Source organism: Manihot esculenta, chromosome 11 (assembly GCF_001659605.2).
Source record: "Manihot esculenta cultivar AM560-2 chromosome 11, M.esculenta_v8, whole genome shotgun sequence".
In the NCBI taxonomy this organism is placed as follows: domain Eukaryota; kingdom Viridiplantae; phylum Streptophyta; class Magnoliopsida; order Malpighiales; family Euphorbiaceae; genus Manihot; species Manihot esculenta.
The window spans coordinates 13309897-13381985 of record NC_035171.2 but is presented as its reverse complement, the minus strand read 5'-3'; the positions used below and the strand labels follow the sequence as shown (position 1 = coordinate 13381985).

General features: G+C 38.7%; 1 protein-coding gene and 1 long non-coding RNA gene across 2 annotated transcripts; one reads left to right on the top strand and one right to left on the bottom strand.

The window, feature by feature from the left end:
• Positions 1 to 24632: 24632 nt before the first annotated feature.
• Positions 24633 to 25465, bottom strand: LOC110625520 (protein CASPARIAN STRIP INTEGRITY FACTOR 1). The gene is made up of 3 exons (XM_021771144.2): positions 25294 to 25465; positions 25084 to 25142; positions 24633 to 24979 (listed from the first exon to the last, which is right to left on the bottom strand). The coding sequence occupies exons 1-3, from the start codon at positions 25373 to 25375 to the stop codon at positions 24839 to 24841; spliced, it is 282 nt and encodes a 93-aa protein (XP_021626836.1). The 5' UTR covers positions 25376 to 25465; the 3' UTR covers positions 24633 to 24838.
• Positions 25466 to 34754: 9289 nt separating this feature from the next.
• LOC122725192 lies at positions 34755 to 35724 on the top strand. The gene is made up of 2 exons (XR_006352664.1): positions 34755 to 35058; positions 35169 to 35724. It is a non-coding gene; the product is annotated as an uncharacterized LOC122725192 (long non-coding RNA).
• Positions 35725 to 72089: the final 36365 nt, after the last annotated feature.

The following is a 72089-nucleotide window of genomic DNA, read 5'->3' as shown; positions in this document are numbered from 1 at the left end:
AGTCACATGCCAAACAACAAAACAAAATAAATAAACAAAACTAAAATCAAATCACCCGAAAAACCAAACAATAAATCAAGCCACAAACACAACCACCAAGATGATTGAGAAATTTTATTTCACCGCACCATTTGGAAAACACCATCGGCATCGGCAATAGCATCACACCATCGACCATCAACGACATTGAAAAAATAGAGACAACCAAAAGCAAAACACTTAACCACCACAAGCCAAACCCGAGAACCAAGGCAAAACCGACTAAGACAATTCACACCGACTCACCTCATTGTACACAGTCAACAAACGTAGAGAACCACCTCCCCAAAACTAAGAAAGTAGAGCACCATTGTTACAGTCTATTATTACAGAGAAGAGCACAAAGTGAGACCAACACAAGAACAACCAAACAAACAACATGCAAACAAAAAAAAAGGCCCGTGAAATATTGATAGCAGAACAACGTCAATCACACAGTGAGGAGGAGACACGTAGAGCCTAGCCGATCATCAACCAATAGGAGCAGAAGGCATTAGATTTAGGGTGTGATCCTGAGATGCAACATCACCGATCGATAATCCTCCTTAGAAGCCAATTGGAGCACCCTTCAAGATGCAGGTTCACCTCAAGACGTCCCTCACCAGATAAGCATTAGAACCCAAAAAGGAAAAACCAAAAGAAAACATTACAAGTATAATCCATCCCAATGAGGGAACATCGAGAGGGCATAAGGACAAAACAAGACAACTTGTAATCTCTCCCCCTTGCTCGAAGCCAGGGGAGAGACAAACATGACACCTGTGAGAAGATTAAACATGATAAAGATTAGTTGTATTTTTAAATATTTTGTATTTTGTCAACTGTAATTATCTCTTGTAACCAATTGATAGGCTTTGTATTCCTATATATTACGTAAATAGAAATCACAGAAACATGTTGATAATTTCATATACCATCTGACTTCTTTATGGTATCAAAGCCCTAGAGAGTTCAACTGCTATTTTCATCGTTCTTCCTTCTTCATCTTGTGACGATTTTCCTTTTGTTTTCAGCAATGGCTATAGAACAAAGCTTTGTTTCGACCTCTTCCTCTACTCTTCCCATCTCAAATTCTTCTTTTCAAATCCTAAATGTTACACACTTTCTCTCTATTAAACTAGCCTCATCTAATTATCTCCTGTGGGAAGCTTAGATATTGCCCTTTCTTCATGGCTATAGACTGGTATCTCATAGTGATGGATCACATTCAGCACCTCCTCACATTCTATCGATTGGTGAACCGAATTCTGCTTATGATGTTTGATTTTGTCAAGACTAAATTGTGAAAAGCTGAATTAATTGCTCCGTATCTGAATCCATCTTGCATCAAATTGTCTGATGCGTTATAGCTAAAGAAGCTTGGGATAAGCTAGCTGTTATTTATTTAACAGGTGCCAAAATGCAGGTTCAGCAATTGCGAAAATAACTAAAGTATTTATCTCGAGGTGCTGACTCGATTGATACCTATATGAAGAAAGCCAAATCAATTTCTGATCAGTTGAGTGCTTTTTAGAGTCCCGTATCTGATGAAACATTAGTTTGTGATGTTTTGAAGGATTGGGCACCGAATATCGTCCTTTTACGTGTGCTCTTGAAGCATGAAATACACCTGTGAGTTCTGATGAACTATATACACTCTTATTGAGTGAAGAAACACACCTTCGATTGGACTCTCTTGCTATTGGGTCTACCTCACAACCCACTGCGAATTATGTGCATGCTGAACGTGGCAGCGATGGTCATTGGCGAGGCCGTGGACATGGAGGAAACTTCTAGTTATGGTCGAAGTGTTAGTTCCTCTTATGCTGGACGCCATGCTAGTTCGTCTACTGCCATAACTTGTTACAATTGTAATGGCAGTGGGCACGTTAGCTGACAATGTCCATCCCCTCGACCGACACCTCAAGCCAATGTTGTTTGTACCGAACCCGATTCTACCCAAGCTTGGACAGTTGATTTTGGCGCCAATTATCATCTTGTTGCTAATCAGGAGAACATCACTCGTCCTGTTCCGATTCTTGACAATACCATTCTCACTATAGCCGATGGTAAAACTCTTCTAATTCTTTCTCATGGGTCATCTATAACTTCTATTAATGATCGTTCGTTTGCTCTTAATGATATTTCTTACTCACTTGCTATTATAAATAATTTGTTATCAGTTTCTGCATTTACTTCACAAAATAATGCTTCCGTTGAATTTTTTTCTAACACTTATTTTGTGAAGGATATCCCCACGAGGCAAGTGCTTTACCAAAACTAGAGTAAGGATGGATTGTACCTATTTTCGATGTAGTCTATTTGTTCATTTTCTCCTAAAGCTTTTTTGGCAACTATTTCTCTTTGGCATGAACGTCTGGGGCCATGCCAATCTTCGAGTTGTTAAGAATATTCTTAGCACTAATAAGATTTTATTTGATTCAAATAAACGTTTTGAGTTTTGCCATGGTTGTAGTATGAGTAAATCACACAAATTGCCCTTTTCTGATTCTTTGTTTCGTGCTACTCAACCTTTAGAGTTGATTTGTTCTGATGTATGAGGGTCCTCTCCTATGATTTATGTGGATGGTTATCAACATTATGTCATTTTTTATAATCATTTTAGTAAGTATCGTTGGTTATACTTTCTTAAACAAAAATCTGATGTTTTCTCTGTGTTCATTCAATTTCAAAAATTAGTAGAAAAATATTTGGGATACCAATTAAAAGTTTCCAATCAGACTGAAGGGATGAGTTTCAATTTTTGATAAAATATTTTAATGAGAATGGTATTGTTCAATGAGTGTCTTGTCCACATACGCCAAAACAAAACGACTGTGCTGAAAGAAAACACAGGCATATTATGGAATTAGGAAGAGTTTTGTTACATAGTGCGTCTGTTCCTTACTCATACTGGACTTATGCATTTGATACTGCTGCTTATACCATAAATTGTTTGCCATCAACTCCCAATCAAATTCAAACTCCCTTTGAACTCTTATTTTAGGCTAAGCCTAGTTATGATAAATTACGAGTTTTTGGGTCCTTATGCTATCCATGGCTAAAACTATATGCTCCTCATAAATTGGCTCCTAAATCTTCTAAATGTGTTTTTCTTGGCTGTAGCAAAATTCATAAAGGTTATATATGTCTTGAGCTTTCTTTTGGTCGAAAACTAGTCTCACCTCATATTTTATTTTATGAGCAAATGTTCCGTTTTCAGAAGTTTGATGATAATGACACTAGAGCAACTGAACAACAGCCTACATCCGTACCATTACCGCCAATTTCAATTTTTCAGCAACAAAATCCTAGACTTCTTGGTTCAATGCCAAAACACAACAATAATCATCTCTATACAACACAAAACGACACCCAAACCATATCACTAATTATAGGCCCAAACACACAAAGCCCAACTAACTAAGCATGCCTTATGTCCCCAGTACCAATATGCACCGTTTCACTAAAACAAAACCAACCCGGACCGCCAGAGCCAACCAGACCTAACTCCCTTGAATCAAATCAACCTGAACCAGAAGACAAAAACCCGCCCAGCACACTTACTCCTATGCGCCCATCACCAAATCATTTTTCTTCAACATAAAATGATTCCACCGATCTGCACCTAGATAGTGAGACTTCTTATCACACTTCGGCAGATTTGCCTCCACCCAAAACCCATTCGATGGTTACTGAGTAGTAGACTGGCAGTTTAAAACTGAAGCTTCCTTAGTCTCCTTAATCACATAATGCTAGTCTCTCTTCTTTGGTTCCTACATACTATACATAAGCAATTAACAACCTCCATTGGAGAGAGGCCATGGTTAATGAAATAAATGCATTAATACTAACTGGCAATTGGAAACAAGTTTCGTGAGATCAAGCTCATAATGTTATTGGATGTAAGTGGGTTTTTCGCATCAAACAGAAAGCTGATGAAAGTGTTAATTACTATAAAGCGAGACTTGTGGCCAAAGGTTTTCATCAGAGTCTAGGAATAGACTATTTCTATGTTAGGAAATTCAGAGATTTACTGCAACCCAAACATGCAGCAGAAAAATTAAAATCTCTGATTTCCTTCCCGAGATTCGTGTGCTTTGTTTAATTCGAAAGGAAGGATAAGCTACTAACCTGTTAGACTCGACGAGAAGATACAATCCCGGACTCAAGATGCTGCTTTTTCAACGAACACCCGCTATGGTATCCACATGAACATCTCTTATCCTTCTAGAGTGCTAGCTCTCTTAATGATGGATAGATTATGTGCTCCACAATCTGCAACTATTAGACTGAATTTTCTAAAAATGTTAATTCCACAATTCGTAGAAGAAGTTTTTATATGTTTCAGTCTTTTTGTTTTCTCACAACTCTTTTCGTAAAAGAGTTGTATTCAGAATCCACTATCACGATCTCACAGATACTCAAATATCTTATGTGATAGATTTGTGTTCATAACCAACTACCACAATCTCACAGATACTCAAATATCTTATGTGATAAAATTTTTTATCTGTAACAGTTACAGATAAACTATAGATTCTTTTAAATATTATTATCTTATAATAATAATTAATTAATATTAATAATAATAACACTTTATTATTATTAATTATACTAATGGGCTTTTAGCCCATTAACATAGCACATCAACAACGTTCTTGTGTGTGACCCAATAGGCTCACATTAATTGGTAATAGGTCCAGTCCCACAAGGCCCATAAATCATAAGCGGCCTCTAGCAAGACATTATGATTACCCAACTAATATGAGGATCGATAGTCTGATAAAGCCTAATAAATAGAACATGTATTAATCCCTTCGTCACACGATATCTAGTTTGAACATAAGTCATGGTCAATGTCAAACTTATAATGTTCAAACTTATGATTTTTCGATCTTTAAGTAGACTGATAAATTCAAATAATATTGATCACACTATTAATTCATTTGAGCACGGCCATGCATTTTTCAGTCTCACTTATCGAGGAGTCCAGAAGATATCTCTCTCAAAGAGAGGAACAAATTCTATCTTGATTGTTCAATATCCTTTACATAATTTCTATTATACTCAATCATAACTTTTATGATTGTCCGATTAAAAACAATGTTTGGTTATGTCAAAACATAACAGTCCTTATGTTGGAAACTATGACAATCTCAAGTCAAAGGATTAAGACATAACTACTTTGAGATCCACTTATGACAATAACCCATGTAGTGATCTCAGTGCGGGTCCATCCAATACTTTATTCTCTAACAAGTATCTATGATTATTGAATTATATCAACATATACATAATCGTCTCATGATTATCAATCAATAACCATACTAGTTATATGTTATTATTATCAACATAATAATAAGTAACCAGGGATATCAATCATTATTATGTAACATGCAAACAAATAATAATGATAGTAAAAACCTCTTTTATTAATAACCAAAACGACATACAAAAAGGTCCAAGATAATGGCTTAGGGCAAATACACTAACATTCAAAACTTTTTTACCTGTGGTAAAACCCACAACAATACAGATAGTCTTATCTCTAGCAATTTCTAATGGCTGATTTATCAAACAGTTGGATGTCTCTAATGCATTCTTACACAGAGACCTGGACGATGTAGTTTTTATGGAGTAGCCACCTGGTTTTCAAGATAAAACTAAGCCAGACTTTATATGTCGTTTATGTCGGTCTCTCTATGGTCTTTGTCAGGCTCCATGTCAGTGGTATAAACGCCTATTCTATAAACGCCTATTCTCTACTTTGTTGAAACATAGTTTTCGGGCATCTCCTGCGGATTTGTCACTTTTTCTTAATATTAAGAATAATGCTATCAGCTTTGTTTTAGTATATGTTGGTGATATCATTATGACAGGGACTGACATAAAGATTATGCAGCAACTTATTAAATCTTTATAGTCAGATTTTATATTAAAGGATTTAGAGCGTCTTGACTATTTCTTGGGAATGGAGGCACATTGGACAGATGTAGGACTCTTACTCACACAATAGAAATACATCATGGATCTACTTTCAAAGGCATGAATGATAGATTGCAAGGGAATTTCTACTCCTGCGAGTTCAAAAGACAAGATAATTGCTGCACAAGGTCCTTTATTTTATGATCTTACTTTATATAGAAGCATAGTTGGTGGACTGTAGTATTTAAGCCTCACGTGTCTTGAGGTCTGCTACTCGATACACAAAGTGTCTCAATTTATACATGCTCTGAAGAATGATAATTGGTCATTTGTCAAACGAATTTGTAGATACTATAAAGTAACAACAGAATATGGTCTTTTAATTTTAAAGTCATCAGACACCAACTTGAATGTGTACACGGATACTGATTGGGCAAGTAACATAGACGATCGAAAATTTATAACTAGTTTTGCAATTGGGCAAAAATCTCATCTCTTGGAATTCAAAGAAGCATCAAACCGTTGCAAAATCCTCCACCGAGGCAGAGTAGAGGGCTATCGGTTTAGCTATCACGAAACTTATTTGGATATAGGCACTGTTACGTGATATTGGTTTTGCTTCTAAATAAATTTCTAATCTTTGGTGCGATAATATTGGAGCCACATATTTATCTTTCAATCCGGTATTTCATATACAGTCTAAACATTTAGAGGTAAATTTTCATTTTATCTGTGACAAAGATCAAAAGAAGGAGGTTCAGGTTCGTTTAATTTGCTCAAAAAATCAACTTGCAAATATTTTGACAAAGCCCCTCGCTAAAACTCGACATCGAGCACTCATGCACCATCTGTCAATTTGAACTCCTGCACAAGTTACTCGAATTGAAGGGGCTTGATAAAAATTAGTTATATTTTTAAATATTTTGTATTTTACCAACTATGATTATCTTTTATAACCAATTGATAGGTTTGTATTCTTATATGTTATGTAAATAAAAATCATAATATATTGAGAATTTCATATACCTGATTTCTCTAAAATACAATCAAAAGAAAATACTTAATAAAATCATTTACGATTTCCCTTCAACGAAGCGTCGTTTCCGCTTCTCTGCTCTTCTCTTTCTTCTCTCTTCTTCCTTTATATATTTTTTTTCTCTCTTTTACCAAATAACTCAATTACTATGTTTAAAAAATACAAAACAAAGCAAAATAGTTAAAAGTGAACTACAAAGTAATATTATATTAATAAGTTAATATTTATATTTTTATAAACCCATTAATTTCTTTTAGTTCGGAATTCATTAAATTCTAACATTATTAAGTCTTGACTCTGACTCCGATAAATACTTTTCCTCTATTCATTTAATTGTTATTACTTGAGAAAATTAGAATATCATTATGGAAAATAAATACTCTCTCAATTAGGTAATTTTTTTCCATTTTATTTTTTTATATATATTAAAAAATATAATTTTTTTAACTTTTTAATTATATTTATTTTAACTATTTAATAAATTTTTTAAAAATAAAATAAAATTAAATAGAGTTGTAATATTCAATTTACATATTATTATAGTCTAAAAAAAATGAACAATAATTTAAAATAACTAAAAAATAAAAAATAACGAAAAATTATGGGACGGAAAAAATATTTTAATTTATTTTTTAAAAATATATAAATAAATATATTAACAAAGTAAAAATTTGAAAATTAAATAATTATTTATTTAATGTAAATAACGAAATGTACTGCAATATACTTAAAAAATTAATAAAAATGACTAAAATATTAATATAATTGAAATATAAGAAATTTTTAATAAAATTATCAAAATATTAAAATTAACTAGTTAATAATGATAATTTTTTAAATTATAATTTGTAAGTTTTTTTTTTTTTTTTTTTTTTGCATTCAACAATATATATACACGTTCAATTATAAAATGAGAAAACTGTTCAATTTTACCTATACGTTCATTTAGATTTTAATTTATTTTTTTATTAAATTCACTTGAAATTATCAATAACTTATTTTTTTGGCTAAATTTTCAATTTAATTCAAATAGCTAAATTTTACTTTTAAGGTAAATTTCGTAGCTAAAAATTCAATTTCTAATTTTCTCTAATTTTAAACTTTAAACTAATTTATACAAATAGTTTAAGAAGAGCATGATGGCGTGCGTTTTCACCATTGGATTGATAAAATAAAGATAAAAACTCATAAATTAAAAAAACTGATTGATACATATTATATTATAATTAAGCTTAATACATATTATCATAAAAAATTATATTGAGCGTATTGTCATCCAATGGTGAGAGAGCACGTCCACATTTAAAATTGTATTATATTTAGTTAGATATACCCTCAAATAAATAAACTCATAAATTAAATAATAAACTCGTGCTAAGAATATAAATTGGGAATGATTTGATTGGGTGGCAAGACTTGGGAGATGAGACGTATCCAATTTAATAAAAGATATTAAAAATTAAAAATCATTTAAAGAATAAGAGTTTTACACGTAATTGCCATACTGGAAACAGTAAGTTTGATGTAACTGTTCAACTTATTGGTCAACTCCTTCATACTATTTTTTTTTTTTTTCACACCAACCCCTCTATTTTTAGAAAATTTATCTCATAATTATCATACGTAAAACATTTACATGTTAATTATTAATATAATAAAATCTATATGAAATTCATCATAATCAATAATTATAATTCTATATATAATAATTATATTATAAAATTTTTCATTTTTTATCATTAAATTTTAATGTATTTTTTTCTTAAATATTTCAAAAATTTAGAATGAAATAAATTATTTGAATATTAATTATTTAATTTTTTCAATTTAAAGTCATAAAACTGATGTATTTTAAAAAATTCAAGCTATTATGGTATCTCTTATTCAACTTATTGTTTGTCGAACTTTTAATTTTATCATATTTCTCATAGCCACAATCTCTGGACAAATATTATAGCTAAGTTATATCTTAGAAATTTATTATTAGAAAAAAAAGTAATATATTAAATAAATTTGAATAGAAGCAGATAGTATATTAAATATATTTTGACAAGCGAGAAAATGTAGTAAAAAAGGATAGTTTTATACAAATTAAAGAGTATTAAAACATACATAAATAAATAAGCAATAATTATCTTAATTTGAATAATCTAGTTGAATTTATAAAAGTAATTAAATTAAAATTTTAGATATAGAATATTTTATTTTTCTAATAAATTTATATGGGAGGAATTTATTCTAATCAGATAAATAAATTTTAATCATATAAAATAAGAGAGAGAATGTACTATTTATTCTATTGTTTTTCTTTTTTGAGCCTGATGTAATAACTATCAAATTTTATTCAAAGTGGATTTCTATCAAACAATCAAATCTACACTTGTTTAAGAAATTTTTTGAAAAAAAATTATGGGTGAAATTTAAATTTGATTCATTAATAAAAAATTCATAATGAATACTAATAAATCAAATCATTTTTTTTTTAGGAGCATCAATGAATCAAACAATTAAAACCCCACAAAAACCATTAATTGATATTAATGAGTTGGTTAAATAAAAAGGACCTTCGGAAAAAAAATAAAAAAATAAAAAAAAAGGGACCGTCTTACCGTTGGATTAATAAAATCTGTTTATGGGTCAAATTGCGTATGGGCTTGTATCGGTTCTTGCACAATTGGTCCATGAAATGGAGCCTTTTTTTTTTCCTTTTAATTTGAAATTAAAAGTGCAAAACACATTTCCTTTTTTTTATTTTATAAAAAATATAAAATTTATTCGTTTAATAATATTAGATTTTTATTTTTATTATTTATTAAAAATATTTTTAAAATTAAAAAATGAAAAATTTATTGTTGTTAATTGATTTTTAATTTAAAAAATAAATTAAAATATTTTTTAATTTTTTAAAAATATATTATTTAATTTTTAAAAAATATATTATTTAAATTACTATAATCTTTCAATTTTTTAAAAATGCTTATTAATTAATCACTATATTTTTTTTTAAAAAAATTATTATTTAATTTCTTAATTTCATAAAAATATCTATTAATTAATTTCTTTATATTAAGAATATTTGAAATTTTTTTTAATGTTTAGTAACTAAAATTAATGAAGATATTAATTAATAAATTTTTAAAAATTTTATGAATATTTTAATATATTTTTTAAAATTAATAAATTAATTAGTAAGTATCCACACTAAATAATAAATTTTATTTTTATAATATTTTTTTTAAAAAAATTTTATAATATTTTTTTTAAAATGGAGATCGGTAGAATAGAATTATCTTTCAGATTTATTTAGATGCATTTATTACCCGATTAAATCTATGAGTGTTATTTTTATAATATATAATGCTAAAATTAATAAAAAAAATTAACTAATAGACTTTTTAAAATTTAAGAATATTTTAATGTACTAACTATTAAATTTTTTTATATCACATGAATCAAATAATGATTTTTTATTATAATATTAAATTCTATAAAAGTATAATTTATTATTATTTTTATGTGTAACTATTTATAAAATTATTTATATCTTATTTTATTATTAATATCATATTTTAAAAAATATTTTATTTCTTACTTTCATATAAAAATTTATATAAACAATTTTTAAAAAACTATATTTAAGAAGTAAATAACAAAAACAAAATTTTTTATTTTTAATTTTAAGAAAACAAAAAACAAAAGTTCTACAGTAATATTGAATGCACCCTAGGATTGATATATAATTCTCTTACGTGTAATTTACAGTATAATTCATAATATTAGCAAAACCCACATAATCTCTATTGTCTCTAGTTTTTATTTATTAATAAAATAATAATTTTTTAAATTTACTATTAATTAATTATTAATTAAAAATATTAATTTAAATTAAAAAGATTAAATTATTAAAACTATAAACACTAAATTATTAGAATTAAAAGGGTTGAATTATTATAAAAAGTAAAATTTGAAGAAATAAATTATTATAATTTAATAATAAATTTAATCGAAAGTCTATTTTATTAATATTATAAAATTTTAGAAATTATATATTTTTTTTTATTAAGATGATAAAATTTGAACGGTGAGTTTTGTTAAATTTCAAATATTATGTTATAAATTATCATTCCTTTAGGTATTGGACCAAATTAAATTAGGAAGAAACTAATGTATTTGTTAAACATTAGGATAATTTAGAAAATAATTTCTTAAATTTAATAAAAACTACATTCTAGTCTACAATTTTTCTAAACTATAATCGTTCGGTCTCACACATTTCATTTTATAACAATGTGCTTTGTAATGTTAATATTTATAATAACTTAAATTTTTTAATTTCAGTTAAATTATTTAATTAAATTAAGTGAAAGTTATTTTTCTTAAAATGATTATTTTTTTAATAAGAAAATATTATCCATTGACCAAATTTTCTGTGTATTTTTAAAAGCTAAAAAATATGAAAAATATTTTTTTAAAAAAATATTCTTGAAAAATATTTTTCGTGAAATAAATAGTCTTTTTTTTTATTAAAAAGTTTGAACTGTATATTAATTTTAACAAAAATTAAAAGTAAATTAAAATTATATTTTAGACTGAAATAGAACTGATTAAAGTGTATCAGAATTTTTAACTAATAACATTTAGTTTAGACAAAATTTAGAAAATAAAATATTAAAAACTGAAATTTCTTATTAAATTCTTGAAAATGGAAAAGTGTTTCAAACAATTAAGAAAATGATTATTTATAATAATAAAAATTATAATATAAAAATTAAAAAAAATTTAAAAAAATTAATTAAAATGCAAAAATAATCCTTAAACTATAAAATTTTCGTTTCAAACTTTGTGATAGATCTGTAACTCTTGCATACTTTTAAAAGTCGTGCGTCTCTAAATTCTCTTTTCGAAAAGTTATTGTGGACCTCTAACGAATATCGATAGCAAAAGTTAAATCCGGTCCAAGTCTGCTGTAAAATTCAAGACTAATTGCTCTGCATCATTCCCTTCCACTTGTAAAGAACTCGACATCGAGTTGTCATCAGCAGGATAATACTGAAATAGATCCGTCACATAAACATCTTGAAAGTTTTTATATAATCTGGGAGGTCAAAAATATAGGTATTGTCATTAATCTTTTAAATAATTCGAAATAGACCAATCTTCTTTGGATCAAGCTTCTTCTGTCTTCCAACATGTTCCTTTATACAAATGCACCATAACTTGATCAGCGACATTGAAGGACTTGAAACACCTATATTTATCAGTTGCAGCTTTATACTTGTCATTGACTTCTGTAAGACGTTATTGTACTTATTTGAAAACGTCCACATGCTGATTTGCCAAGTTGGTTATTACAATACTGTTATAAAAACCTATAGGAAGGGCAATAAGATCAACTGTATGCACATGAATTTTCTGTATACAACAGGATGACATCTTTGTAGAGCTGTAGACAGAATTGTTGTAAGCAAATTCTGCTTGTACAAGAGCAAGATCCCAAGCAGTTTTCTAATCACTGCAGATGCAACGCAAAAGATTGGCAGAGTGCGGTTCATCACTTCAGTTTGGCCATCAGTTTGGGGATGAGCAGTACTACTGTATCAAAGTTTAGTCCCAAAAAGCTTCTATAAAGTCACCCAAAAGTGAGTTAGAAACTTCACATCTCTGTCAGAATTAATGGTCTTAGAAATGCCATGTAAACGAACAATCTCCTGGAAAAATAATTTTGCAATATGAGAAGCATCATTAATTTTCTTGCACCATTTTGGAGAACCTGTCAACAACAACAAAAATGAAATCAGATTCACGTTAAGTATATAGAAGGCCAAGAACAAAATCCATAGACAAGTCCTCTTAAGGATATTCTAGAATAGGTAATGGATTATATAATTCTGTATTCTATGAATAACCCTTCTGAGTTTGATAAACTGGGCACTTCTAGACCATCCGACCTGTATCCTTTTTCAATTATGGCCAATAAAAACGTTCCTCTAAACCAGTAATAGTCTTGTCACGCCTCAAATGACCACTAAAATCTCCTCCATGGATATAGAAATCAGCTGCTTGCTTGTACTGCGTCCCACATCGGGAAATTACGGCAATTCCGAATTGTATATAATAGCTAGCATGAAACTGCCAAATAACTTGAGTTAACCATTTTAGGTCAAGTGAAAAGTAGATCCAAAAGTTAATTGGGCTAGTGTGGGCCCAGCTATTTCAATTGGTATCAGAGCCACCCTGGGTCAGACAAATTTTGGAGAGCTAGTGGACCTGCGAGGAAAGGGCTACCCATGAGAGACGAGGTGGAGTCGCCCGAGGTACTAGTGAACCACAATACCCAAGGGTCCGGTCCTGGTTAGCAATTGTATACGATTCAGTTGCGACGAGGAGGTCGCAAATTTAGCAGGGAAGAGTGTAAGAATCAGCTACTTGCTTGTACCGCATCCCACATCGGAAAATTACGGCAATTCCAAATTGTAGATAATAGCTAGCAAGAAACTACTAAATAACTTGGGTTAACCATTTTGGGTCAAGTAGAAAGTGGGTCCAAAAGTTATTTGAGCTAATTAGGACTGGACTGTTTCAATGGACCTCTCGAATTAATTTTTTCAGTAGAGAACGGCGAGGAATGTATAACCTCTTCTTCTTAAAAAAAATCCATTATATATCAAAAACCCATCAGCAGGTTGGCGAGCCTGAACCTTCGCCCATATATCAGCAAAATCATCATCTAGAGCATAAAAATCTTTTAGAAATTCAAAACCCACGACCCCTTGAATAACTATAATCTGCAAAGCAACCCTCATACTCAAAGCGTCTGCTACCTTATTACTATAGCCAGCCTTATATTTTATGACATAATGAAAAGTTTCAAAATAAGCTGCCCATCGAGCATGTATTTTATTCACATATTTTTTAGTCTTAAAGTGAATTAAAGATTGATGACCTATGTAAATAATAAACTCGAGCCCCATCAAATACTGTTCCCAAGTTTTAAAGGCCCAGAACACTACATATAATTTCTGCTCATAAGTAGACCACTTCTTCCTAGCATCATTCAATTTTTTACTAAAGAAGGCAATAGGCCTATTAGATTGTGATAACACACTGCCAATTCTATCTTCACAAGCATCACATTCAACCTCAAACAGTTTATCAAAATCAGGTAGAGCAAGAATAGGGGCAGAAGTAAGCTTATCTTTAATCTCCTCAAAGCTCTTGTTAGTAGTATTAGTCCAAGTAAATTTGTGCATTCTCTTTTTCTTTAAACAATCTGTAATATGGGCAATAATGCTGTTGAAATTTCTGATAAACCGTCAATAGAAAGTAGCAAGTCCATGAAAACTGTGAACTTTTGAAATATTTTTGAGAATGGGTCAGCTCTGTATTGCTTCTACCTTATTCTCATCAACATGTATCCTTTCTGCACTAACAACAAATCCAAGAAACAGAACGTGCTCTGTCATATAAATGTATTTTTTTAAATTAATAACCAGCTCACTTTCTTGCAAGGCTGTCATGACTTGACAGAGGTGCTGTAAATGTTATTCTTTGCTATGACTAAAAATTAGGATATCATCAAAATAAATAACCATGAATTTGTGTAAGAAAGGATGCAAAACATGATTCACAAGTCACATGAACGTGCTAGGTGCATTCATCAAACCAAATGGCATAACCAACCGCACGTACAAGCCTTCCTTAGTTTTAAAGATTGTCTTCCATTCATCTCCCTCCTTAATCCGAACTTGATGGTAGCCATATTTAAGGTCGATCTGAGAGAAGACTTTAGACCCTGATAACTAATCCAACATGTCATCCAGTCGAGGAATAGGAAATCGATTCTGAACCATAATCTTATTGATGACTCTACTATCCACGCACATTCTCTAGATTCCATCATTCTTTGGAACCAATAAGGCAGGGACTCCGCAAGGGCTAATGCTCTCCTAAATGTACCCCTTCTTCAATAACTCTTCAACCTATTCTTAAAGGATTTTGCTCTCCTTTGGGCTCATCTTGTAATGAGGCAGATTCGATAATTTGGATCCAAAAATGAGATCAATCTAATGTTAAATATCCCGCAAAGGTGGAAGTTTTGTAGGTTCCTCCACTACTCTAGGAAACTCCTTCAATAGATCTTTGACGGGTGGTGGTAAAGATGGTGCATTCTTTACTTCACCTTTTGCTCTCCCCAATAAAGCTAGTGTGCCTCCAGATTTCTCAACTGCGCCTAATAGCCTTTGCACTCCCATAAAGACAACAATAACTCCTTCAATATATCTTTGACGGGTGGTGGTAAAGATGGTGCATTCTTTACTTCACCTTTTGCTCTCTCCAATAAAGCTAGTGTGCCTCAAGATTTCTCAACTGCGCCTAATAGCCTTTGCACTCCCATAAAGACATCAATAACAATTTTCCCTTTCACTTTAGATTGTTTTGCAGAATCAGATGACAAAATAGTAATCTTCTTCTGATGCTATGTAAACATGTATGAATTTTCCTTCCCCCTATGCAAAACATCAACATCAAATTGCCAAGGATGACTTAATAAAATTTCACAGCAACCCATATCCACAACATCACAATTAACAGATTTAGTATAAGATTTACCGATCGAAATAGGCACGCTGCAGATTCTATTGATTGTAATTGTCGGACCTTCCTTAATCCACCCAACTTTATATTGCGATGGGTAAGGTTGTGTAGGCAACTACAGTTTCTCCACCAATTGCTTAGCTATCAGATTATCACAACTGCAACTATAAATAATTAGCCTGCAAATCACTTTTCCCACTCAACACTTTGCTTGAAAAATTTTCCTCCTTTGTGTCTCATCCTTATGTTTCTTCGAGCATAAAATTTTCTTCACCACATAGGTGACCTCCCCAGCTTCAGAACCAGCAATAGACCCATCATCTTTGTCCACTTTCTCCTCAGATTCAACCACTTCCTCAACAAAATTAACCTGTCGACGACCATTATTAACTCCTCTGCATTCTAGATAATTATTGAATCGATGTTCAGGTTGCCTGCAGTGATAATATATGTCTCCGGTTGATTTCTGATAAGGATTGGTTTTGCCTCCTTTGTTTACTGTATTGATGACCGCCTTTCCCTTATTGTCTCTCCTTTCTTCCACAGTATTCTGATGATTGTCAGAATTTACAACTTTAGAAAGTTATTCGCTGTAATTACCTCTATAGTGCTGAGTTCTTGTCGAACCATAATTTCTGTAATTAAAATTCTGATTAGATTGTTGTCGAGACTGCCATTCAATACATTCTTTCGCTCTTTTCAATTTGAATCCTTTGAATACAGTCATGATACCAATTATACAAAATCTAGGTGTGATCACTAGGCAAAAATCGTTGTTTAATCATCTGCTTCATCAACAACTAGTTTCATATAGGTTTCAGGCTCCTGCGATAGCGTGCGTTTTGAACAGAATTCTACCATGTTGCTGCACCACCTTTTAATTTGTAAGCCACAATCGAAACCTTTCGATCCTCTTCCATGTTCATAATTTCGAAAAATCGATCAACCTGCGTTAACCAATCAAGGACAGATTCTATATCTAATGAACCAGAAAAGTTTTGAAGGTCTATATTTATCTTGTAACCTTTGTGATGATCCTGTTGGGGATTTGCGATCACAGAATTTGAAACTGACTGTGGGCGTTCAGCTGCGTCGGGTTGGTTATTACCCCGTTGTAGGGCTAGCTGTCTGATTATCTCCTTCAATTCTGCTAAGGATTCCATAGTTGCAGCGAGTCACGCCTCTTGGTTGTTGGCCATGGATGAACTTCGCTCTGATACCAACTGTAATACCCGGCTAGATTCCGGCATCAGAATCCCTACCTTCCGGCGGAATCTCCGTTGGAATCTGAAATTTTGTCGATGCCAGAGTCTTCTAGAGGGGTAAAATGTGTTTCTAAAATGTTTTCATACGATTTTATGATTTTTAATGGAAAAGAAATGAGTTGTTTTAAAAGATTAGGCCAAGGAGGCATTTGCCAGGTTTGGCCGCCGAAAGTGAAGTTCGGCCGCCGAACATGGGAAGGTTTCGGGAGCGCTTTTGGCCTCCAAAAGCTTTGTTTAAACGAACCAAGGTTTGGCCGCCGAACCTCAAGTTCGGCTGCCGAACATGCATGAGTTTAGGGGGCACGTTAGGCTGCCGAAGGTGGTTGACCAGGCCACCTAGAAAGAGCCCTCAGATCGGAAATGGGCGAGTTTTCTCCCCATTCTTGAGCTCAGGTGAGTTTTTGTCCTCCTTTGGTCGTTTTCATGCTTTCTCTACCCATCCCTCAAGTTTTCATGAGTTCTACCTTTGTTTTCAAGTTTTGAAGCTTAAATAGAAGTTTTGGAGCTTGGAGGCTTTTGGAGTTTGGAGCCTCCACACCTCCGAGTTAGGGATCGCACCAACCCTCGATCTTCAAGAGGTAAGTGTAGATCCTTGCTTCTCTTTGTGTTTAATGAAGTTTTAAGAGGTTTTAATGGTTGAGTATGGATAGATATGCATGTTAAAGTTTTTGTGGGTTTTGTGCCCGATGTATGTTTATGTGTTGATTGTTGGGGGCCTGGACTAGTGTTTATGCCCTATATGCATGTGGGAGAGTGTATGCATGATTGGGAGAGGGCAAGTGAGTTTATGGGTTGTTTTAATGGTTTTGGCTTATGTGGTTCATAAGCTATTTATGTATGCTTTTGATGTTGTTTTTGGAGTTTAATCGAGTTGTTAAGCTCCTTTATGCATGATTAAGGATTTATGCATGTTTTTGAGAAGTTGAATGCATGTTTAGGATGTTTGGAGGCTTGCTTGTGCTTGAGGCTGAGTTCTGGATGAACTCAGTGTAATACCCGGCTCGAGTCCGGCATCGGAATTCCTATAGTCCGGTGGAATCTCGGGTGTCGGAACCCTCGAGAAGGGTAATACATATGTTTTTTAAGGTATTTTCACTGGTTTTCATGTTTTGAAGGGTTAAAAGACTTGAGTTTTGAAAGAAAAGCAACAAGGGAGAAATGCAAAGGTTCGGCCGCCGAAGGTCACTTTCGGCCGCCGAACATTGCATGGTTGCGGCTTCACGTTCGGCTGCCGAAGGTGGTCTGGCCAGCCACCTATAAAAGGGCCAAGGGTCGGTGGAAGGAGGTTATTTCTCCTCCACTTGCAGCCAGAGGTGAGTTTCAGCCTCTCCTACGTTGACTTTCATGTTTTCCATGATTTTCATCAAATCTTTCAAGAGTTTTAAGAGTTTTGGTGACTTATGAAGGTTTTGAGCAAAAGAAGCAAGTTTTGAAGCTTGGAGCTTTGGAAGAGCTTTTCTTCATATCTCCACGTTAGGATCCTTCATCCTCAAGTTGTGTAAGAGGTAAGTGAAGATCCTGAGCTTCTTTGATGATTTGGAAAGGTTTTATGAAGTTTGTATGGGTAGTTTGCATGTTTAGGTTTAGGTGAGGTTTTTGGTGATTTGTGGTGTTCCAGCATGATTAAGTGTTATGTGCTATGGTTGTTTGGGGTTTAGGATAGTTTTAGACCCCTTTGTGCATATATATGTGTATATGCTAGTTGGGAGTAGTTGATATGCATGTTTGTAGGTTTTTGGGCAAAGTTTGCATGAAACAGAGCAGGGTTCTGCCCTTCGGGCAAAACCAGGTTCGGCCGCCGAAGGAAGGTTCGGCCGCCGAACCCCTTGTGGAGGCAGTTTGGCTGCCAAAGGTTGCCCCCGAAAGCTAGGCTTTCGGTTTAGAAAGGGACTTTCGGCCGCCGAAAGAGGGAGTTCGGCCGCCGAAAGTGTGTGAGTTTCGTCTCTGGACGAGACCTTCGGCCGCCGAAGGTGCCGCCGAACATGCATGAGTTTCGCCTCTGGAGTGGGGTTTCGGCCGCCGAACCTGCCGCCGAAAGTGCCCTGTCCAGCTTTCCTTTGCATGTTTTATGTGATGGTTTGAGGATTGTTAGAGGGGTTTTGGGGAGTTTCGTAGAGATGTTCTTGAGTGAGTTTAGTCCCTCATTTGAGTCCACCTGTGTAGGTACGGACCAGAGGAATCAGGGAGGTCAGCAGTGAGTCCAGTGTCAGAACCTGCAGAGTCAGTGCAGAGATAACCAGGTGAGTGGAATTTAACTTAATGTTTTAATCTGACAACTGAATATTTTATCATGCTTCATGCATCATGAATATGCTCTAGGGTGAGTGCATTAGTGTACACAAAGATGATGCATTGCATTTATCCTTGTACTTGGCATGGCTCCTTGTACATTGCTTATGTGAGACGGCACGGACTTCGTGAGGATTCATTAGCCCTCAGAGGAAAGACCTGGAACAGCCCTACGGGGACCAGGCACATATATAAAGACCTGGAACAGCCCTACGGGGATCAGGCACATGGTACTTAGGTACCCCAGATGAGATAGAGGGAGTTTTGATCCGTCCGGCCGAGGTTATGTGATTATGTGTTGCATTCCATGAGAGCATGTTTTATCACCTGTATTTGCCTATTCTACTCACTGGGCTATTGTAGCTCATCCCTCTCCCCTAACTTCAGTTGTGCAGGTTCAGAGGTCAGAGAGAGCTCAGCAGGGTACAGGAAGAGTACAGAGTCTTGTAATAGCTAGTGTGGACATGTAGATGTAAAGAGATATGTATGGTGTATCTGTACAGTGTATAGACTAGTGCTTGACGTATAAGACTTGTAATCCCTTTGTGGAGTCACATGATCACTTTATGTATGTTTCTTTCTTGTTGAATATTTATGAGCAAAACCAGGCTTAACATATGAGTTTGATCCACCTAGAGCCATGAGGAGCTCTAGTAGGGATTAGGAGAGCACAGAGAGAGTGCATGCACAGGTTAAGCCTTGGAATGAAGAAAAGTTTTATGTTTTACAGCAAATGTCTGATCATGTATGGGATTTCACAGGTATACAGACAGGATAGCAGGCTTACTACGGGTCCCGGCGACCTTAAGTCGATCTGGATCCTAGTGCTGGTGGCAGTTCGGTTTTCGGGCTGTTACAGATTGGTATCAGAGCCCTAGGTTCACATGGTCGGACCTATAGAGAGAGTTGGGCTCATAGAGAGGTTTAGCAGGTCAAGCATCATAGGAAAACATGTTCACTAGGATAGGATGTCAGTCCTGTCGTTATATGCCGATGTGCAATGCCCTGAGTTATGCATGTGCATGTGTTTGATGTGTTGCTGATATGTTATGTGATTTGTTGTTTTCCAGAGAGTGAAGATGCGAGGAACTCGTCGATCCGCGAGATTGACTGGAGTCCCACCTGTAAGTGAGGGTACAGCTGCTCGTCCACCTGCCTTGCCAAGGGCAAGATCTCACAGGTCAAGCAGGGAAGGAATGTCACGAGACCCTAGAAGGTCTTCTGACGAGAGCAGGAGAGGAGTAAGCAGAGGGGGAAGGTCAGTAGAAGAAAGAGGTGTGAGGGAAGAGGATCAGAGTAGAGATGCAAGCATGGGTGTAGGAAGGTCAGAAGAAGGTATGGGGGAGTCCCAGGGAGGTGTTCAGGCCTCTGGGTTTGGCTATCCACCCTTTCCACAGGGCCCAGAGTATCCGATGGGAGGCACGTCGGATTACTCCAGCTTTGCCCCATATCCACCCTACATGCCATATATGCCCTATCCTTCCTTTTATCCACCATATCACATGTATCCACCCCCACCTGTTCATCCAAGTCCAGTACAGCCTGAAGTGAGGGAACCAGTTCCTCCACCACCACCTCCTGAACCAGTAGCCCCTGTTGTGGAAGCACAGCAACCCAGTTCGTCAGGGGGAAGCAAGGTGAAGATGACCGAGTACTTAAAGTTGGATGCTCCGAAATTCAATACAGGAGATGATCCCTTTGAGTATCTCAGTGCAGTCAGAATGATAACAAGTGAGTTGGGAGCTGATGACGGTAGAGCCATTGAGATGGCAGGGTTCACTTTAAAGTGTAAGAAAGCTAGAGAATGGTTTAAGAACTAGGTGGACCCGAGACTGGAGAGTATGACGTGGGAAGAGTTCGCCAACGAATTTGCTGGATGGGCTTTTCCTGACAGTTCCAGGGAACTAAAAGTTGTGGAGTTTGAGCAGTTGCGACAGACGGAGGAGATGAGCGTTGATGACTATACAGATAAGTTCCTGGAATTGTTGCCATATGTCGGTCAGGCATATGATACAGATCAGAAGAAGGCAAAGAGATATGCCACAAGGCTTCATCCCAGGTATTTCTCTTTGATTCTTCATGCGGAGAAGGAAAGTTTCCACTCTATTGTGGATGCTGCTAGAAAGATGGAGGCCAGTGCCATAAGTCAAGGTGTAGTTAAGGCACAGTCTTCTGGTGTTAAACCAGGTTCATCCGCACAGGGTACAGCAAGTGCAAGTAAGAGGAGATGGGAGAAATTCAGAGGAAAGAGAGGCAAGTTCTGGAACAGGCTTAAGTCGGGTCTGGGAATGAGTAGTGGCTCCAGTTCTGGCGCAGATTTTCCAGTGTGCAAGAGGTGTGGCAAACAGCATAGAGGAGCTTGTCAGTTGGGATCCACAGCCTGCTATAGATGTGGGTAGGAGGGACATTATGCACGGGAATGTCCTCAGGCGACTTTGGTTGCACCATCCCAGCAGATGAGTACGGGCAGTGTAGTACAGCCAGTAGCTTCAGCCGTACCACCAAGCAGTGGCAGAGGAAGAGGAAGAGGGGCAGCCTCTTCATCAGGGATGGGTTCCCGAGGTGCAGGTCCGTCAGCCCCAGCACGGATTTTCACCCTGACTCAGCAGGAGGCAGACACGTCGAACACGGTGGTGTCAGGTAATCTCATCATTGGGTGTTCAGAAGTGTATGCTTTAATGGACCCCGGTGCTTCTCACTCTTTCATTTCTTCTAGAGCTGCAGAGAGGTTGGGTCTGATAGTGTCTGAGTTAGAGTGTCCTCTATGGGTCAGTGGACCCAAATGTGATCCATCTTTGGCAGAGTCAGTCTGTCGGTTCAGTCTAGTGTGCATAGAGAGTAGATATCTTCCAGCTGACCTGGTGGTTCTAGAGTTGACAGATTTTGATGTCATTCTAGGGATGGATTGGTTATCTACGTATGATGCTACCCTGAACTGTAGAGACAAGGTAGTCAGTGTCAGAGATCAGGATGGGTCAGAGTGTGTCTTCAGAGGAGACAGGAGAGGGACACCTAGGGGTTTGATATCAGCCCTCCAGGCTCGTAGAATGTTAAAGAAGGGGTGTCAGGGGTTCCTAGCTTATGTGAGAGAGCTAGACAGTCAGATTAGGGAACCATCCTCAGTACCAGTTGTTAGAGACTTCCCAGATTTATTTCCTGAAGAGCTTCCAGGACTACCATCGGATAAGGAAATAGAGTTCAAGATTGAGTTGATGCCCAATGCCAGACCGATCTCTATTCCTCCCTACAGGATGGCACCAGCAGAGTTGCGAGAGTTGAAAGAGCAGTTACAGGATTTGGTAGCTAAGGGTTTCATCCGCCCGAGTACCTCACCCTGGGGTGCTCCAGTTCCAGGAGGGGGATATGGTATTGCTTAAGGTGTCGAAAGTCCAACTTTCGGGAGCAGGGTTCGGCAGCCAAAACAAGCCACCACAGGCAGGTTCGGCGGCCGAAAGTGCCTTCGGCTGCCGAACCTGAGTTCTTCCAGAAGTGGCAGAACTCAGCCCTTACATGCACAAAAGCCTTCCAAACTTTCCAAACTCAACTACAACACTCACAAGCATGCATAAACATGTATATAAACATATAGGGGTCTCAAACTAGCCTAAACCCCAACAAACATCTCATTAAACATGCATTAACATACTTTTATCATAAAGAGTATCAAAACCCTAACATGTACATCCATACTACTCATACATTCCTAGCCCTTAACCCTTCATAAAACTCACTTAAAACATCATAAAAGATGAAGATCTACACTTACCTCTTGAAGATCGAGGTTTGGTACGACCCAAGCTTGAAGGTATGGAGAGTCCAAGCTCCAAAAGTCTCCAAGCTCTCAAAGCCTTGATCAAGCTTAAAACTCTTCAAAGCAAAGATAAAACTCATGAAAACTTGAGGGATTTGAAGAAAAAGCATAAAAACAACCAAAGGAGAGCATGAACTCACCTATGCCCGAAAAAGAGAGAGAAAACTCGCCCATTTTCTGGACAAAGGGCCTTTTATAGGTGGCCGGCCAAATCTCCTTCGGCGGCCAAAGCTGCTTCCGAAACTTCACCACGTTCGGCGGCCGAAAGAAAGCCACTTTCGGAAGCCTAACGTGCCTCCTAAACAGCCCCATGTTCTGCGGCCGAACCTGGGTTCTTCCCTCTTTGGTCTTTTCTTTCAAAACTCAATTTTTTTCTCATTGAAAACCTTCAAAACACTTAAAAACATTTTAGAAAACCTTAATTTTACCCTTCTAGAAAGCTCCGACATCCGAGATTTCCGGATTCCAGCGGAGATCCCGCCGGAAAGTTGAAATTCCGATATCGGGGTCTAGCCGGGTATTACACAACTAGTGACTGGATTAAAGGGGAAAGAGCTAGTGAGAGAAATCAAAATCTCACTAACGATGTATTCTTTATTTTGTTTTCACATATATTTATAATATGAATACTAAATTTGCCTCATAAAAATTATTAACTGTCTGTTTAGGATTAAGAATTTTGTAAGAATTCAATTTAATTAAATTATTTTTTCATAAACTTTTTGTTTGAAATAAAAGAATTCAAAAATTTTTAACTTAAAAATTTTTCAATATATATAAATAAAAAATCATGAATGAATTTATAAAAATTTATTTAAATTCTTTTTTTACAAAATCATGAGTAAAACTCAAAAGAAATGACTAATCAACTTTAATGATATATGTCAATTAAAGAGTAGCCTAAATAGATTTTCTTCATTTTTAAGATGTAAAATACGGATGAAATCTCGAATTCAAATCTCTCCCCTTATTTATTATGGGATATGTATCATAGTTAGAAGGTTTTTCCGCGAGCATGCATATGAAGTATAATATATATGTCATCTGAAATATTCTTTATCTGCATTAAAAAATTTATATAGTCAGCTAATTAGAAGTATCAATATATTTTTATAAATGGAATCCATTATGATTTAAATATATCTGATATATATTTCTAGATTATAGCCGGATGTACATGAAAGATTACCCGTTGCCTTTTAGGCTCTTGCTATTCTTTTGAAGCAAAAAAATTCTACTATCTCATAATTTCTCTATTTTTCCATCGTTAATTGTGTGTGAGATTCAAATTATATGATCACATATATAACAAATATATTTTGTGTGAAAATAGCGAAAAACTGTCCAAAAATATATATGATGTAACAGACTCTTAAAGGGTGAGATGAATTGGCGTGAATTTTCTCTCTTAATTAGAGATTTCGATTTCAAATTCTGAGTACAGAATACCTTTAAAAATTTGGGAGAGAGTGCTTTGCACTCTTAATGGCCTACTTGACACAAATTCAAATTAATTAAACCAATGAACTTCGGACACTCAATAATTTATACCAAAAATATAATAACCAATGAACTTCGAACACTCAATAATTTATACCAAAAATATAATATGGTGCATCAGATAATGATACGACAAAATTTGGGAGAAAGCGCTTTACCCTCTTAATAGCCTACTCGACACGAATTCGAATTAATCAAACCAATGAAATTCAGACACTCAGTAGTTTATACCAAAAATATAATATGGTGCATTAGATAATGATATGACGTAGCTAGTTATACATACATACTCTTTTAATAAATTAGACATATAGACACACACACGTACATTATGTATATAAATATATATATAGAGAGAGAGAGACTCTTGTCAGCAGTTCCACCATGGCTAGACCTTCAGTTTGGAATAAGCTTGAAAGGAGGCTTAACGAGAGCTGGTGCAGGATCATAGTTTCCATAGTCTTTGGTGTTAGCTCTCAGAACTCTTTCATGGATTATACTTGCTTCATCCTGGTCTGATGTTTTGCTTGATAATTCCTACCAAGTAAAACAATTAATCTTATATTCTCCGAAACTAAAAAACAACATTCATTAAACAGTAATTACATGATCATATATATATGATCATCAGCTGCACAAACCTCATAATTACTAGCATCCACTTGGTTGGCCAGCTTGTCCAAGAACTTGGATCGTCGACCTGCAGAAGACAAGCCAAAAAATGGAGGTAATTATGAACAAATTTACGTCTAGAAACAAGGACATGATCGAACTCATAACCTCGGAGTTCATTACAGTGTTTTAAAACCCTAGTAAAGGAGATAAGAAGACATAAAAAAAGATGGAAGTACCTGCAAATGATGGTGATGACAATGCAGTTGAAGCAATGAGGAAGAGAAGAGTGAACTTGTTCAGAAACATGAAAGCACCCATTATGTTTATTCTCTGTTTTTTCTAAGCTCGATTAAGCTTCCTAATGATATTTATCTATGGTGCAAAAGAAAACACAAGTCTCCAGTTAGAGTTTGCAAATCCTTGGAGATAAATATTTTAATATATTTTATACATAAAGAAAATCAAAAGTTTTGCTTTTGTTTTTTTTATACAATGATATATTATTGAAATTAGAAAAGAAAAGGTGAAGAAGACCACTTTTCTTGTTGTTGGGATGCTAATAAGTCTATGAAGTTAGTGGATTAATATAGTAATTAATCTGAATATCTAACAGTGTTGAGTATGACACTTTGTGGAAATTATCAAAATCTCCCTCACCCTCATCACAACTTCAGAAGCATCTATTTTTGCTTACCTATAGCATTTTTACACACTCAATTCACCACTATATTTTAAGATTTATACATCAATATTATATTCACGATTATGAAATTATTATTTTAATACTGTTAAAATAACAATTTAATAAAAGTTTAAAATTATTGTAAACAAAATTTTTAAGTTTTCACAATATATAATAATATATCAAAAAATAATTTATTTTATATTTAATAAAATTATAATTTTAACTTTATTTTTTATTTATTATTGTTTTATATTATAATAATGAAAATAGATGGCAACAGTTTTTTAAATTATTAATATTGATTTAAAATTACCGTTTAATTATTAAAATAATAACTTATAATTGCTTCTTTAAACTGGTTTTTGTAATAATGATTATTTTCTATGAACAATAATATCATAGAATTGAAATATTACTTTTAACCATTTTTTTAGAAAAAAACTATAAATTATTATTTTTCACTAAAAAGGGAAGATTAAGAGGGTATCTTGCAAATTTACCAAGATTAGAATAGATGTGGAGGATAAGATTGTATTAGGAGGTTTTAGTTATGTGATGAGCTCAAAAGGATAGCAGTGGAAACTAGGCACAAAGAGCTTGGTGATTAGAGGGGTGTTAGTTCTTTGTTGAGCCAAAAAGAAGAATTAGGTTAGGCATAAAATAGCTTTTGTGAATGACTAGTGCTTCCAATTATCCTTAAAGATAAGGACACCCCACCAAATACAATTGAGAGTAGACTGGTGGAGAATAAGTCAAGCCATTGTGGGGTTAAAAAAAAAATGTTTCTCTTTTCAAATAAAGTGCTAGAGGACATCTCTTGCAAAACTAATATTAGTGATAAAACTCTATATGTTTTTTTTTAAAATAAGGTGCTATGAGAACATCTCTTGCGAAGCTAATTTTAATGATAAAATTCCATATGTTTTTAGATAAAAAAATTTGAAGCAATAATAAGCTATCGATATATTTTTTTAAGTGCAATTTATCATGATTTTAATATATATGACATGTTTTTATTGATTAGATGCATACAGTTTAGTGCGAAAATACTTCTCCTCTATATATAATCCCAGTTGTTACTCTCTCTTCTTATCTAGTTAAAATTAAGGAAAAACACACTTTTTTATGGATGATATTTTTATCTTTGTTTTAATTTAATAATTGAATATATATTTTTTGAAATAATTGAATATATGCCTTAATGATATTATACAAAGAATATATATTAAAAATTTATTATAGAAGAATTTAAACACGGTTGGCCCTATTCCGCAATAGTATTTTAAATTAGTATTTTGACATAATTAAAATATTAGTATTTGGAGATTAAGTGAATAGATAATGAAAAGTTAATTTTTTTTATAAACTTTTAATTAACCACTATTGGAATAGTTAATAACTATTAAAATAGCTACTAAAACGTATAGTATTATCCGTTGATATCAACAAAGAGAAGATGGCACTAAATAGGAGATAAAAAAATTATTAATGGAATGTACAAATGACAATCTATCTCCGAGTGACTATTGGATGAGATGTGATGTGACGAGTGGCGATGAAACATATAGCTGTTGTTTGGATTAGATGTGAAGAGTGGCGATGAAACCTTTCTTGAGTTGATTACGAACAACATGAAAGTCTATCTCCAAGTGCTTTGTGTGTACGTGGAAGTCTGGGTTGACCGCAATATGGAGAGCTGCTTTATTGTCACAGTGAATAGGAATGGGCATATTGATGGTGACATGCAGCGTAAAAGGTAAGAAATCCATTATAACTCGCATACTATATTTGTCATACTTCTGTACTCTATCTCAGCTGAGAATCTGCTAACTGTTGTCTGTTTTTTATTTTCTATGAGATTAATAAAGGACCAAGAAAGATATACAATCCAGTGAGAGATTTTATGGAATTAGGACAAGTTGCCCCGTCTGAGTCACAGAAAACAGAGAACTAACGGTTGTTGCCGCGGAAAAAAAAATCATTTCTTGGGATTTCCTTTCAAATATCTGATAACATGTAGTGTGGCATCAAGGTGAGGTTTTCTCAGACTTTGCATATATTTACTTGTTGTGTATAGTAAGTTACATTAGGTCGCATGAACCCTAGATATAGCAATCGTCCCATCAACCTTCTATATTGCTCAGGATTAGGTAAAACTTCTCCTGTGTTTGTGTTGAGCTTTAAGCCTTTCAGAAAAGGGAAAGGAGCTACCTTGGCATTTTATAACCCAGTGTCCAAAATAATATCTTGAGCATATTTTTGTTGATGTATAAATATACCTTTCTCGGACCTTGCTATTTCGAGGCCCAGGAAATAAAGAACTTGTCCTAAGTCTTTGATTATGAAGGCTTTGTGTAAGTAAGCTTTTATTTGCAGAACTGGCTGTTCATCAGACCTTGTAATTAGAATATCATCAACATAGACAATTAATGCTAAAAAGAATCATTAGAGCCTTTTGTAAATAAACAATGGTCAACTTGGGATTGTTTGAACCCAAAGTGGCATAATGTTGAGGTAAGCTCAATGTTCCACTATCTCCCAGCTTGCTTGAAGCCATAAAGATTTTTGATTAACTTGCAGACTTGTCCTCCTAGCACTGGATATTCTTCTGGTGCTTGCATATATAAATCTTCCTCAATGTGCCTATGTAGATAGGCATTATTGATGTAACGACCCGAAAATCGGACCGCTACCGGCGCTAGGATCCAGATCGGCATAAGGCCGTCGGGACCCGTAGCAAGCCTGACATGCATCCTGTAAACCTGATTAATCCCATACATGATCAGCAATCATACATAAAAATTTGAACTTTTCTTTTACCAAGCTCAACCTGTGCATGCCCATGAACATATACATAAACATAAACATAAACCCCACACTGGAGCTCTCATCAAATGCTCCAATGGGGCATCACATCATACACAAGCTTGGTGGAACATAAACATCATAAAACACAGATCATGTTTACAAAAGGGATTACTACACAAACTCGGTCAAGCACAATTTCTAAACCTCAATCTCAGAATCAACATTTACATGACATAACTATTCATAACTTTACATCATTTTACAATTTATCATGTCCACATTCTATCTATTACATACACATGACTCTAAAAACATCCCCCAAAAACCCCCTAAAGCACCTCAAAACAATCATGCAAAACATGCTAAGGAAGGCTGAACAGGGCACTTTCGGCGGCAGGTTCGGCGGCCGAAAGTCCCTCCAGAGCCGAAAGTCAGGCAGGTTCGGCGGCACCTTCGGCGACGAAAGTCCATTTTCGGGGGCATGCTTCGGCAGCCGAAAGGCTTACCTCCCAGGCAGGTTCGGTGGCCAAAGTCCTTCGGCTGCCGAACCTAGTTTCTGCCAAAAGGGCAGAAACTCGGCTCTTCATGCTCAAAAGCCTCCCATTCCATTCAAATCAAGCATACAACTCATCCAAAACATGCATAGATACATACATCAGCTCCTAGGGGCTTCAAACTATCCTAAACCCCATCTACAACACATCAAACATGCAAATCCAAACATACATTGCCCATAAAACACATAAAACCTAACAATGCTCAACTAACATAAACATACATTTCTACCCCATGAATCAACTTAAAACTTGTTTAAAATATATAGTGAGCTCAAGATCGGCCCTTACCTCTTGAAGATCGAGAGGAAAACGACCCTAGCTCGGAGATGGGAGAGATTGAGTTCCTTGAACCTCAAAGCTCCAAAACTTGCTTTACTCGAAAATCTTCAAAACAAAGTGAAAACTTGTGAAAATCGTGAAAGATATGAAGGAAGGAACTCGAAATCGGTGAGGGGTGGCGGAGAGCTCACCTTGGCCAACAATGGGGAGAAAAGCTCGCTCATTTCGGCTAAGGGACCCCTTTATAGGTGGCTGGCCAGGCCACATTCGGGAGCCGAACGTGCCTCCGCATGCATGCCATGTTCGGCGGCCGAACATAAGGTTCGGCGGCCGAACCTGGACTTCCCTCACTTATGCTTTCGGGGGCCTAAAGTGCTCCCGAAGTGCATGCATGTTCGGCGGCCGAACTTGAGGTTCGGCGGCCGAACCTGAGTTTTCCTCCAAGGCTATTTTCATGCAAAAACTCATTTTCCTTCTAGCTTAAAAACATAAAATACATTAAAACATTTTATAAAAACATGATTTTACCCTTTTAGAGGTCTCCGACACCCGAGATTCCACCGGACGGTAGGAATTCCTATACCGAAGTCTAGCCGAGTATTACAATTGATATCCAGTTTATGCACTTGCCAATTTCTGGCAATAGCTATGGCCAATAAAGCTCTTACAGTCACCAATTTGGTAACTGGTGAGAAACCATCATGGTGGTTAATACCGAGTATCTGTTTGTACCATTTTGCCACTAACCTAGCTTTGTATTTGTCCACTGTCCCTTTTGGATTGTATTTTATCTTGAAAAATCATTTTGAGGCAATGGTCTTTTTCTTTGTAGGTAACTTGGTTAAAATCCAAGTATTATTTGTTTCTAGGGCCTCTAGTTCAGTTTTCATGGCTTTAACCCAATTACTTTCTTGCTTCAAATAGGATTTAGATTCTATGATATTAGATAAAGTAGCCATAAAATAATTGTATCAATGATAAAAAATGAGTGAAGTAGTGAAGAAAGTAAGAGGAGATAAAGTGTACTCTATTTTATTTGTAGGACCTAGAACAACTTGTTATGTAATTTGCAGTATAATTATTTAGCCATTATAGCCTTGTTGTGTGCTTGCTACTCTTTCTTATTTGTGCTTTAGTTGTATCTTGCATGTTTGTTTCTTGGGGAAAAGAATAAGACTATGTCCTTTGTATGTTTGGTTCTTGATCTTGGGAAGAGATAGGGGGTTCATGTATGTGAGTTATTTTTGAGTTATTTTCTAATACTGAGATAGACTATGAATCAGGAACCGGATTGGGTATGGGGATGGTGGGATTTGGTGTATCGTTATTTTAGTATGAAAAATTGCTTTTAAAAAAATAACATCTCTAGAAACAAAAATTTTTTGATTTTTCAAATCATAAACTTTATATGCTTTAAAACCAGAGACAAATCCTAGAAAAATGCATTTGAAAGCTCTTTCTTCAAATTTAGATTTATGTGGCAAGGTGTTTGTTACAAAACATAAACAACCGAAGGTTTTGAATTTTGAATAATCTGGCTTTTTTATATAAAATTTCAAAATGGGTTTTCCATTTTAAAATGGAGCTGGGTAACACATTTATGATATTTATAGCTAAGAGTATGGATTCACTCTAAAACCCTTTTGATAGATTTGATTGAAACATAAGAGCCATTGCCACTTGAAGGAGATGGTTGTATTTCCTTTCAACCACTCCATTTTGTTGTGGAGTGTAGGGACAAGTTTTTTGATGTATAATTTCTTTTTCTTTAAAAAATGTGTTGCAAAAATTATTTACAAATTTTGTTCCATTGTTAGATCTGACAATTGTGATGCATTTATTGAACTGATTTTGAACCATATTGAAAAATTCTTCTAAAAGTGTGTAAATACATATTTTTTCTTTTAATAAATATGTCCAAGTAAATCTTAAAATATCATCTACTATGGTAAGAACATAGACTACTCTAATGATAGACTTAAAAGAATATGGTCCTCACAAATCTGTTTGAATTAATTCAAAAATTCAAGTAGAAGAGATATGACTTTTATGAAAGCAAATTCTTTGTTGTTTGGCTAAAGGACATATATGACAAATATTTATAGTATTGGATGAAACATTAAAATCTGCAATATGTAACAATTTATTCTTAGAAGCATAGCCTAATCTTGAATGCCATAGAGATTACATTTGAGAATAAACTTTTGAGGAGAAAACTTGACTGCTAAAGGTAGCTTTAGGAATTTCTTGAGTTACAAAAGACTTGGTATCCAAAAATATAAAGTTCATCTTGCATTCTTGTCACTGCTAGTACTGTTTTATTCTCTAAGTCCTGCAAAAAAATATTTATCAGATAGGAAATGTACTGTTATTTGAAATATTTGTGTAAGTTTAATGATGGATATAAGATTCTATTTGAAACTTGGCACATGTAAGACATTTTGCAAAGCAATTCTGGGGCTTAGAATAACTATGCCAATATGTAGAATAGGTTGTGTACTGTCATCTGGTAAACTTACTGAGAGGTTGTGTTTAGGTTTGTTGTACTGTGAGAATAAGTTTAAATCATGGCATATATGAGATGTGGTTCTAGTGTCTACTATCCATATGCCTAAATTCTTTTTTGAATTAAGAGAGTAGTAGTTAGAGTTTTTACTTTCAAAACCAAAGAAACCCACACATCCTACTGCTTCATTCGTGCTATGATTCTGATTCTTCATGAACTTCATTACTTCTTGTTGGACCATATTTGAAATCCCCATGTTCCATACAACTGATATTTGTGATTCTACATTAAGCTCTAGTAGAGTTTCATTCACTGTAATGTTTGCCTTTTCCTTCCCTTTCTTGTAATCATGAAACCATTCAGGATAATCGTGAAGTATAAAACATATATCTCTTGTGTGTAAAGTGCTATGACAACGACTACAAAACTTATTTCCCTTTTCCTTTTCTTAAAATTCTTTTTTCTTAAACAATGAATTATTGGGACCTCTTACATTCATTACTATATTGTTGAAATATGGATTTCACGAAATATGCACCTCTCTTTATTTTTCAACGCTTAAAACCATTGAGTAGGCTCTATTTATGTTTGGTAAAGGTTCCATGATCAATATTTGGTCCTTAACATGACTGTAAAACCTCAGTTAAACCCATTAAAAACTGTATTACTTTGTGCCCATTCTTTATCTCACTGATAATCTAGGTAGATTCACAAACACAAATAGGAGAATCTTAAATAATCTAATTCATTCCGTAATTTTTTTAGTTTGGTAAAGTACACCATCACAGTCAATTCATTTTGGGTGAAGGAGTTGATTTCTCTTTTGATTTGGTAGATTAATGGCCCATTACATTGCTCAAAGTTTCTTTCAATATCTTTCCATGAACACTTTGAGAAGGAGTGTCAATACAAGCACCAAGAATTTTTTTAGTCATTGAGTTTAATATCCAAGAGATTACCTTATTTTCAGCCTTTTGCCATTTCTTGAAATGTGCAGAATTCATATATGACATTTTCACCTTTTCTTTTTATGAAACCCAGCTTATTTTTTGCTCTTAAAGCAATCATTATGCCTCTACTCCAAAAATATAAAGTTCATCTTGCATTCTTGTCACTACTAGTACTGTTTTATTCACTAAGTCCTGCAAAAAAATATTTATCAGATAGTAAATGTATTGTTATTTGAAATATTTGTGTAAGTTTAATGATGGATATAAGGGTCTATTTGAGACATTTTGTAAAGTAGTTCTGGGGCTTAGAATAACTATGCCAATATGTAGAATAGGTTGTGTACTGCCATCTGGTAAACTTAATGAGAGGTTGTGTTTAGGTTTGGTGTACTGTGAGAATAAGTTTAAATTATGACATATATGAGATATGGTTCTAGTGTCTACTATCCATATGCCTAAATTCTTTTCTGAATTAAGAGAGTAGTAGTTAGAGTTTTTACTTTCAAAACTAGAGAAACCCACACATCCTACTGCTTCATTCGTGCTATGATTCTGATTCTTCATAAACTTCGTTACTTCTTGTTGGACCATATTTGAAATCCCCATGTTCCATACAACTGATATTTGTGATTCTATATTAAGCTCTAGTAGAGTTTCATTCACTGTAATGTTTGCCTTTTCCTTCCCTTTCTTGTAATCATGAAACCATTCAGGATAATTGTGAAGTTTAAAACATATATCTCTTACAAAACTTATTTCCCTTTTCCTTTTCTTAAAATTCTTTTTTCTTAAACAATGAATTATTGGGACCTCTTACATTCATTACTATATTGTTGAAATATGGATTTCACGAAATATGCACCTTTCTTTATTTTTCAATGCTTAAAACCATTGAGTAGGCTTTATTTATGTTTGGTAAAGGTTCCATGATCAATATTTGGTCCTTAACATGACTGTAAACCTTAGTTAAACCCATTAAAAACTTTATTACTTTGTGCCCATTTTTTATCTCACTGATAATCTAGGCAGATTCACAAACACAAATAGGAGAATCTTAAATAATCTAATTCATTCCGTAATTTTTTTGGTTTGGTAAAGTACACCATCACAGTCAATTCATTTTGGGTGAAAGAGTTGATTTCTCTTTTGATTTGGTAGATTAATGGCCCATTACATTGCTCAAAGCTTCTTTCAATATCTTTCCATAAACACTTTGAGAAGGAGTGTCAATACAAGCACCAAGAATTTTTTTAGTCATTGAGTTTAATATTCAAGTATTTTCAGCCTTTTGCCATTTCTTGTAATGTGCAGAATTCAGATATGACATTTTCACCTTTTTTTTTCTATGAAACCCAGCTTATTTTTTTCTCTTAAAGCAATCATTATGCCTCTACTCCAAGTTAGGGAGTTGGTTCTATCCATCAAGGCATTGACTAGCTATATCCTCGGGTGATCAAATTTCTGAAGGAACATCATATCACTCAGGGTTTTATTAATTGTATATGATTTTTCACTATTTTCTGTCATTTGCTTGTAAAAGGTTAAAGTTTAGGTATGAAAAAAAAAAAGAGAAGAAACTTTCTGTATTATTACAGGTTTAGGATATACTCTGATACAATGAACAAAAAGCTATTTGGCTAAAATATTGGAATGGAATGAATTGTTTATTTCATCTTGCACTTATTTATACATGTGTATGGATCATTCCATAAGAAAAAAAAAATAATAGAAACATGCCAACTAATGGTGCCAACTCATAAATAATAGCAAAGAAGTAAAAAAAAAATTTGTGCGTGCCTTTGGAATGAGTAAAACGATGCATTTTCTTCTTTTACTTTAATGCACTATTTTACTCATTTCTTAAAGCACTGTCATCTAGGGCGTTCTAAGGCTTTATTCGTTTCAGTTTAAATCTAAATTAACTTCAATTATCTGAAACCCCTCAGCTCAAGCTAAATCTCCCGAATTTAGCTTTAGCCACTCATTTTTTGGGATTCCATTCAATTTAAACATATATTTTAATCCAAATAAATTGTAGTTTACTTAACTTTGCATTGAATTAATATAATTTTTATTTAAGAGTTTATCTGACGATTATTAGTGAGGTAAAGGGCCTTTGTTTTTGCCGATCTCCAACTGCCCCTGCCCCTGCCGGGCGGGGTGGCTCCCTCCCCATCGCCGGATGTGGGTTTTTCTACCTACTCTTCCGGGTGAAGGTTTTGTTTTTTTTGTTGGCAGGAAGATTTTATTATGAAGGAGTTCAACTTTGTCCTGCCTTTCTGTGTTCGTTTTCTTTTCTTCCTTCTTAACTTTTGGTTGTTTGCAGGTGGAGGTCTTCTGAAGCTAAGCCTTTGAAGATTTTGTTCCAAATGATGGAGGGGTGGCATCCTCACAAAGCTTTTTCCTTCATCCACCAGGGTCATCGTCTTTGGAGTCCTCCTCCTTACCTCTGGCGATGGAGATTGGACTTGATTGTAGAAGTATACCATTCTCTTTCTCAGGCATCTAGCGGTTCACCGCCCCCTTCTCGACCTGCATGTGTGTTTATATTTGATCCAAGATTTGATCTCCTTCCTTAATCTTTTGGTTGCTGGTAGTTTTTTTTTTTTTTTATGGTTTATCCTCCGTTCATCATTAGTCTTTGATGGCCTTGACTTCTATTGCTGGAGGACTACTTACATGTCGACAATGTTGCCGAAGAGATTAAGGAAGGAGAGCATTGCCGAAGAGATTAAGGAAGGCGAGTGGCGCTTTTGTGGTAGCTGGTCGGGTTGGGTATCAGATCAAGGTTGTTGTTCGGGTCTTAGAGTTTGAAGTTCTTGGGCTGCTTTCTTTGAACCTTAAAATCTTGAGAGTTTATAATAAAATAGTTTTTTATATAATGGATTTAGCCTTTTGAACTTTGCAGTATATCCTTGGGTCTTATACCTCTATCAATGCATATTTTATATCTTTTAAAAAAATTGATGATTATTATGACTTTGTCAATATTCTTTTTCTTTTTAATCTTAAAAAGAAAATTTATATTTTCTTATAAACAGAACAATTTATTGATGAAGAATAGAAAAGGAGGTCAAAACAGATTTCAAAGAAGAGAGCAAAATAAATTGACAAAAACTTCTATTCTAGAATATTCTAATTAAGAACATTTTTTTATAAACTAAAATATAAAAAATGGAAAAAAAAAAAAAGTTAGCGGTTGCCATCCAAACTAAACCAAACACTTAACGTAATTAAACATTGATTTATCAATTTAATCCTTTATAAATTAAATTTACTATATTTACTTGCATATCATAGATATATGGATTTAGTATTCAATCAATTTATCTGATTTACTGTTAATTTAATTAATATTATTTAATTTTTAATTGAGAGTCCTCCAAAATTAACTACCCAAAATATCAATAATAAACTTACTGTTTAAAATTACTTATTACAAAATTAAATATTAGCTCCAAGGCTCCAACTGATATTTAAATTTAAGATCTCTTAATTTTAAAGACGACTCCATTTCTAATTAACTAAATTTCATTAGTATAAACATTGTATTTGTTCACGACATCAGAAAAACATAAAATAATATTATTTTAATTTTTTGTCCCGTAAAGTATTGCTATTTGTCATCAGCTATAAGGACTGTAGTGCATCAACGACTTTGTTTTTCAACAAAATTGACTTATGTAACTCGTGACTGAATGGATGGATTTTGACCCATTTTTATAGTTTTCCAGTTTTAAGAGTTACCCTACTCCGATTCGGTTCAAAATTTTTTATTGAACCAGTTGGGTAGATCCCGAATTTAAAAACTATGGTTTGCAAGCATTGGGAACAATGGCCATTTTTATTATTTTATTAAAATTGTGGATTCTATCACCATCACTGTCTTGTACTTGTTATTGGAAGGGATCGTCGACTCGTGTCGATCAAGATGTTCAAAGAATTTGACTTTTTAATGATCTGCACCGATCTGTTTAATATTTTAATGACTTGTCGACCTGTATCAATCTGTTCGGTGTCTTAACAACTTATCGATCTGTACCGACCTGTCCAATGTCTTACTGACTAGTTGACCTGTACTGACCTATTTAACGTCTTGACGACTTGTCGACCCGTTATGGTTTCAAGCTTGATTTGCATGTAAATATCTTTTCTTTTCTTCTTTGTCTTGTGCAGTATAGGAAACTTAGTTTGTACAGTATAGAAAGTTTGGCTTGTACTGTATAGGAAGTTTTACATTCTTTGATTTTTCTAAACAAGGGTAAACATGGTGTATATATTGTCACATTCCTGAAAAATGAAAGGGGCAAGAACTTTCATTCCCAAATTGTGCGATTCTCTGTTTCTACATAGTATCAGAGCCATGGAGGTTGAAGAGAAATACGAGGAGAATTCAGGAACAATGAAAAATTCTTTCGATCCTTATACACTAAATTTCAATGACAACCCGGACAATTTGATTATCTAAGTGCAGTTAAAAGGAGAGAACTACGAAGAATGGGCAAGGGCTATGCGGACTACACTGAAAGCCAAAAAGAAATATGACTTTATCAATGGATCCATTAAACAACCAGAGGACAATGCACCAGAACTCGAAGATTGGTAGACAGTTAACTCTATATTGGTTTTCTGGATATTTAATACCATTGAACCAACACTTCGATCGACTATCTCTCACACCAAAAGGGTGAAGAATCTGTGGGAAGATATTAAGTAGAGATTCTCAATTGGAAATGGACCACGATGCAGTAGTTGAGATCTGACCTAGCAAACTATAATTAATCCATTATTTCCTATTTTGGTAAACTCAAAACCTTGTGGGATGAGATTAATAACTACGATAAGTTATCAGTGTGTACATGTGCAAGCTGCAAATGCAATCTTACCATTGAAATGGAGCGAATGCGTGAAGAAAAAAGAGTTCATCAGTTTTTTATGGGCTTGGATGAAGAAGGTTATGGTACCGTGCAATCCCATGTTTTGAGCATTAACCCTTTGCCTAATTTGAATCGTGCTTATGCTGTGGTGGTTCAACAAGAGTGAGTGAGAATCGTGATGAGAAGCAAAGATGAACTAGGTAACCCTATGAGCTTCGCAATTTAGGCCAATAGTTGGAATTCAAGGGGGATAAAGATAAAACTTCTATTTGCTCTCATTGCAATCGAAAGGGTTATGACACTGAAAGTTATTTTTAGTTAATAGGCTATCAGGAATGGTGGGATGCTCGGCCTCATGGCAACTCAGGTGTGCATGACAGTACTCACAAGCGTGGACCTAGAAGAGGACGTAACAAAGGAGGTATTGTGCGTGCACACATAGCACAAGCAGCTGTAATTGATACTAGACGAGAAGTAATGACGGATGTAGATTGAAAGGGGCTGAACGGACTCAATGATGAGCAATGGGCTACTCTGCTAGACATGTTAAACTCTCATTAAAATACTAATGAGAGGTTAACAGGTAACCAAAGAATTTTTTTCTTGGATTATTGACACAGAAGCCTCCCATCATACAACAGGGACTAAGGCTTTTCTAAGCAACTTATATGACATTGCACCATGCTCCGTCGAATTGCCTAATGGGGAGAAAACCATGACAGTCAAAGAAGAAACTATGTTGCTTTGCGGGAATTTAAAATTACAACGAGTTCTTATTGTTCCAAATCTGCAATGCAATCTGATTTTTATCTCTCAGCTTCTTAATGATTCCAATTTTGTTATTCAACTTACTAATAAAATATGTGCCATACAGGACCCAAATTCGAGGATTCTGATTGGAGTCAGTGAGCAATGAGAGGGGCTTTACTTTCTCAAGGAAGTTATTTCAGTTCATACTTGCAAACTGTAATAGCCCGGCCCTCTTACCGGCACTGTTACCGCTCACGGCCCAGGGCTATCCCTCGCCTGGCCTCTTGCCACCTCGGGCTTTCCACTGGCGTCGTGAGCAGCTCTTAACATCCCTTCACCCTCACGGGTTCCAGGCAGGATTTGTCCCCTTGGGTTCTCGCATCGAATGCATCCTTCCCCAAGTGGATTTGGCCCAAATTTCCCTTTGGAAATTAGGTCGCCTCCCCCACTACTCGAACCCTTGACCTCCCACTTTAAGGGAAGGATGCATTCGATGCGAGAACCCAAGGGGACAAATCCTGCCTGGAACCCGTGAGGGTGAAGGGATGTTAAGAGCTGCTCACGATGCCAGTAGAAAGCCCGAGGTGGCAAGAGGCCAGGCGAGGGATAGCCCTGGGCCGTGAGCGGTAACAGTGCCGGTAAGAGGGCCGGGCTGTTACATAAAAAGGCGCCTTTTTATGTATGTTGTTGATCATGTATGGGATTAAGCAGGTTCACAGGATGCATGTTAGGCTTGCTACGGGTCCTGGCGGCCTTAAGTCGACCCGGATCCTAGCGCTGGTAGCGGTCCGATTTTTGGGTCGTTACAGAATGGTATCAGAGCCCTAGGTTCATATGGTCGAACCTAGAGTGTCGGGCTCATAGATGTTATAGGAGGTCAAGCACAATAGGAAGATCATGTCCACTAGGATAGGATGTGGAGTCCTGTCATGTATGATGATGTGAAATGCCATGATAATATGCATGTGCATTAATGATATGCTATGATATGATACGTATGTGATGCGGGTTCATGTGTGCCCACATGAACCATATGATGCTAATGTTTGCTTGTGCTGTGTACTGTTTTTCAGAAAACAGGATGAGAGGAACTCGTCGATCTGCACGATTGACTGGAGTACCACCTGAGGATGAGGGCACGAGCGCCCGTCCTCCAGCATTGCCGAGGGCAATGTCTAGTAGGTCTAGCAGAGAAAGAGCAGCAAGAGACCCTAGAAGGTCTTTGGATCTGGGTAGAAGCAGATCAGTCAGAGGAACAGTTCAGGGAGGAGCGTCAGAGGACATGGGGGATTATATGGATGTAGAGCAGAGGAGGGATGGCAGTCTGGGAGTTAGCATGTCGGAGGAAGGTATGGGAGAATCCCAAGGAGGCACTCAGGCCTCGGGATTTGTTCAGCCACCTTACTACCCACCTTTCTCACAAAACCCCGGGTATTCGATGGGAGGCACATCGGATTACCCTAGCTTCACTCCTTATCCCACACAGATGCCATACCCACCATACTACCCACCATATTCACAATACCCAATGTATCCACCCCCACCTTACTATCCAAATCCAGCAAACCCTACCTCAGAAAATGTTGCACCACCTCCACCACCTACAGAACCAGCAGCCCCAGTTACTCAACCTTCTAGACCTAGCTCAGCCAGTGGGAGCAAGGTCAGGATGACAGATTACATGAAACTGGGTGCTCCTCAGTATGAAAAAGGGGATGACCCATTTGTGTATCTTGAAACGGTTAAAGTGATCACAGAGGAGATTGGGACTGATGACAGCAGAGCCATTCAGATGGCCGGGTTCACGCTTAAGTGCAAGAAGGCACGAGAGTGGTTCAAGAATTATGTGAGCCCGAGAGTGGACAGCATGTCTTGGGAAGAGTTTGCAAACGAGTTTGCAGGTTGGGCTTTTCCCGATAGTTCAAGAGAGCTGAAGATGATAGAGTTCGAGCAGTTGAGGCAGATGGATGAAATGAGTGTAGAGGAGTACACCGACAGATTCTTGGAGCTGTTACCTTTTGCTGGGCAGAGTCTGGATACAGATTCGAAGAAGTCAAGGAGGTATGTCATGAAACTTCATTCCAGGTATTCCTCCTTGATTCAGTCCGTGGACAGGGAGAGCTTCCATGCCATAGTAGATATGGCCAGGAAAATGGAGGCCAGTGCCATCATTCAGGGGACAGTTAAGCAGACAGTGGCACAATCTTCTGGTTCAAAAACTCCGGGTGGGGGAAGGTTAGATCCCTCTACCTTGAGTGCAGCAGCTTCAGGCAGTAAGAGATGGGGTAAGCCCAAGGGTAAGAAGAATAAGTTCTGGAGTAAAGTCAAGTCCAGTCTGCGATTTGGGAGTGGCTCAAGCTCTGGTGCGGATAATGCAGTTTGTGCGAAGTGTGATAGGCCACACAGGGGAGTATGTCAGTTTGGGACGAATGCCTGTTTCAGATGTGGTCAGGAGGGGCATATGGCTCGAGATTGTCCAAGAGCAGTCCCGATGGCTCAGTTCCAGCAGACAGCCCCAGGCAGTGTAGCGCAGCCAGCAGCTCTAGCCATGACTCAGGCCAGTGGCAGAGGCAGAGGGAGAGGGGCAGCCTCTTCTTCAGCGGGTTCAGAGGTGAAGGTCCATCAGCTCCAGCACGGATCTTCACAATGACACAGCAGGAGGCAGATGCATCTAATACCGTGGTGGCAGGTAACTTAATCATTGGTTGTTCAGATGTGTATGCCTTGATGGACCCTGGTGCATCTCATTCTTTTATTGCTCCGAGAGCCGTGGGGAGGTTAGGTCTGATGACTTCTGGGTTAGAGTGTCCTCTCTGGGTCAGTGGACCCAAGTGTGATCCATCAGTGGCAGAGTCAGTCTGCCAGTGTAGTCCTGTGTTTGTTGAGGGAAGATGCTTGTCCGCCGACCTAGTGGTTCTAGATTTGACAGATTTTGACGTCATTCTAGGGATGGACTAGTTATCTACCCATGGTGCTACCTTGGACTGCAGGGACAAGGTAGTCAGGTTCAGAGGTCAGGATGGGTCTGAGGTTGTCTTCAGAGGAGACAGGAGAGGTACACCTAGAGGTCTGATATCAGCTCTTCAGGCTCGTAGGTTGCTTAGGAGGGGATGTCAGGGGTATTTGGCTCATGTGAGAGAGCTTAGCAGTCAGGTTAGAGAGCCCGCCTCGGTGCCAGTGGTTAGAGAGTTCTTAGATGTGTTCCCAGACGAGCTGCCAGGTTTACCACCTGCTAGGGAGATAGAGTTCGAGATAGAACTGATGCCTGGAACCCGACCGATCTCTATCCCTCCCTACAGGATGGCGCCAGCAGAATTGAAGGAGTTGAAGGAGCAGTTACAGGAGCTGGTAGACAAGGGCTTCATCCGACCGAGTACCTCACCCTGGGGTGGTCTAGTTTTGTTTGTGAGAAAGAAGGATGGATCCCTTAGGCTTTGTATCGACTACAGGCAGTTGAACAAAGTCACTACCAAGAACAGGTACCCTTTGCCAAGGATCGATGATCTATTCGACCAGCTAGCAGGAGCGGGTTGTTTCTCTAAAATAGATCTGAGGTCCGGGTATCATCAGTTGAGGATCAGGGAAGAAGATGTGCCAAAGACAGCTTTCAGGACCAGATATAGGCATTTTGAGTTCCTTGTGATGCCGTTCGGGTTAACCAACGCCCCTGCAGCATTCATGGATCTCATGAACATAGTGTTTAGCCAGTACCTGGATCACTTTGTTATTGTCTTCATAGATGATATCCTAGTGTATTCCAGGAATGCAGAGGAGCATGCCCATCATCTGAGGTTGGTTCTACAGACCTTGAGGGAACATGGCTTGTATGCCAAGTTCTCTAAGTGTGAGTTCTGGCTGAGGAGCATTTCGTTCTTGGGGCATTTAGTGTCAGAGAATGGGATAGAGGTGGACCCCAAGAAGACAGAAACTGTGGCTAACTGGCCTAGACCCACTTCAGTGACGGAGATCAGGAGTTTCTTGGGTTTGGCAGGTTACTACAGGAGGTTCGTACAGGACTTCTCGAAAATTGCAGCTCCTCTGACCAGGTTAACCAGGAAAAATCAGAAGTTTGTGTGGACTGACCAGTGCGAAGAGAGTTTTGAAGAGCTTAAGAAGAGGTTGACTTCAGCACCAGTGTTAGCTCTGCCATCTAGTGATGCAGACTTTACAGTCTTTTGTGATGCGTCCCGTGTGGGACTGGGTTGTGTGCTTATGCAGAATGAGAGGGTGATTGCTTATGCTTCGAGGCAGCTAAAGAAGCATGAGTTGAATTACCCCACACATGACCTTGAGATGGCAGCAGTAATCTTTGCACTCAAGATGTGGAGGCACTACCTCTATGGGGTAAAATGTGAGATCTTCACAGATCATAAAAGCCTGCAGTACATCCTGAGTCAAAGAGATTTGAACTTGAGACAGAGGAGATGGGTAGAGCTGCTGAGTGACTATGATTGCAAGATTCAGTATCATCCGGGTAAGGCGAATTTCGTGGCAGACGCCCTAAGCCGGAAGTCACTAGGCAGTCTATCCCACATCACGGCAGAGAGGAGACCAGTGGTGAAGGAGTTTTACAAGCTCATTGAGGAAGGTCTACAGTTGGAGTTGTCTGGTACAGGTGCTTTAGTTGCTCAGATGAAAGTGACACCTGTGTTTCTGGAGCAAGTGGCTCAAAAATAGTATGAGGACCCAGAGTTAGTGAAGATTGCCAGGACTGTTCAGTCAGGCAAAGACAGCGAGTTCAGATTCGACAACAAGGGGATCCTCCGCTATGGGAGTCGTTTATGTGTACCAAATGACATAGGGCTAAAAGGAGACATTATGAGGGAGGCTCATAATGCAAGATACAGCATTCACCCCGGAGCCACCAAAATGTATCAGGATTTGAAGAAAGTTTATTGGTGGCCAGCTATGAAGAGAGAAGTGGCACAGTATGTGTCAGCCTGCGAAGTTTGTCAGAGGGTGAAGCTGGAACATCAGAAGCCGGCTGGAATGCTTAACCCGCTACCTATTCTAGAATGGAAATGGGAGAATATAGCTATGGACTTCGTAGTGGGGTTACCGGCGATGTCCAACAGATTGGACTCCATATGGGTGGTTGTGGACAGACTCACCAAATCTGCTCACTTCATCCCTGTCAGGAGTGGCTATTCTGTGGACAAGTTGGCGCAGGTGTACGTTGAGGAGATAGTCAGACTGCATGGGGTTCCTATTTCTATAGTGTCAGATAGAGGACCCCAGTTCACCTCGAGGTTTTGGCGGAGTCTGCAGGATGCCATGGGTACCAGGTTGGATTTCAGTACTGCCTTCCATCCATAGACAGACGGACAGTCAGAAAGGACCATCCAGACCATAGAAGATATGCTAAGAATGTGTGTGCTGGACTTTGGCGGTTCTTGGAGGCAGCATCTACCTTTGGTGGAGTTTGCCTACAATAACAGCCATCATGCTAGCATCGGGATGGCTCCATATGAAGCTTTATATGGAAGGAAGTGCAGGTCACCCGTTTGCTGGGAAGAAGTTGGAGAAAAGGCCTTGGCAGGGCCTGAGCTAGTAGAGATCACCAGCAGGGTGGTACCCTTAATCAGAGAAAGAATCAAGACTGCAGCAAGCAGACAGAAGAGTTATGCAGACATCCACAGAAGGCAAGTAGAGTTCCAGGAGGGGGATCTGGTATTGCTTAAGGTGTCTCCAATGAAAGGAGTGGTTCGCTTCGGGAAGAAAGGTAAACTAGCCCCACGATACATCGGACCCTTTGAAATCTTGCAGAAGATTGGGAATGTGTCGTACAAGCTAGATTTGCCTGCTTCAATGGAGAGAATCCATCAGGTTTTCCATGTTTCTATGTTGAGAAAGTTCGTGTCAGATCCGGGCAAGGTTCTTAGTGAGCCTGATGTGGAGATCCAAGAGGATCTCACCTATGTTGAGCAGCCGGTACAGATCCTAGACACCCAGATCAGAAAGCTAAGGAACAAGGAAATCCTGATGGTGAAGGTCCTTTGGAACCACCACAATCTGGAAGAGTGCACTTGGGAGACACGGGAGTCTATGCTTGACAGAGCGCATTTTAGGCCATATTATCATGATCTTAATGATGTTTATTTGCACAGTTTCTGCCTAATTTGGTTGTTTTGTTCATGTTCTACAGAAACTAGGTGTGAAAAGACATTCTGGAGAAAATGTGGTTAAAACTGCCAAAAAGTGCCAAATATGGAAAGTTCCAGAAAAGGAAAGTTTTCATATATGGAAAGTTCCAAATAAGGAAAGTTTCATATATGGAAAGTGCCAAACAAGGAAAGAGTCAAAGAGCGCAGCCAGCAAACTGTCCGAAATTCGAACTGCAGAATCCTTCCTGCCTTGTTTAGAACGTGTGCCAAGAAAGGAAAGTCTTCAAATAAGGCAAGTTTTCAGAAAAGGAAAGTCTTCAAATGAGGAAAGTGCAGAGGCAAAAGCAAATAAGGAAAGCTCGGTCAGAGGATTATTTAAAATTCAAATCGCAGATATTTCTTTCCTTATTCAAAGATGTGCACATACTGCAGCAGTCATATCTTCCAATTTAGGCAGCGAGATCTCATGAAGGCACACTTGCCTCTTCTGCGTTCAACGTTTAAAATTCAAACGAAGGCTCCACCTAAAAAGGAAAGACTTGGCAGATCCACTTTCCCTTCTGCATTCAATGACTGCGCACCACTTGCCTCTTGCAACACAATCTGCGCGCCACTCCCTATTCAGGAAGGAGATCTCTATGCACTTGGCCTTCATACAGTCCAGATTCATAATTCAATAGAGGATCCATCTAAATAGGAAGTTTGGACAGCAAATATTTCCTATACAGTGCTGTCCGCGCGCCTACCTCTTCTGCAAAGCCTGATCTGCGCGCCTCCTTCCCTTTCAGTGCTATCCGCGCGCATGCCTCTCTCCTGCAGAGCAAGCCACGACTTTTCTTCCTCTATTGGCATCCTTGGATCGCTCTTCCTTCCTTTTCAGACACAAGGTACGCTCCTTTCCTATTCTGAAAGCCATCTGCGCGCACCTGCCTTCTGAAGTGCATGCACTACGATTCTTTCCTCTTCTGCAACAACTTGGGCAGCAAGTTGAGTTTGGGCAGCAACTTGGGCAGCCTCTACACTAATAAGGAAGACCTAGGCAGCATCAAAACTCTATAAAAAGGTACTCTCTTTGGCAGCCACGAATTTGGACACTTTCAGACTCATCTTCTCCTTCTCCATCCGGATCAAGCAAGGCCGCGCCTCCACCACCTTCGGCTTCTTCTTTTCTTCTTCTACCTTTCTTTATGGTTTTTGTTTCAGCCATGAGTGGCTGAAACCTTTCATTCTAGTTGAAGATCAAGTGAAGCTTTAGTTGTATTGTGGATTGAGAGACTTGGACATTCATTGTTTTACCTTTTGTTATTCAATATTCTTGTGATTTCATGCTTAAGGATATTATTGCTTTGTTATTTAAGATCTCCATTGATTTTTGTTGCAAAGTGATATATTGTTGTTTTGAATGATTTTAAGTCCGTATTTGCTTGAATCGTTTGAACATAAGAACACTTGGTGCACAACCAAGGAAATTGCATGATCTAGTGTTGTCTCCATGCATGTGGGTGACTAGAATTGGTTCTCTCCATTACTTTATGCGATTGACTTTTGCAAAAGGCCTAAGGCTCAAAGACGTTCTTTGGCAATTGTTAATTAGTAATTGATTGGTGGACTTTCCCTAATTAATTTAATCTAAAAGAGAGACTATGGATGTGAGAAGCTTCTTCAATCTCCATAGCCAATTTATTGAATCAACAAAGGAACATTTGAGTCAATGATCAATCCCTTCAACTAAAGTGAATCTAAATCTTCAACTAGAGCTTTTACCATCATTGTTTTACCCTCAATTTACTTTCTGCTTACTTTTAATTGCTCTTTTCTTTAGCTTAATCAAATCAATCTTGAAACCCCCATTTTTTACTTTACATGCACTTGCACTTTCTTTTCTTTTCTGCTCTCTTTAATTTGGTCTATTCAAGGAAGGTAAACGAGTATCAATTCCCTGTGGATACGATCCTCTTACCACTGTCTGCAATTTTAATATTGTTGGTAGTTAAACAGGTTATTTATTTTGACCGGCTTCGACAACCGTTCTGTCAAAATTGGCGCCGTTGCCGGGGAATTGTCTAACTTGTTTATTTTCTTTCTTTTATGACCAGATCTGGACGCGAGGAAATCCTACCTTACGATCCAGAAATTGAGCGCACAATCAGGAGATTAGGTAAGCAAACAGGTACACATTTGGGGACTGCGCAATCCGGATCTGCGCAAAGACACCTTGAAATCGCAGATCAGCCTTCTGAAACCACTCCAACGCATCCTGAACCATCTGAAATGGCTGAAAACGTGGCACCACCTGCTGCCAATGCTGAACATGCTGTCCGTGAGGAAATTCCTCAAGGAAATCCAGCCGTAAGGGCCCCAGAGCCAAGAATAAGAACCATGGGAGAATGGGCGGCCCCAACGGGTGATCAAGCACCTCTGTGCATCAACTATCCACCTCTGACCGTTCCTTTTGAGCTCAAAACAGGTTTGATTCATATTCTCCCTAAATTTAGAGGATTAGAAAATGAAAACCCACACAAGCACTTGAAGGAATTCACCATTATTTGTTCATCCATGAGACCTCAAGGAATTACTGAAGAACATGTTAGATTAATAGCTTTTCCTTTCTCTCTTGAGGACCTTGCTAGAGATTGGTTATTCTATTTGCCACCTGGATCTATAAATTCTTGGGAAGAAATGGTTCAAACTTTTTTGAACAAATACTTCCCAACATCTAGATCAATTGGCATAATAAGAGAAATAACTAGCATAAGACAGAAACCTGCTGAAGATTTATATGACTATTGGGAAAGGTTTGAAAGGCTTTGTACAGGTTGTCCACAACATGATATGACAGAGAGGTCCCTTATACAATTTTTCTACGGAGGATTGTTGTCATCAGAAAGGAGATACATCGATGTAGCCTGTGGGGGATCCATCAAGGACAAGACACCTGGAGAGATGAGGGAGCTGATCTCCACTCTTGCAGCCTCATCTAGGCAATATGGGGAGGAAAAGCAGATGCAAAGAGGGATCCATGAGGTAAGTAATTCTGATTCTCAAGTTTCAAAGCTAACTTGTCTTGTGGAAAAGCTTCTCCTTAGCCAAGCTCAACAAGTTCATCAAGTCCAACAGCCTCAGCAACTTCGACCATGTGGTTTATGTGCCTATGTGGGACACCCAACTGATCAATGTCCCACACTTCAAGAAGAGGACCAGCACGTTAATGCAATTGGAGGATACAACAATCAGGTAAGACGTGATCCTTATTCTAACACATATAACCCAGGTTGGAGAGACCACCCCAATTTCAGCTACGCCAGGACAAACAATCAGATCAGCCCCAAGAATCAAGTCCAACCAGCACCTGCAAATTCAGACCATGCCATTGGTGAGTTGACAAAGACGATACAAGTGCTGCAACTGCAGATCAGGGAATTGGCCTCCGCAATGAACAGATCTGGCATTCAAGGTAAGTTACCTTCTCAAACAGAAGACAATCCTAGAGAGAATGTGAATGCTATAACACTGAGAAGTGGGAAGGAGCTCCAACATGCCAAGACAGATGAGCCAGAAACCATTCCTGCGTAAGAATCAGAGGTTTCAGCTGAAACCACCCCTGCGCAACATCCACCTGAGCCAGCTAGCCATCCTCCTGCGCAAACTGAAGCACCTTCTGCGCAAAAGGATGACCCCCAGGTACGTTTTCAGATCCCTCCCCCTTTTCCGAAGAGATTTGAGAAAGCACAGAAAGAAAAAGAGGAAAGGGAGATCCTTGACACCTTCAGGAAGGTGCAGATCAACATACCTCTGCTAGATGCTGTGAAGCAGATTCCCAGGTACGCGAAATTTTTGAAAGAGCTATGTACCAACAGAAGGAAGCTGGCAGAGAGGGAAAAGGTAAGTGTAGGTGAAGTTGTGACAGCTGTCATTAAAAGAGAACTTCCAGCCAAGTGTAAGGACAAGGGCATGTTTGCAATCTCTTGTAAGATAGGAAATGTTGGGATTAGAAAGGCTATGTGTGATCTAGGTGCATCGATAAATGTTATGCCCCTGTCCATTTACAATTCTCTGAATGCAGGTGCACTGAAGGAAACTAGAGTTGTAATTCAACTAGCTGACAGATCCGTGGTATACCCAAAAGGTGTGCTCGAAGATGTTCTAGTGCAAGTAGATGAGCTTGTCTTCCCAGCAGACTTTTACGTGATTGACACTAAGGAAGACCGCTGCAGCACATCTTCAGACATCCTTCTTGGACGTCCTTTCTTGAGCACTGCCAGAACCAAAATAGATGTGCACGATGGTACCTTGACCATGGAATTTGAAGGGGAAGTAATCAAATTTAATGTCTATGATGCAATGAAATTTCCCCACGATTTTTCCCCTGTTTATGGTTTAGACATGATTGATTGTTTGAGTTAACAGATTTTTAATGAGAATCATGCTGATGTGCTAAACCGTGACTTTTGCAGGGAATCTGATCTGAAAAATGAAGAGCCAGAATTGACAGAAACCGTCTGCAGCATTCAAGAGCTGAGCTGCAAACCACTGCTGGAAGAACAAGTGGAAATCGCACCACTCCAGAAAGGACTGCAGGACCAATCGCAGAAGACCTTTCAGCTTCCGCAGAAAGGCATCCTTAGGCCGCCGAACTCCTCAATGCCTCAATCGGCGCCTCCTGAGCCACTTCCGCAACATCTTCTGCCTCCAGCTCCAGCGCAAATGGTTCATGAACAAACAGAATCCCCTTCACAACAAATTCTGAAGTCTGAAGAGAGTGAGAATGACCTCTATGAGCAGGTCCACCACACCCAGGATGATGAACCATGGTACGCAGATATTGTAAACTACCTTGCTACAGGTAATCTACCTTCTGACATGCCCAAGCACACAAGAGACAAAATAAAGAATGATGCAAAGTACTATGTTTGGGATGAACCATACCTGTGGAGACATTGTTCTGATCAGATGATAAGGAGATGCATTCCAGATCAAGAAATCGCTTCAGTACTCACATTCTGTCACTCATACAGTTGTGGTGGCCATTTCGGACCACGAAAAACAGCTCATAAAATACTTGAATGTGGATTCTTTTGGCCTACTCTTTTTCGAGATGCTAATTTGTTTTGCAGGACATGTGGTAGATGCCAACAAACAGGAAATCTTGGCAACAAAAGCCAAATGCCACAAAACCCCATCATGGTTTGTGAGGTATTTGATGTATGGGGCATAGATTTCATGGGCCCCTTCCCACCTTCTTTTGGATACACTTACATCATTCTTGCAGTGGACTATGTGTCCAAATGGGTGGAGGCCAAAGCAACTAAGACAGATGATGCAAGGGCAATAGTTGATTTTGTAAAAACTAACATTTTTGCTAGGCATGGAGTTCCCAAGGCAATCATCAGTGACAGAGGCACCCACTTTTGCAACAAGGTCGTTGCAAATCTTTTCAAGAAGCACAATGTGGTGCACAGAACATCCACCGCATATCATCCGCAGACTAATGGACAAGCTGAAGTGTCCAACAGAGAGATCAAAGCCATTCTAGAAAAAACCGTGTCACCTAGCAGAAAAGATTGGAGTACAAAACTGGAAGACACCTTGTGGGCATACAGAACAGCCTACAAAACACCCATAGGTATGTCTCCTTATAGACTGGTCTATGGAAAAGCATGTCACCTTCCAGTTGAAATAGAGCACAAAGCCTACTGGGCTGTCAAGAATTGCAACATGGATCTAAAAGAAGCTGGACACCATCGCAAGTTGCAACTGCAAGAGCTAGAAGAGATAAGAAGAGATGCATATGACACTTCGTGGGACTACAAAACCAAGATCAAGGCCTCCCATGACAACCGAATTTCAAGGAAGCACTTCGAGGTTGGTGATAAAGTCTTACTTTTTGATTCTCGTTTGAAACTGTTTCCAGGGAAGCTACGATCTAGGTGGATTGGACCATTCATTGTTGAGTACACTTACCCTCATGGAGCAGTAGACATTCGCAGTATAGATACAGGAAAGCAGTTCAAGGTGAATGGCCATCGCCTGAAGCCTTACTACGAAGGATTCAAAGTACAACTAGTGGAAGAAATTCCACTAGATCGTCACTCACTCTGAATAGGCTCATCGCACCATGCCAACCACACCAAAGGGAAGTACTCAGTTTCTTTGTTCTTTTATGTTTCTATTACATTGAGGACAATGTATGATTTAGGTGTGGGGGTACGGCATTTTAATTTTTGCATTTTAATTTTTGCTTTAGATTTTTGCGTCTTCGCTTTCAGTTTTTCAGTTTGCGTTTTTTTGCTTTCAGTTATTCCTTTCAGTTTGCGTTTTGCTTTCAGTTTTTTTAAAATTTTTCATTTTTTCTTGCTTTCAATAACACACTCATCCACAATCTTCTTCTTGATTTGCTTTACTCAAACTGAACAAACTATGTTGAATGAACTTTCTCTCCATGGCCCCATTGATGTGATGACTCTTTAAACCTAGGTTGCATCAATTGCAATAAGATGTATTCATGTTTGGGAATTGCTTTTGAATTGAATCCTTGAGCTTGCCATGGTGAAAAACATACTGATGACCCTCAACTGATGAGAATAAATTGAAATTGTGTGAATGAACTTAATGTGACTTGTTAGCAATTGGTGTTGATTTGCCCAAATCATTGAGAAAAGAAATTCAGAAAAGGCCTAGACTTCATAAGCACAATGTGAAAACTGTTCCAATGGTCAACAGACTATGAACAGAGCTAGTAGCCACTTGGACAGGTGACCAACTGAGTAACTGGGGGTGGGTATCACCAATATGTACCTTCACGTCAAAAGGTTGGTGACTTTTCCAAGCAAGTTTAAAGTGCAAAAAGGCTGAATTAAGTACTTCAAGGTAAGGGCAAGTCACTCTGAAAGCTAGATTAAGTCTTTGAATGAACAAGAACTAATGCATGTATGATCTCTCTCTTGAGGAAAACCAATCCTAACCATGGTAAGTAAAGGGAAACAAGGAAAGAGGTAAGTAACCTTGATGCATACATTCTTTATTGCAATGATTCAAAATAGGGGTCTAGAGTAAGAGCTTAAGTAGACATAAAGGATCTAAGTGAAGAGAGTTTGTTCAACTGTGTTTGTTTGCTTGAGGACAAGCAAAGGGTTAGGTGTGGGGGTATTTGACAGAGCGCATTTTAGGCCATATTATCATGATCTTAATGATGTTTATTTGCACAGTTTCTGCCTAATTTGGTTGTTTTGTTCATGTTCTACAGAAACTAGGTGTGAAAAGACATTCTGGAGAAAATGTGGTTAAAACTGCCAAAAAGTGCCAAATATGGAAAGTTCCAGAAAAGGAAAGTTTTCATATATGGAAAGTTCCAAATAAGGAAAGTTTCATATATGGAAAGTGCCAAACAAGGAAAGAGTCAAAGAGCGCAACCAGCAAACTGTCCGAAATTCGAACTGCAGAATCCTTCCTGCCTTGTTTAGAACGTGTGTCAAGAAAGGAAAGTCTTCAAATAAGGCAAGTTTTCAGAAAAGGAAAGTCTTCAAATGAGGAAAGTGCAGAGGCAAAAGCAAATAAGGAAAGCTCGGTCAGAGGATTATTTAAAATTCAAATCGCAGATATTTCTTTCCTTATTCAAAGATGTGCACATACTGCAGCAGTCATATCTTCCAATTTAGGCAGCGAGATCTCATGAAGGCACACTTGCCTCTTCTGCGTTCAACGTTTAAAATTCAAACGAAGGCTCCACCTAAAAAGGAAAGACTTGGCAGATCCACTTTCCCTTCTGCATTCAATGACTGCGCACCACTTGCCTCTTGCAACACAATCTGCGCGCCACTCCCTATTCAGGAAGGAGATCTCTATGCACTTGGCCTTCATACAGTCCAGATTCATAATTCAATAGAGGATCCATCTAAATAGGAAGTTTGGACAGCAAATATTTCCTATACAGTGCTGTCCGCGCGCCTACCTCTTCTGCAAAGCCTGATCCGCGCGCCTCCTTCCCTTTCAGTGCTATCCGCGCGCATGCCTCTCTCCTGCAGAGCAAGCCACGACTTTTCTTCCTCTATTGGCATCCTTGGATCGCTCTTCCTTCCTTTTCAGACACAAGGTATGCTCCTTTCCTATTCTGAAAGCCATCTGCGCGCACCTGCCTTCTGAAGTGCATGCACTACGATTCTTTCCTCTTCTGCAACAACTTGGGCAGCAAGTTGAGTTTGGGCAGCAACTTGGGCAGCCTCTACACTAATAAGGAAGACCTAGGCAGCATCAAAACTCTATAAAAAGGTACTCTCTTTGGCAGCCACGAATTTGGACACTTTCAGACTCATCTTATCCTTCTCCATCCGGATCAAGCAAGGCCGCGCCTCCACCACCTTCGGCTTCTTCTTTTCTTCTTCTACCTTTCTTTATGGTTTTTGTTTCAGCCATGAGTGGCTGAAACCTTTCATTCTAGTTGAAGATCAAGTGAAGCTTTAGTTGTATTGTGGATTGAGAGACTTGGACATTCATTGTTTTACCTTTTGTTATTCAATATTCTTGTGATTTCATGCTTAAGGATATTATTGCTTTGTTATTTAAGATCTCCATTGATTTTTGTTGCAAAGTGATATATTGTTGTTTTGAATGATTTTAAGTCCGTATTTGCTTGAATCGTTTGAACATAAGAACACTTGGTGCACAACCAAGGAAATTGCATGATCTAGTGTTGTCTCCATGCATGTGGGTGACTAGAATTGGTTCTCTCCATTACTTTATGCGATTGACTTTTGCAAAAGGCCTAAGGCTCAAAGACGTTCTTTGGCAATTGTTAATTAGTAATTGATTGGTGGACTTTCCCTAATTAATTTAATCTAAAAGAGAGACTATGGATGTGAGAAGCTTCTTCAATCTCCATAGCCAATTTATTGAATCAACAAAGGAACATTTGAGTCAATGATCAATCCCTTCAACTAAAGTGAATCTAAATCTTCAACTAGAGCTTTTACCATCATTGTTTTACCCTCAATTTACTTTCTGCTTACTTTTAATTGCTCTTTTCTTTAGCTTAATCAAATCAATCTTGAAACCCCCATTTTTTACTTTACATGCACTTGCACTTTCTTTTCTTTTCTGCTCTCTTTAATTTGGTCTATTCAAGGAAGGTAAACGAGTATCAATTCCCTGTGGATACGATCCTCTTACCACTGTCTGCAATTTTAATATTGTTGGTAGTTAAACAGGTTATTTATTTTGACCGGCTTCGACAACCGTTCTGTCAATGCTCCGGCAATATCCTCATCTCTTTTAAGGTTAGTCTCTATGTGTTTTTAGGTGTATGATATGTTGTATGCCTTGCATGTGCTAGTTGAGGAACATTCGGGGACGAATGTTCTTAAGGGGGGGAGAATGTAATACCTGGCTAGACTCCGGTATCGAAATTCCTACCGTCCGGTGGAATCTCGGATGTCGAAAGCCTCTAGTAGGGTAAAACCATGTTTTTATAAAATGTTTTAATGTGTTTTATGTTTTAAGCATGAAAGAAAATGAGTTTTTGCATGAAAATAGCATTGGAGGAAAACTCAGGTTCGGCCGCCGAACCTCAAGTTCGGCCGCCGAACATGCATGCGTTGCGGGTGTGCTTTAGGCCCCCGAAAGCGTAAGTGAGGGAAGTCCAGGTTCGGCCGCCGAATCTCAAGTTCGGCCGCCGAACATGGCATGCATGCGGAGGCACATTCGGCCCCCGAACGTGGTCTGGCCAGCCACTATAAAAGGGTCCCTTAGCCGAAAACGGGCGAGCTTTTTCCCCCATTTTCGGCCAAGGTGAGTCTCTGCCGCCCCTCACCCATCTTTGGCATCTTTCCTCTAGATCTTTCAAGATTTTCATTTGTTTTAACTTTGTTTTGAAGATTAAAGCTTTTGAGCAAAGTTTTGGAGCTTGGAGGTTCAAGAACCCAATCTCTCCCAAGTTCGAGTTTAGGTCGTCTCCCTCTCGATCTTCAAGAGGTAAGAGCCGATCTTAAGCTCATTGCATGTTTTAAGTATGTTTTAAGTAGATCTATGGGGTAGAATGCATGTTTAGGTTATGGTTATGTTTATGGGTATAAATGTATGTTCATGAACAATGTGAGTTTCTTGATGTGTTGTAGATGGGGTTTATGATGGTTTGAGGCCCCTAGGAACATGTATGCTTGTGTTTGTGTGTTGTAGAATAGGTTTGAAGCATGTTTGATAAGTTTGGAGGCGAAATGTGCAAAGGGAGCCAAGTTTCTGCCCTTTGGCAGAAACCAGGTTCGGCAGCCGAAGGAACTTTCGGCCGCCGAACATGGCTGGGGAGGCAGCCTTTCGGCTGTCGAAGCTTGCCCCCGAAAGGAGACTTTCGTCTCTGTCTGGCAGTTTCAGCCGCCGAAAGTGCCGCCGAACATGCATGAGTTTCGTCTCTGTCTGGGAGTTTCGGCCGCCGAAGGTGCCGCCGAACCTGCCTGACTTTCGGCTCTGGAAGGACTTTCGGCCGCCGAACCTGCCGCCGAAAGTGCCCTGTCCAGGCCTCCTTTGCATGATTTTGTATGGTTGTTTCATGATGTTTTAGGGGGTTTTTGGGGAGTAGTTTATAGTTATGTTCAGGTGTGTTTGGTCCCTCATTTGAGTCCACCTGTGTAGGTTCGGACCCGAGGAACCGAGGACCCCAGCAGTGAGTTCAACTGCTTCAGTGTTGTCAGAGTCAGCCAGAGGTGAGTGGAACTAAACTTAATCTTTTAAATTAAATGTTTTATCATGTTTCATGCATCATGATTATGCAATAGGATGATTGCATTAGTTTCACGAATATGCCGCATTGCATCGATTGTTGTTGATGTGGGTGAATGTTGGATGACCCAATTAGTCCATGACAGGAAGACCAGGACCCCATTCTACGGCCTGGCACAGAATAAGGAAAGACCAGGACCCCATTCTACGGCCTGGCACGGTTATGGGACTCGAAGATCAGGAGCCCAGAGGAGGCCCTGGGACAATGGTAAGTAATGTATGTATGACAGGAAGACCAGGACCCCATGCTACGGCCTGGCACAGAGTTAGCTTGGACTAATTGGTGACAAGTTCACCCAACCCTTATGTGAATTGTCTGTGTTATGATGCATTTCATTGGAGCATAGTGTTAATATGTTTTATAGTTCTGCTCACTGGGCTTTTAGCTCACCCCTCTCCCTTTACCCCCAGGCTTGCAGGTACAGTATAGTGCGGGAGTCCGGATAGAGTAAAGAAGTCATGCTTATGTAATAGCTAGCAATGGACATGATCAAATTGTAATGTAATGTCTTAATCAGTATAGTTATGTAATGAGATGATGTATATGGATGTTAGAGGTGTGCTTGACCATAGATTGTTGTTATCCCTTTTAATACATGATCTTAGAGATTTTTATGATGTTTATGTAAACCAACTCAGCATATGTTATGTCACCCATTGGGGGCACTGATGAGATCCCATAGAGGGATCAATGTTATGATTATGTTATGTATAATGTAAATGTAATACCCGGCTAGACTCCGGTATCGGAATTCCTACCGTCCGGTGGAATCTCGGATGCCGGAGACCTCTAGAAGGGTAGAATCATGTTTTATAAAAATGTTTTAATGTGTTTTATGGTTTTAAGTATGAAATTAAATGAGTTTTTGCATGAAAAGTCCTTGGAGGAAAACCCAGGTTCGGCCGCCGAAAGTCAAGTTCGGCCGCCGAACATGCATGCGTTTTGGAGGCACGTTAGGCCCCCGAAAGCATGAGTTAGGGAAGTCCAGTTTCGGCCGCCGAAAGTCAAGTTCGGCCGCCGAACATTGCATGGATGCGGAGGCACATTCGGCCCCCGAACGTGGCCTGGCCAGCCACCTATAAAAGGGGCACTTAGCCGAAATGGGCGAGTTTTCTCCCATTTTCGGCCACAGCAAGCTTCCGACCTTCCCTTTGCAACTCTTGTGTTCTTCCTCCAAATCTCTTCCATTTTTCTTGAGTTTTAAACTCACATTGCAAGTTTTGAGCATTTAAACCAAGTTTTGGAGCTTTGGGAACTCAGGAGCTCATTTTCGTGGATCTCTAAGTTTAGGTCGTCTCCCTCTCGATCTTCAAGAGGTAAGAGCCGATCTTAAGCTCCTTATGTGTTTTTAAATAAGTTTTATGCAAGATCTATGGGTAGAAATGCATGTTAGGTTATATGTTGAGTTATGGGTTAATATTGATGTTTTGAACAATGTGTGTTGATTGTGTGTGTTTGAAGTGTTGTAGTTGGGGTATATGACTGTTTGAGACCCCTAGGAACTTGTATGCATGTTTTGGTTGAGATTTATGCATGATTTGAGGTTTTGGGAGGCAAGGGGTTCATGTGAACCAAGTTTCTGCCCTTCTGGCAGAAACCAGGTTCGGCCGCCGAAGGGAGTTTCGGCCGCCGAACCCCCTTGTGGAGGCAGCATTCGGCTGCCGAAACTTGCCCCCGAAAGAAGACTTTCGGATCTTTCTGGGAGGTTCGGCCGCCGAAGGTGCCGCCGAACCTGCCTGACTTTCGGCTCTGGAGGGACTTTCGGCCGCCGAACCTGCCGCCGAAAGTGCCCTGTTCAGCCATTTCTTGCATGTTTTTATGTGATGTTTTCAGGATGTTTTAGGGGGTTTTTGGGGAGTATTTTAGAGTTATGTTCAAGTATGTTTGGTCCCTCATTTGAGTCCACCTGTGTAGGTTCGGACCCGAGGAACCGAGGACCCCAGCAGTGAGGTCAGCTGCTTCGGTGTTGTCAGAGTCAGCCAGAGGTGAGTGGAACTAAACTTAATCTTTTAAATTAAATGTTTTATCATGTTTCATGCATCATGATTATGCTATAGGATGATTGCATTAGCTTCACGAATATGCCGCATTGCATCTATTGTTGTTGATGTGGGTGAATATTGGATGACCCAATTAGTCCATGACAGGAAGACCAGGACCCCATTCTACGGCCTGGCACGGAAATGAAAGACCAGGACCCCATTCTACGGCCTGGCACGATTGTGGACTCGAAGACCAGGAGCCCAGAGGAGGCCTTGGAATAATGGTAAGTAATGTATGTATGACAGGAAGACCAGGACCCCATGCTACGGCCTGGCACCATGTTAGCTTGGACTAATTGGTGACAAGTTCACCCAACCCTTATGTGAATTGTCTGTGTTATGATGCATTTCATTAAAGCATAGTGTTAAAATGTTTTATAGTTCAGCTCACTGGGCTTTTAGCTCACCCCTCTCCCTTTACCCCCAGGCTTGCAGGTACAGTATAGTGCGGGAGTCCGGATAGAGTAAAGAAGTCATGCTTATGTAATAGCTAGCAATGGACGTGATCAAATTGTAATGTAAAAGTACAGTATAGTTATGTAATGAGGTTTATGGATGTTAGTGTGTGCTTGACCATAGATTGTGCTATCCCTTTAACACATGATCTTAGAGATTTTTACGATGTTTATGTAAACCAACTCAACGTATGTTATGTCACCCCTTGGGGGCACTGATGAGATCCCACAGAGGGATCAATGTTATGTTAATGTTTATGCACAGGTTGAGTTTGGTTGATGTTCATGTAAAGAAAATTTTTAATTTTTATGTATGTTGTGGATCATGTATGGGATTATACAGGTTTACAGGTTATATGTCAGGCTTGCTACGGGTCCCGGCGGCCTTAAGCCGATCTGGATCCTAGCGCCGGTAGCGGTCCGATTTTCGGGTCGTTACAGAATGGTATCCGAGCCCTAGGTTCATATGGTCGGACCTAGAGTGTCGGGCTCATAGGTGTTATAGAAGGTCAAGCACAATAGGAAAGATCATGTCCACTAGGATAGGATGTGGAGTCCTGCCTTGTATGATGATGTGAAATGCCATGATAATAGGCATGTGCATTAATGATATGCTATGATATGTGATGTATGTGTTGCGGGTTCATGTGTGCCCACATGAACCATATGATGCTAATGTTTGTGCTATGTGTACTGTTTTTCAGAAAAAGGATGAGGGGAACTCGTCGATCAGCGAGATTGACTGGAGTGCCACCTGAGGATGAGGGCATGAGCGCCCGTCCTCCTACATTGCCTAGGGTAATGTCAAGCAGGTCCAACCGGGACAGAGCAGTAAGAGACCCTAGAAGGTCTCTGGATCTGGGTAGAAGCAGATCAGTCAGAGGAACAGTTCAGGGAGGAGCGTCAGAGGACGTGGGGGATGATATGGATGTAGAGCAGAGAAGGGATGGCAGTTTGGGAGTCAGTATGTCAGAAGAAGGAATGGGAGAGTCCTAAGGAGGCACTCAGGCCTCGGGATTTGTACAGCCACCTTACTACCCACACTTCTCACAACACCCCGGGTATTCGATGGGAGGTACATCGGATTACCCTAGCTTCACTCCTTATCCCACACAAATGCCGTACCCACCTTACTACCCACCATACTCTCAGTACCCAATGTATCCACCTCCGCCCTACTATCCAAATCCAGCAAACCCTACCTCAGAAAATGTTGCACCATCTCCATCACCAGCAGAACCAGCAGCCCCAGTTACTCAACCTTCTAGACCTAGCTCAGCCAGTGGGAGCAAGGTCAAGATGACTGACTACATGAAACTGGGTGCTCCTCAGTATGAAAAAGGGGATGACCCATTTGTGTATCTTGAAAGGGTTAAAGTAATCACAGATGAGATTGGGGCTGATGATAGTAGAGCCATTCAGATGGCTAGGTTCACGCTTAAGTGCAAGAAGGCACGAGAGTGGTTCAAGAATTATGTGAACCCGAGAGTGGACAGCATGACTTGGGAAGAGTTTGCAAACGAGTTTGCAGGATGGGCTTTTCCCGATAGTTCAAGGGAGCTGAAGATGATAGAGTTTGAGCAGTTGAGGCAGACGGAGGAAATGAGTGTAGAGGAGTACACCGACAGATTTATGGAGCTGTTGCCTTTTTCTGGACAGAGTCTGGACACAGATTCAAAGAGGTCAAGGAGGTATGTCATGAAACTCCATTCCAGGTATTCCTCCTTGATTCAGTCAGTGGACAGGGAGAGCTTCCATGCCATAGTAGATATGGCCAAGAAAATAGAGGCCAGTGCAATTGTTCAGGGGACAGTTAAGCAGTCAGTGGCACAGTCTTCCGGTTCTAAAACTCCGGGTGGGGGAAGATTAGATCCCTCTACCTTGAGTGCAGCAGCTTCAGGCAGTAAGAAATGGGGTAAGCCCAAGGGTAAGAAGAATAAGTTCTGGAATAAAGTCAAGTCTAGTCTGGGATTTGGGAGTGGCTCAAGCTCTGGTGCGGATAATGCAGTTTGTGCGAGGTGTGGTAAGCCACACAGGGGAGTATGTCGGTTTGGGACGAACACCTGTTTCAGATGTGGTCAAGAGGGGCATATGGCTCGAGATTGTCCAAGAGCAGTCCCGATGGCTCAGTCCCAGCAGACAGCTTCAGGCAGTGTAGCGCAACCAGCAGCTCCAGCCATGACTTAGGCCAGTGGCAGAGGCAGAGGGAGAGGGGCAGCCTCTTCCTCAGCGGGTTTCAGAGGTGAAGGTCCATCAGCTCCAGCACGGATCTTCACAATGACTCAGCAGGAGGCAGATGCATCTAACACCGTGGTGGCAAGTAACTTAATCATTGGTTGTTCAGATGTGTATGCCTTGATGGACCCTGGTGCATCTCATTCTTTTATTGCTCCGAGAGCCGTGGGGAGGTTAGGTCTGATGACTTCTGGGTTAGAGTGTCCTCTCTGGGTCAGTGGACCCAAGTGTGATCCATCAGTGGCAGAGTCAGTCTGCCAGTGTAGTCCTGTGTTTGTTGAGGGAAGATGCTTGTCCGCCAACCTAGTGGTTCTAGATTTGACAGATTTTGACGTCATTCTAGGGATGGACTGGTTATCTACCCATGGTGCTACCTTGGACTGCAGGGACAAGGTAGTCAGGTTCAGAGGTCAGGATGGGTCTGAGGTTGTCTTCAGAGGAGACAGGAGGGGTACACCTAGAGGTCTGATATCAGCTCTTCAGGCTCGTAGGTTGCTTAGGAAGGGATGTCAGGGGTATTTGGCTCATGTGAGAGAGCTTAGCAGTCAGGTTAGAGAGCCCGCCTCGGTGCCAGTGGTGAGAGAGTTCTTAGATGTGTTCCCAGACGAACTGCCAGGTTTACCACCTGCTAGGGAGATAGAGTTCGAGATAGAACTGATGCCTGGAACCCGACCGATCTCTATCCCTCCCTACAGGATGGCGCCAGCAGAATTGAAAGAGTTGAAGGAGCAGTTGCAGGAGCTGGTAGACAAGGGCTTCATCCGACCGAGTACCTCACCCTGGGGTGCTCCCGTTTTGTTTGTGAGAAAGAAGGATGGATCCCTTAGACTTTGTATCGACTATAGGCAGTTGAACAAAGTCACTACCAAGAACAAGTACCCATTGCCAAGGATCGACGATCTGTTTGACCAGCTAGCAGGAGCGGGTTGTTTCTCCAAAATAGATCTGAGATCTGGGTACCATCAGCTGAGGATCAGAGAAGAAGATGTGCCAAAGACAGCTTTCAGGACCAGATATGGGCATTTTGAGTTCCTTGTGATGCCGTTCGGGTTAACCAACGCCCCTGCAGCATTCATGGACCTCATGAACAGAGTGTTTAGTCAGTACTTGGATCACTTCGTTATTGTCTTCATGGATGATATCCTAGTGTATTCTAGGAATGCAGAGGAGCATGCCCATCATCTGAGGTTGGTTCTACAGATCTTGAGGGAACATGGCTTGTATGCCAAGTTCTCTAAGTGTGAGTTCTGGCTGAGGACATTTCGTTCTTGGGGCATGTAGTGTCAGAGAATGGAATTGAGGTAGACCCCAAGAAGATAGAAGCTGTGGCTAACTGGCCTAGACCCACTTCAGTGACGGAGGTCAGGAGTTTCTTGGGTTTAGCAGGTTACTACAGGAGGTTCGTTCAGGACTTCTCGAAAATTGCAGCTCCTCTGACCAGACTGACCAGGAAGAATCAGAAGTTTGTGTGGACCGACCAGTGCGAAGAGAGTTTCGAAGAGCTTAAGAAGAGGTTGACTTCAGCACCAGTTTTAGCTCTGCCATCTAGTGATGAGGACTTTACCGTCTTTTGTGACGCGTCCCGAGTGGGACTGGGTTCTGTACTGATGCAGAATGAGAGGGTGATTGCTTATGCTTCTAGACAGCTAAAGAAGCATGAGTTGAATTGCCCCACACATGACCTAGAGATGGCAGCAGTGATTTTTGCGCTCAAGATGTGGAGGCACTACCTCTATGGGGTAAAATGTGAGATCTTCACAGATCATAAAAGCTTGCAGTACATCTTGAGTCAGAGGGATTTGAACTTGAGACAGAGGAGATGGGTAGAGCTGCTGAGTGACTATGATTGCAAGATTCAGTATCATCCGGGTAAGGCGAATGTCGTGGCAGATGCCCTAAGCCGGAAGTCACTAGGCAGTCTATCCCACATCACGGCAGAAAGGAGACTAGTGGTGAAGGAGTTTTACAAGCTCATTGAGGAAGGTCTACAGTTGGAGTTGTCTGGTACAGGTGCCTTGGTCGCTCAGATGAAAGTGACACCCGTGTTTCTGGAGCAGGTGGCTCAGAAACAGCATGAGGACCCAGAATTAGTGAAGATTGCCAGGACTGTTCAGTCAGGCAAGGACAGTGAGTTCAGATTTGACAATAGGGGGATCCTCCGCTATGGGAGTCGATTGTGTGTACCAGATGACATTGGGCTAAAAGGAGACATTATGAGAGAGGCTCATAATGCAAGATACAACATTCACCCCGGAGCCACCAAGATGTATCAAGATATGAAGAAAGTTTACTGGTGGCCAGCTATGAAGAAAGAAGTGGCACAGTTTGTGTCAGTCTGCGAAGTTTGTCAGAGGGTGAAGCTGGAACATCAGAAGCCGGCTGGAATGCTTAACCCGCTACCTATTCCAGAGTGGAAATGGGAGAATATAGCTATGGACTTCGTAGTGGGGTTACCGGCAGCGTCCAACAGATTGGACTCCATATGGGTAATTGTGGACAGACTCACCAAATCTGCTCACTTCATTCCTGTCAGGAGTGGCTACTCTGTGGACAAGTTGGCGCGGGTGTATGTAGATGAGATAGTTAGACTGCATGGGGTTCCTGTTTCTATAGTGTCAGATAGAGGGCCCCAGTTCACCTCCAGGTTTTGGCGGAGTCTCCAGAATGCCATGGGTACTAGGTTGGATTTCAGCACTGCCTTCCACCCCCAGACGGACGGACAGTCGGAGAGGACCATCCAGACTATCGAGGATATGCTTAGAATGTGTGTGCTGGACTTTGGCGGTTCTTGGAGGCAGCATCTACCTTTGGTGGAGTTTGCCTACAATAACAGCCATCATGCTAGCATTGGGATGGCTCCATATGAAGCTTTATATGGAAGGAAGTGCAGGTCACCTGTTTGCTGGGAAGAAGTTGGAGAAAAGGCCTTGGCAGGGCCTGAGCTAGGAGAGATCACCAGCAGGGTGGTACCCTTAATCAGAGAAAGAATCAAGACTGCTGCAAGCAGACAGAAGAGTTATGCAGACATCCGCAGAAGACTAGTAGAGTTTCAGGAGGGGGATCTGGTATTGCTCAAGGTGTCTCCAATGAAAGGAGTGGTTCGGTTCGGGAGGAAGGGTAAGCTGGCTCCGCGGTACATCGGACCCTTTGAAGTCTTGCAAAAGATTGGGAATGTATCGTACAAGCTAGATTTGCCTGCTTCAATGGAGAGAATCCATCCGGTTTTCCATGTTTCTATGTTGAGAAAGTTCGTGTCAGATCCGGGCAAGGTTCTTAGTGATCCTGATGTGGAGATCCAAGAGGATCTCACCTATGTTGAGCAGCCAGTACGGATCATAGACACCCAGATCAGAAAGCTAAGGAACAAGGAAATCCCGATGGTGAAAGTCCTTTGGAACCACCACAATTTGGAAGAATGTACTTGGGAGACACGGGAGTCTATGCTCCGGCAATATCCTCATCTCTTTTAAGGTTAGTCTCTATGTATTTCATGTATGTATGCTATGTCGTTTGCTACGTATGTACTAGTTGAGGAACATTCGGGGACGAATGTTCTTAAGGGGGGGAGAATGTAATACCCGGCTAGACTCCGGTATCGGAATTCCTACCGTCCGGTGGAATCTCGGATGCCGGAGACCTCTAGAAGGGTAGAATCATGTTTTATAAAAATGTTTTAATGTGTTTTATGGTTTTAAGTATGAAATTAAATGAGTTTTTGCATGAAAAGTCCTTGGAGGAAAACCCAGGTTCGGCCACCGAAAGTCAAGTTCGGCCGCCGAACATGCATGCGTTTTGGAGGCACGTTAGGCCCCCGAAAGCATAAGTTAGGGAAGTCCAGTTTCGGCCGCCGAAAGTCAAGTTCGGCCGCCGAACATTGCATGGATGCGGAGGCACATTCGGCCCCCGAACGTGGCCTGGCCAGCCACCTATAAAAGGGGCACTTAGCCGAAATGGGCGAGTTTTCTCCCATTTTCGGCCACAGCAAGCTTCCGACCTTCCCTTTGCAACTCTTGTGTTCTTCCTCCAAATCTCTTCCATTTTTCTTGAGTTTTAAACTCACATTGCAAGTTTTGAGCATTTAAACCAAGTTTTGGAGCTTTGGGAACTCAGGAGCTCATTTTCGTGGATCTCCAAGTTTAGGTCGTCTCCCTCTCGATCTTCAAGAGGTAAGAGCCGATCTTAAGCTCCTTATGTGTTTTTAAATAAGTTTTATGCAAGATCTATGGGTAGAAATGCATGTTAGGTTATATGTTGAGTTATGGGTTAATATTGATATTTTGAACAATGTGTGTTGATTGTGTGTGTTTGAAGTGTTGTAGTTGGGGTATATGACTGTTTGAGACCCCTAGGAACTTGTATGCATGTTTTGGTTGAGATTTATGCATGATTTGAGGTTTTGGGAGGCAAGGGGTTCATGTGAACCAAGTTTCTGCCCTTCTGGCAGAAACCAGGTTCGGCCGCCGAACCCCCTTGTGGAGGCAGCATTCGGCTGCCGAAGCTTGCCCCCGAAAGAAGACTTTCGGATCTTTCTGGGAGGTTCGGCCGCCGAAGGTGCCGCCGAACCTGCCTGACTTTCGGCTCTGGAGGGACTTTCGGCCGCCGAACCTGCCGCCGAAAGTGCCCTGTTCAGCCATTTCTTGCATGTTTTTATGTGATGTTTTCAGGATGTTTTAGGGGGTTTTTGGGGAGTATTTTAGAGTTATGTTCAAGTATGTTTGGTCCCTCATTTGAGTCCACCTGTGTAGGTTCGGACCCGAGGAACCGAGGACCCCAGCAGTGAGGTCAGCTGCTTCGGTGTTGTCAGAGTCAGCCAGAGGTGAGTGGAACTAAACTTAATCTTTTAAATTAAATGTTTTATCATGTTTCATGCATCATGATTATGCTATAGGATGATTGCATTAGCTTCACGAATATGCCGCATTGCATCTATTGTTGTTGATGTGGGTGAATATTGGATGACCCTATTAGTCCATGACAGGAAGACCAGGACCCCATTCTACGGCCTGGCACGGAAATGAAAGACCAGGACCCCATTCTACGGCCTGGCACGATTGTGGACTCGAAGACCAGGAGCCCAGAGGAGGCCTTGGAATAATGGTAAGTAATGTATGTATGACAGGAAGACCAGGACCCCATGCTACGGCCTGGCACCATGTTAGCTTGGACTAATTGGTGACAAGTTCACCCAACCCTTATGTGAATTGTCTGTGTTATGATGCATTTCATTAAAGCATAGTGTTAAAATGTTTTATAGTTCAGCTCACTGGGCTTTTAGCTCACCCCTCTCCCTTTACCCCCAGGCTTGCAGGTACAGTATAGTGCGGGAGTCCGGATAGAGTAAAGAAGTCATGCTTATGTAATAGCTAGCAATGGACGTGATCAAATTGTAATGTAAAAGTACAGTATAGTTATGTAATGAGGTTTATGGATGTTAGTGTGTGCTTGACCATAGATTGTGCTATCCCTTTAACACATGATCTTAGAGATTTTTACGATGTTTATGTAAACCAACTCAACGTATGTTATGTCACCCCTTGGGGGCACTGATGAGATCCCACAGAGGGATCAATGTTATGTTAATGTTTATGCACAGGTTGAGTTTGGTTGATGTTCATGTAAAGAAAATTTTTAATTTTTATGTATGTTGTGGATCATGTATGGGATTATACAGGTTTACAGGTTATATGTCAGGCTTGCTACGGGTCCCAGCGGCCTTAAGCCGATCTGGATCCTAGCGCCGGTAGCGGTCCGATTTTCGGGTCGTTAGAGTATATGCACAGGTTGAGTTTGGTTGATGTATATAGAAAGAAAAGTTTTAATTTTTATGTATGTTGTTGATCATGTATGGGATTAAGCAGGTTCACAGGATGCATGTTAGGCTTGCTACGGGTCCTGGCGGCCTTAAGTCGACCCGGATCCTAGCGCCGGTAGCGGTCTGATTTTCGGGTCGTTACACAAACTCAGTAGTGGAGGAACCTTTGAGTTTTGACATAACAGAATGAGACATCCATCATTTAAGGTCACAGACTTAATTCCAGGAACTGATAGATTGGATAGACAAACTAATAAAACTTATGAAGTTTGTTTTCGAGCAAAACAAATGAGAGTCGTTTTCTTTTCTAGTAATAATAAAGTAATAAAATATTTTGATTTGATATGTTGTGACTTGTGGGGACCTTATATAATTCTCGCCTCTTGTGGAGCTCATTATTTCTTAAGTATAGTTGATGATTGTTCGCGTGCTGTATGGATTTATTTGCTTAATCGCAAAAGTGACGCGACATGTGTTCTTAAGAAATTTGTAGCCATGATCAAGTGTCAATTTGAAAAAAATATGAAATTCGTTAGGAGTGATAATGGAAGTGAATTTATATATTTAAAGCAATACTTTGAAGACCTCGAAATATTGTATCAGACCACTTATGTCGGAACATCCCAATAAAATGGACGAATGAAGAGAAAGTATCGTTATATTCTAAATGTGGCAAGAGTCTTGCATTTCCAAGCAAACTTATCCATAGAATTTTGGGCTGAATGTGTACTAATAGCTGGATATTTAATGAACAGAACTCCATCTGAGTTGTTGCATGGCAAAACTCCATATGAGATTCTCTTCAGGTAAGCTCCTTCTTACAATCACCTTGGAGTTTTCGGTTGCTTGTGTTATGTCCATAACCTACAAAGGAATAAAGACAAATGTGCTAGTAGAAGTCATCAGTGTCTCTTTGTTGGGTATCCTTTTGGACGAAAAGGTTTAAAGTTATATGTTTTGGACACTCAAGAGTACTTTGTATCACGAGATATTGTGTTTGCTGAAATAAAATTTCCATTTGCCAAGAGCATTGATAATATGGCTATTGATGCACGAGGTGTGAACTTTGGGGATGCAGTTGATGACTCATATAGTGACATGGGAGAGGAGTCACCCGGCCACCTAGGTAGTTCATATATTGACCTCCATACGGAAGACGACCTTCCCATATGCAACGAAGAGGTCAAAAGGAGTGATGTAGCTCCCGAGTAGTTAGGAATGAGATGCAATAAAGAGGTTGAAAGGAGTGATATCGCTCCCGAGCCATTAGGAAGGGGAGAATGAACTAAGCAGGGATGCAATAAAGAGGTCAAAAGGAGTGATGTAGCTTCCGATCAGTTAGGAAGAGGATACAATAAAGAGGTCGAAAGGAATGATATAGCTCCCGAGTCGTTAGGAGGGGGACAACAAACTAAGCAGGTTTCGATTCATTTAAAAGACTATGAGCATAAGCCCCTCGTCGTGCTCATCCTCTCCATCAACTTCTTCTTCAGGTACTCCTTACCCTATAGCACATTATGTGAGTTATGATAAATTCTCTGCACAACATATTTGTTTCTTGAGAGCAATTACTGCAAGACATGAACCCACCTCTTATACTGAAGTTTTTCAAGATGCCCGATGGAGAGAGGCCATGTGCACAAAAATTCAGGCTTTGGAGGAAAATGGTACATGGACAATAGAAGCTTTACCTTCTAGGAAGCGAGCAATTGACAACAAATAGGTGTACAAAATCAAGTATAATTCTTATAGGAGTATTGAATGATACTAGGCACGAGTGGTTATCTTGGGCAATAAATAAGTTGAAGTGCTTAATCATTAGGACACTTTTGCACCCACAGCGAAAATGGGTACTATGTATAATCTTCTTGCAGTCGCAGCTACTAAGAATTGTGAATTATATCAAATGGATGTCCGTAATGCTTTTTTACACAGTGACTTGTAGGAAGAAGTCTACATGAAGATGCCACCCGATTTTGGCTCTTCCTCCTCTAGCAAAATTTGTCGCCTTCGCAAGTCTCTCTACAGTTTGTGCTAAGCGCCTCACTGTTGGTTTGCAAAGCTGGCTGCTTTTTTATGAGCCTATGGATTTCAACAATCCTATTCAAATTACTCCTTGTTCATTCTTTACGTTGGATCGCTTTATTTGATTGTCCTTATTTATGTTGATGATCTCGTTATTGTAGGCAATGATCTTTCTGCTGTTCAGAAATTCAAGGAGTACTTGAGCCGTTGTTTCCATATGAAAGACTTGGAAATCCTGAAATTCTTCTTGGGATTCGAGGTAGCCCGCACAGCTGAAGATCTTTTTCTATGTCAGCATAAGTATGTCTTAGATGTGATTTTTGATGTCAGTTTGCTGGGTTTCAAATCAGCTGCCACTCCTCTAGAACAATATCATAAGTTGGTTCTAGCGAAAGGTGCTGCCTTCACTGCTCCTACTTCCTATTGGCGCTTGGTGGGTCACCTTATTTATCTCATTATTACTTGGTCCGAATTGTCTTACTGTGTGCATATCCTTGCGCAGTTCATGCAAGGACCACTGCAGGTTCATTGGGAGGCCGCTCTCCGAGTAGTTCGTTATCTCAAAGGCCAACCCGACCAAGGTATTTTGATGCATGTCATTGTAACCTTGCCTTAACCGCTTACTGTGACTATGACTGAGCTAATTGCCCTTTGACTCGCAGGTCTCTTACTGGCTATTTTTTTCTTTTAGGTGGCTCTCCCATTTCTTGGAAGACTAAGAAGTAGCCGACTGTGTCTCACTCTTCCATTGAGGCTGAATATAGGTCCGACAACTGCCGCCTATGAACTTAAATGGTTGAAAGAACTCCTAATCTCTCTTGGAGTGCTTCATATTATGTCTATGCAATTGTATTGTGATAGTCAAGCTGCTCTGTACATTGCGGTCAATCTTGTCTATCACGAATGCACTAAACATATCAAAATGGACTACCACTTTATTCGCAATGAAATACTCAGTGGCAACATTTGCATGGTCTATGCTCGCAGTTTTGTATAACCGGCTGATATCTTCACCAAGGCCTTGGACAACAATCAATTTCATTTTCTTCTTGGCAAGTTAGGCATTCAGAACCTTCATGCTTCATTGAGAGGGGGTATTAGAAGTGACTTGTCGATCAGTGTTGACCAAACATCTTGAGGATCCGACCTTTTAATGATCTACACCGACTTGTCCGATGTCTTGACAACCTGTCGACCTTTACCGTCCTGTTTAATGTATTGACGGCTTGCATCAACTTGTCCGATGTTTTGACAATCTATCGACCTACACCGATCTATCTGATGTCTTGTCGACCTGTTGACCTGTATTGACCTATTTGATGTCTTGATGATCTGTTGACCCATCGCGGTTGCAAGCTTGATTTATGTATAAATATCTTTTCTTTCCTTCTTTATCTTATGCGGTATAGAAAGTTCAGTTTATACAGTATAAAAAGTTTAACTTATACTGTATAAAAAGTTTTATATTTTTAGATTTTTTTAAACAGGGATAAACCTGTGTATATATTATAAAATTCCTATCAATGAAAATGGTAAAAACTTTCATTTTCAAATCGTGCAATTCTCTGTTTCTATTCTTGCTCATTTCTCAAGTTAAATTATACCAAACTATCAAAAGAATTTTATAAAAATTTAATTTAATTGATTTTTTTATTATAAAATTCTTATTTAAAATAAAAGGATTAAAATTTTTTTAATATTGATCCATTAAATTTATCAAATTTGCTTTCATAGTTCACTAAATTATCAATTTTTTCCCTTTTTATTTATTTAATTAAGTTGATTATTTGATGTATTTAGATTAAATTTAAATTATAATTTTAATTAGTTAGAAGGCTGTTCAAATCTAAAAAATAAATATAATTATTATTAAATTAAATCAGTTCATTCATTGTAATACATACTTTCTTTAAGTTTAGTCTTACTAATAATATTTTTCACCCTTTAACTAAGAAATATATTGACTAAATTTTCTTAATCCGCCCCTATTGATGTTGATGGAAGATATAATTGTAGTCCTACAAATACCATTTACTTATGTTGGATTGGGTGGAGTCGGTGATTTGTCCACATGTATCACTTGGTAACAAATGGCATCCACATATTCATGAATCAGGCTATTATCCTCAGTGGGGTGTGGTAAGCTTTTTGTTGCTTTCAGGTCATATATATAAATATAGGAATTTGGAAGACATATCACTTGCATTAATTCACTATTTGATTCTTTGGCTTTGCATGCGCTCCTCTGTCTCCCTTGAGATGCTTCGGTCATTGGTGGCGGCTGCGGCTATAGCATATGCTCCTTCTTAATCGAACGAGGTTTTCTTGGTTGGGTTCAGTCTTAGGTTAGAGTTCCCTATTGGGCCTTCGGCCTTCTAATTTGGAACTTCTTTCATTTAAGACCATGCTCTGTAATTGTAGAGTGTATCTTTTATATCTACTTACTCATATTGGCCCTTAGACTTCCAATTTCAATCTATGAAAATATGTTTAAAATAAATAAATAAATAAGTCAAGGCTTAAAGAATGGCTTATAAAAGTAAGCCATTTGACTTAATAACAGTTTTAAAAAAACTTGTCATATGAAAAAATAGGAATTATCTTTCTAAAATAGTGACATTTGTTATTTTAATTTATTTAAAGCTCTTGTTTTTCTTAGGAGAGATTTACTGATTAATTCTTGAATATTATTATTATTAACAAATCAGTCTCTATATTTTCAAAAATTTATTAAAATATTTTTATCTTTTCTTTCCGTCAACTAAAATATTCTTATCTTTTTTTTTGTCAACAAAATAATTTTTCCGTCTATTTCTGTTATTAAAAATATAATAAAAAATCAAATTACCCTTCTTCATTTTCTAGACGCTTTCTCCTCCTCCTCTTCTTCTTCTTGGATACTTCTTCTTCTTCTAGACGCATCCTCCTCTTTTTCTTCTTGACACAGGTATACAAGTCATGTTATACTATTGAATTTCTTCTTTTTATTAAGGAGGGACTATTTTATCGATAAAGATAAAAGATAAAAATATTTTAATAAATTTGAAAAAAAATAAAAGAAATTTTAATAGATTTCTGAAAATACAGAAACTGATTTATTAATAATGACAATACTCAGGGACTAAATAAAATATTTTATTTAAGGGCAAAATTAGATTTTAAAAATTCTCTCTCATTTTTCATTTATTTTTAACGAAAAAGAGGAAAAAAGGGCTATTTTATTGATAGAGAGAAAATATAAGAACGTTTTAATAAATTTCTGAAAATATAAGAATTGAATTATTAATAATAAAAATATCGAAAGACTAAATAGTGAATTTTTCTTTTCTTATTTATCAACTAATATTATTATAAAATATAAATATCAAATCTATAAAATATAAATTTATTTTTATTTTTATTTTAAACCACCCGTTATAATATTTTACGATTTTAAAAGAGTTTTATTTTTTAAGAGTGATAACCGAAAAGTTGATAGATAGATCACTTTTACTGCTACTCCACAAAATCACACGTGAGATATTCACCTTATAAGGCTCTTAATCTTTTTTTTTTAAGTCATTAGATCCAAATATTTATTATTTATAGTTAGAACTATCGAGATATCTAATTTGATTGGCTCTCTACTTTTCGTCTTTCAATATTATTATTGAGAGAATAAAATATTTTCATCATTAATATTTTTTTTAATCTCTATGTATTTTATTACACTAAAAATTCATTTTATTATTATCATACTCCATCTTGATAATTTCTACCGCTATTCTAAATTTGAGCTCTAAGATTGGTTGACAGACTTGAAAAGCTACCTCTAGATGTTGTATATCCAACTATTTCAAACAAAGTTTGCATCCTATGTATTACCATAATTGCTGGCGCAGAGTTGATAGTTGCTCATCGTCTAGATATTGTCATTGCTTCTTCTTTCGCAATTCATGGGCCTTCTACCTTGTTCCATTAATCTTTCACCTATTGTAGAAAATTATCCACTATTACCTTCTGTAGAAATTTGGATCATGTCTTAATTCTAATGTGACTGATCATCCCTTTGAACTTTAAATCATGGTAATAATTATGTTAAATTTATTATAAGGTAAAATTTATTTTATTATCTAAATATCTTTTCCCTCCTAATCCTAACACACTATTGCTAATTTTTAAATAAGTATTAGTTGTGTTGCG

Coding starts and splice junctions, on each gene's coding strand:
- LOC110625520 (XM_021771144.2), bottom strand. CDS start 25,375: ATGGGTGCTTTCATGTTTCTGAACAAGTTCACTCTTCTCTTCCTCATT. Junction 25,143..25,293: donor GTCATCACCATCATTTGCAG/GTACTTCCATCT, acceptor TGTCTTCTGCAG/GTCGACGATCCAAGTTCTTG. Junction 24,980..25,083: donor TGGATGCTAGTAATTATGAG/GTTTGTGCAGCT, acceptor TTTACTTGGTAG/GAATTATCAAGCAAAACATC.